The sequence below is a fragment of the Ipomoea triloba genome, chromosome 15 (assembly GCF_003576645.1).
Source record: "Ipomoea triloba cultivar NCNSP0323 chromosome 15, ASM357664v1".
Classification (NCBI taxonomy): Eukaryota; Viridiplantae; Streptophyta; class Magnoliopsida; order Solanales; family Convolvulaceae; genus Ipomoea; species Ipomoea triloba.
Genome location: NC_044930.1, coordinates 22,391,083 through 22,463,171, shown reverse-complemented (window position 1 = coordinate 22,463,171; position 72,089 = coordinate 22,391,083). Strand labels below are relative to the sequence as shown.

The 72,089-nt window shown below is 35.0% G+C and overlaps 6 protein-coding genes and 2 non-coding genes across 10 annotated transcripts; 2 read left to right on the top strand and 6 right to left on the bottom strand.

Moving 5' to 3' along the window:
- Positions 1-15,112: 15,112 nt before the first annotated feature.
- LOC116005886 (L-type lectin-domain containing receptor kinase VIII.1-like) lies at positions 15,113-15,622 on the bottom strand. The gene has a single exon (XM_031246120.1). The coding sequence runs from the start codon at positions 15,620-15,622 to the stop codon at positions 15,113-15,115; it is 510 nt and encodes a 169-aa protein (XP_031101980.1).
- Positions 15,623-20,502: 4,880 nt separating this feature from the next.
- LOC116007116 lies at positions 20,503-22,371 on the top strand. Of its 2 annotated transcripts, none has more exons than XM_031247710.1 (3): positions 20,503-21,461; positions 21,573-21,725; positions 21,825-22,371. In XM_031247710.1, the coding sequence occupies exons 1-3, from the start codon at positions 20,934-20,936 to the stop codon at positions 22,191-22,193; spliced, it is 1,050 nt and encodes a 349-aa protein (XP_031103570.1). In that variant the 5' UTR covers positions 20,503-20,933; the 3' UTR covers positions 22,194-22,371. The 2 variants fall into 2 exon arrangements, with proteins under 2 accessions (XP_031103570.1, XP_031103571.1); XM_031247711.1 differs by having other exon boundaries at positions 20,505-20,909.
- A 5,055-nt stretch (positions 22,372-27,426) lies between these two features.
- LOC116005884 (probable L-type lectin-domain containing receptor kinase S.5) lies at positions 27,427-30,636 on the bottom strand. The gene is made up of 3 exons (XM_031246119.1): positions 30,237-30,636; positions 28,788-29,519; positions 27,427-28,328 (listed from the first exon to the last, which is right to left on the bottom strand). Exons 1-3 carry the CDS (start codon positions 30,634-30,636, stop codon positions 27,427-27,429), a joined length of 2,034 nt encoding a protein of 677 aa, XP_031101979.1.
- Positions 30,637-31,786: 1,150 nt separating this feature from the next.
- LOC116006881 (DEAD-box ATP-dependent RNA helicase 56-like) lies at positions 31,787-36,954 on the bottom strand. The gene is made up of 12 exons (XM_031247386.1): positions 36,794-36,954; positions 36,506-36,633; positions 35,880-35,980; positions 34,582-34,754; positions 34,256-34,487; positions 34,025-34,143; positions 33,358-33,414; positions 33,089-33,273; positions 32,710-32,854; positions 32,509-32,592; positions 32,372-32,435; positions 31,787-32,107 (listed from the first exon to the last, which is right to left on the bottom strand). Exons 2-12 carry the CDS (start codon positions 36,619-36,621, stop codon positions 32,097-32,099), a joined length of 1,287 nt encoding a protein of 428 aa, XP_031103246.1. The 5' UTR covers positions 36,622-36,633; positions 36,794-36,954; the 3' UTR covers positions 31,787-32,096.
- A 5,910-nt stretch (positions 36,955-42,864) lies between these two features.
- On the bottom strand, positions 42,865-42,937 carry TRNAR-CCU. Its single transcript has one exon. It is a non-coding gene; the product is annotated as a tRNA-Arg (tRNA).
- A 2,460-nt stretch (positions 42,938-45,397) lies between these two features.
- Positions 45,398-45,470, bottom strand: TRNAR-CCU. Its single transcript has one exon. It is a non-coding gene; the product is annotated as a tRNA-Arg (tRNA).
- Positions 45,471-45,857: 387 nt separating this feature from the next.
- LOC116007636 (SPX domain-containing protein 1-like) lies at positions 45,858-48,897 on the bottom strand. Of its 2 annotated transcripts, XM_031248356.1 has the most exons (4): positions 48,394-48,897; positions 47,443-47,569; positions 46,139-46,536; positions 45,858-46,104 (listed from the first exon to the last, which is right to left on the bottom strand). In XM_031248356.1, the coding sequence occupies exons 1-3, from the start codon at positions 48,736-48,738 to the stop codon at positions 46,148-46,150; spliced, it is 861 nt and encodes a 286-aa protein (XP_031104216.1). In that variant the 5' UTR covers positions 48,739-48,897; the 3' UTR covers positions 45,858-46,104; positions 46,139-46,147. The 2 variants fall into 2 exon arrangements, with proteins under 2 accessions (XP_031104216.1, XP_031104215.1); XM_031248355.1 differs by having other exon boundaries at positions 45,858-46,536.
- An 8,712-nt stretch (positions 48,898-57,609) lies between these two features.
- LOC116007380 (F-box protein At5g03970-like) lies at positions 57,610-60,588 on the top strand. Its single transcript, XM_031248041.1, has 2 exons — positions 57,610-58,020; positions 59,261-60,588. Exon 2 carries the CDS (start codon positions 59,296-59,298, stop codon positions 60,379-60,381), a length of 1,086 nt encoding a protein of 361 aa, XP_031103901.1. The 5' UTR covers positions 57,610-58,020; positions 59,261-59,295; the 3' UTR covers positions 60,382-60,588.
- Positions 60,589-72,089: the final 11,501 nt, after the last annotated feature.

The window sequence follows — 72,089 nt, the reverse complement described above, 5'->3', positions numbered from 1 at the left end:
ATTTACAATGATGTTGGTGGTGAATGAGAGCATCTTCATAATAATAATAATAATACTAATAATGATAAAAATAAAATAATAGTAATAATAATAATAATAATAACAACAACAACAAAGGGAGAAATTTTTTACTATTTACTTGCTGTTTCATCCTCATGTACGATGAGCATATACTTTTTCTCATGCGTTCTAATAGCGTTTTTTGGTTCGTTTTTCTTAATGACATGAACTGTACAACTCCAGCCCTCAGTTTGTGTGTCAATATCAATTAACTTTACTGCATTTGTCATGACTAATATCCTTGTGTCATGGGAAATATGTTCATAAAGGATGTTATGAAATAATATAATGGGAACCACAACATAAATTCAAAAATCATAGATTAGGGGGTTAGGAGTAACTAAAATGTGTAGATTATAGAGCAATATAATGACAACCACAACATTACATACAAGGGTACAAGTATAGATGAACAGATTATACAATAAATATATTACATAACGATATTGAAGTTATACTAATTAATGAGTATACTATAATTGATTTTTTTTAAACTGTAATCATTATTAGTACAAATACAAATAATAGAATTAGCATGATATTATTTTGACAATCATACATATAGAATGTCAAGTAGATGATGTGTTGCAGAATATGTTAGGTTTAGTTTTGGATGAATACCAGTGAGAAGTGGAGGGGTTTATACAGGGCCGTCCCAACAAACGTAGAGGTCCTGTGCGATATTTGAATTTGGACCCCTTTTCACAAGAATATTTATTAATCTAGAATTAATGGCATTCTAATTTCTTAGATCATATATGTCAAATAAAAACGAATCATTCAGTTTATCATTGTAGCCAACATCATCTAAACAACCATCAACATTCATATATCATTTTCATCGTCACAGTGATAATACTTATCATTGTTGTGCACACTATCATTTAAATTTTTTCAAGCCTCACAATCATCTTGATCTTTTTTATGAAGATTAATTATTAGCATCTAACAAATTTTCATTGGCATCATCCTTTTGCTCATCTATTTGATATTTGTTTGTAATGAATTTTTTCAAGAGCTCCCTTTTGTGATTGAGTTAGTTGCTCAATTCTTCTTTTCTTTTAATGCTTCTCAAACCCAGATGAATATTTTTTTAGAAAACATAATTACAAAATTATATAACAAAAAATTATTTGGAATCTCTATCAATAAATAATTTATCAAGAAACAAACTCTTGAATATATTATTCAATATTTAAAATTATATTATTAAGCCAATAAGTCATACAAATAAATAATAATTGTGAAATAAATAAAATAATATGTACAATTAAATTAATAAGTTTTAATTAATAATTACTAGATGTCTGATTATGAAAGTACATTATTTATGCACGTAAAGTATATTATTTAAATAATAAAAGTATATTATTTTATATACTTTCAAATAATGTATATTCAGTATACAAATAATGTACTTTTAGTATATTAAAAATGTAACTTATACTCATGGTCCATACAATAATTTTCCCATAATAATCTCATATTATATATGTATATAATTTTTTTCAAAAACAAATTTGGGGCCAATTGTAAAAAATAAAAAATAAAAAAATAATAAAAAATTATATGTATATATACTATACAGCAAGCAGTATAGTATATATACATATAATGTATTATGGCCTATGGGGCCCCCAAAAATTGGGGACCCTGTGCAATGGGGCCGACCCTAGGTTTATATATTGTTGTTTTGGGTAAAATAATGATTTAGTTAGGAATCTATACAAAATTGTATTATAGAATTCTATTAAAACTTCAATATTCTAATTTTAAGTTAGAATCTATACAGAATTTTATTATAAAATATTGCCAATTTGTCTGAAAACTGCACTAAAGGAACAAATTGCCTAAAGAATTTAATGTTAAACTTCCGTTATATTTAACGGAAAGAATTTGGTAAAATTATAAAGGATTAGGATATATTAGGAATTTAATTGGAAGTTGCACAATAAGAAGAACACAAATTACAATATGTTATAGCAGACACTAACACTTTTTTAGTTTCAGTTAGAGTCTAACATTATTGGCTTTTATATTATAAATTATAAATGTAGATGTAGATTAGAGCTACAAGCCTACAAACACCATTAATTTGTTTAATATATGTGATTATAAGATCTTCAAAGGAATTAAAGAATTGATACAGTTTGATAAGCATCACTCTATATTTAATTAAAATAAAACCCTTGCAATTTTATTACTTTGAATTTGTTTTTAAAAAATTTTTATTACTTCGAATTTGTTTTTAAAAGTTTTTATTTTATTAAATATTAATTAACAACATAAAGTTTTCAAAAAATAAAATAAAATTAATCACATTAGGAAATCGACTTCTACGTTGTTGGCTCCTTGGGGCATCTTCCTCATCGCTTCCATAATCGGTACTACGACTCAATTGTTCAGGCCTTTTGGAATATCTATAAATAACACTATAATACTCGTAAACAAAGAATAACAACAACAACAACAACAACAACAACAACAACAACAATAATAATAATAATAATAATAATAATCTATACTATTAATAAAACCAAAATCTTCAGTTTTAACTTCACGCCCAAAACAGTCCTATACTATTAAGATTTGTGTAATATAGTTAAATATGTTAATACAATTAATATTCGTACTACAATTGTACATGAAAATATGGTAATAAAATATTTTCAAAGCAATTAAAGAATTGATACAGTTTGATAAGCATCACTCTATATTTAATTAAAATACAACCCTTGCAATTTTTATTACTTTGAATTTGTTTTTAAAAAATGTTTATTACTTTGAATTTATTTTTAAAAGTTTTTATTTTATTAAATATTAATTAACAACATAAAGTTTTCAAAAAATAAAATAAAATTAATCGCATTAGGAAATCGACTTCTACGTTGTTGACTCCTTGGGGCATCTTCCTCATCGCTTCCTATAATCGGTACTACGACTCGATTGTTCAGGCCTTTTGGAATATCTATAAATAACACTACCATACTCGTAAACAAAGAATAACAACAACAACTATAAGAACAACAACAATAATAATTATAATAATAATAATAATAATAATAATAATAATAATAATAATAATCTATACTATTAATAAAACCAAAATCCTCAATTTTAACTTCCCGCCCAAAACAGTCCTATACCATTAAGATTTGCGTTATGTAGTTAAATATGTTAATACGATTAATATTCGTACTACAATTGTACATTAAAATATGGTAATAAAATTCCTAATAAAATATATTCTTCTCTACTTTCCTCTTCGTAGTACAATTAGATTAAAATTACTGATCGTAATAATACAATACATATATTCCTGCAACGTAATCTAGACTATTAATAAAAACAAGATTCTCAATTTTAACTTCTCGCCTAAAGATTCGGTAATTCAAAATTTTGAATAAAAGAAAGGCTTTTATTTGACTATTAAAATTGCGTTATAAATACTTTCAAAAGCAAAGTACAATTTTATTATTGAATATTTTCGGAATAAGGTTCAAATTAGCCATTGCACGTAACCTGAAAGTGCAATTAGGTCACTGAACGAAAAAATGTGCAATTAAGCCATTGAACACCACAAATACATGCAGTTTCACCTGATAGCAGGTTACCTTCTATTTCATCAGATTGCCTTCTTATGTGGATGCTGAGTGAGCATTTTAAAATAATTTTTAATAATAAACATTAAAAATTAAAATTAAAAATTAATTTTTTTAAAAAAATGGTGGTCACCCCTCCCCCCTCCTTCATCTCCAGAAAGGACTCATAAATTCCATCTATAATACCTTGAAAATAAAACTGTAATAAACACTACATCCTGGCGTTTGTTTATTTGTTTTTTTTAAATTTTTTTTATTTTTTATTTATTTTATTTTTATTTTTAAAGTTTATTATTAAAAATTATTCTAAAATGCTAACTCACATCCATGTAAGCAAACAACCTGATTAAATGGAAGGTAACTTGCTATCAGGTGAAATTGCATGCATTTGAAGTGTTCAGTGGGCCTAATTGCACTTTTATTTCATTAAGTGACATATTTACACTTATGTTCAGTGGCCAATTTGAACTTTATTCCAATATTTTCTATTTTTTTTATGTTATTTCTCCTTATTGTTTAGTAATGGAGTCTATTTTTGCTCTGCCTCTGACCTATCCCCAAGACAAGGAAAAACTCTTCAAGGCTCTGGTTGATACGTTGTTATTTGCCAACACTCAACAGTCAACCAATAAACACTCAAGTGTTTATTCCATTACTCCCAAGTGAATTTTTCCCTGATATAGTTATACTTACTGAATATCAAAATATAAGTGTATCTCAAGATATCGCACAAATCAATTCTGTGTATCGCACGAGTGAAAATACTGGTGTATAATAAAAAAAAAAATTATCCGTACATCGCATGGGTAATTGGACAATTATTTTTGCTCGAATTTAAGCAAAGATAACATAAAAAACAAAAAAACAAAACGTAATCTATTTAACTAATATCTTCAATTGAACTATATAATATTCGATATTATAAATTTGTATAATTTTATATCGATTCAAATATTCTTAAAATATTATAATAAAATCTATTTCGTGCAAAGTGTGAATAAAAATACTAGTTATGAACAAATATTATATTCTAATTGCATCAATAATAATAATAATAATAATAATAATAATAATAATAATAATAATAATAATAATAATACGTAGTAATAATTTAAAAAAAAATAGTGCGAAATCCTTAAAATTAAAATGAAATCCCTAGACTCTAGTTCAACAATTAGCCCTGCGACTCAGTCGTCTCTCTGTCTCCACTCTATCGGTCTCTACAGCGGCGGCCGGCCTTAGTCTTCTCCGTCTGGCGTCTGCTACTCTGCTCCGATCCCCTTCACCAAACATCAGAGGTGAAGAATAGAACGATTTTAGGCTTTGATTTCTAGTGACGCCTCACTGTTCTTTCAATTTAATGGCGGATCCAAGTAGGGATTTGATTAGTGAGCTGCCGTTAGAGGTAAAGGACAGAATTTTGGAGTGTTTGCCCACCCGAGAGGCCGCCAGAACTGCTCTGCTCTCAAGACACTGGAATGATGTTTGGTTGCAGCATGGGCGGCTTGTATTCGATCTTGAATTCTTGGAAAGTGTCCAACAGTGCCAAGATGATGAAGGTAGAACCCTCGTGAAAATAGTTCATAATATCCTCTTTTTTCGTGCTGGGCCGATCAAGAAATTTACTCTACAGCTTTTATGTGATGATCCTAAGCCGCAACAGTCTACTTTTGATAGGTGGTGCCGTTTTCTGTCAAGAAATGGTGTGGAGGAACTTAACCTATCTATAGAGAGTTATAATGAGTGTTATAAACTGCCATTTTGTTTACTCTATTGCAAGACAATTAAGCAACTGATAGTCCAAGAACTCTCTATTGACTTGCCTGTAAATGGTTGTGGCATATTTTCCAATGTCACTTCATTAGCTTTCTTGTATGTTGACTTTAAGCGCAGTGATAATGGAATTGCCTCTAGTATTATTATTCCTAAACTTGAGAAGCTGGCTATCCAACTTTCTAGCGGGATCAATAAGTTTGAGATTAGCGCTCCAAAGCTTGAAATCTTGTCTGTTATTAATTCTATAGAAAATGTGGTTGAGTCCAGATGGTTGGCACCGCATTTGAAAGCCATTAAGACTCTTTGGTTGTGTGGCTCTTCGTTGGAGGTGAGGATCTGCCTCGTTTTACTTTTTGCAAATTGATGGATAGATACAATTCTTTACCTTGCTTGTTAAAGTTCTTGTACGTGATGGCTAATTTTGTTTCTTTATATTGCTATTTTTCTCAAGTGTATGGATGTTTCTATGTTTCCAACTGCAATGAATCTTCAAGTGATGAAGCTGTATGATTTTCTTGTCGGTTGTGGTAAGCAGCTCACCGTTGCTATGCAATTGCTTAAAGCATGCCCCAACCTATGTGAACTGCAAATTATGGCAGATGAGGTACACTATAAATTTGGCAGTCATGTATGATTTGTCTTGATTGGTGTTTTCAAATGTTCTAACAGTTGTGCTTGTGTTTCATTTCTTATTGAGTTATAGATTAGTCGGGAGGACAATGAAGAAGCTACTTTAAGGCTTTTGGAGGATCCAGACGGTTGCTTTGCTATACAGGAAATGAAGATGCTTAACACAATCAAGATTGAAGCATTTGGAGACTCTGCACTCGAAATGCTTTTTATAAAAATGTTGCTCTCAAAATCTCCTACATTAGAGAGAGTTGTTATTGTGGTGAGTGAGTATACAGGTTCATCCGAGGTGAGAAAAATCGAAAGGAATTTGAAATGCTTCCCTTGTGCATCTCCAAACGCACAAATTATCTGCGCGGACAATTATGCTGCGTATCATGATGTGGCTATGTATTACGACTGGTTGGATACCCATGGTTTTAGGCTTATAGAAACTCGGTAAATCTCCACCTCCACTGGTCCAATTTGGATGATACCTTGAAATGTAAGCCATGGTTGTGTTGGAAGTTGAAATGTTTTCTAAGTTGTTCAGTATAAGGTGTATTTGTAATCAGCAAGCATGAACTCCTTTACTTCAATTATGCTGCTTTTTTTTTTGGGTGTAAATTATATCTTCTAACAATGTTAAGGTGCTTGATAGTCAGAAAAGTAAGTTCATGCCATAGATAGTCCAATTACTAGCCACTAAATCATTTTCATATGAATGAGGCCTTCAAGCATAAGATCATCAATTAAAAATTTTAGTACACTGGTAGGATCAAAATCAAACATATTCAAAATTAAACAAAATGAAATGGCATTTAACAATATGCAACGGTTAATAGATTAACACATATTCAATAAATACGAAGACTCTTCAATGTAAGGTGGAAGCATGTAATAAAAATAAATGCACATTTCGTTAACTTCTTTTTGCATCACTAAGCGTTACAAGTTATCAATGTCATACAATGGACTACTATCCTCCATAACAGGACATGCCTCATCATCACCAAGAAACTCAAGTTTCCAAATAGGGCTAGGGCAAGATCCTCATTGATTCGAAGTTTTAATCACCATTCTCACTTTACCTATGACTAGAGTGTGCACACTATGAGGATTCAGGGCTCTATAGAAACTTCATGATGGGAAGGCTTCGAACAAAGTTTAAATATAAAGAACTTCATAAAGCCTACTGCATATTGGAAACCAATGCCACTTTCTTCTTTAATTTCTCTTTTCTTTTTGATAGTCTACACTCAAGATTTATCCATTTTTTTCTTTTTAAATTTTGTTTTAAATGGAAACAGACTTGATTGGAGAATCTGCAATTATGCACCTTCAATGAAGGTGAAAGGTGGGTTAAGTTCACTTGGTGTCTTTTTGTGGATGATTTGTAGAGGTGGTGGTGATGAGCTGAAGAGGTGGGATGACAACATTAAGAGAAGGGGTTTTACTATTTTTATTTTATTGTACTTTAATCTTTTATAAAAAAATTTAAAATATAGAAAAGCTAACAATGCAATAGATATTGACATATCATCATCACTAACATGTTTGCATTGTTAATGTAATGCCTTAGGTTAATTTGGTTAGTCTATTGAAGTTTGTTGATTTTGGCGAACAGAATACTGGAATGAAGGTCGAGATTAAGGTTGGCACCAATCGCATTATTTGCTTTGTTTCTTCTACTTGCGAAATTAGGCAGAGCATCCATGAACTAGTGGCGCCTATTTGAACACAAGCTTTGTTCAGAAACTTGCACCATCAATCATTCCAATCAGTCCATTATATTAGAGGATGGATTGAGAAAACCATGTTAATCATTATTAAATTATTAAGAAAAATCTCACTTTCTATGCTTATTATAACTTTTTTTCCTCCAAATTATTCATTATCTACTCAATTATTTTGAAAGTGATATTTTCTCCCTTCTATGTTAAATAGGGTTTTGGATTATCAATACTATTATTAAAAACAAAATATCCCCTTTTAACTTCCCGCCCAAGTAACACTTAATAATAATAAGGTTAGCAGTAAAAAAGGAAAATGGAAAAAGGATCAAAATGGAAAAGGATCACTGGAGGAGGTTAGCAGTAAAAAAGTACAAATGAAAAATGATTTGTTAGCCTTATTTTACTAATAATCTAATTAATCTAATGAATATGGATATTATGAAGATTTTGTAAAAAAAATAATAATAATCGGTTATTAATAATTTAGATTAAAATTATAGGGCCTTATTTTACTATTAATCAATTAAATATAAGGAAGATTTTGTGAAAAATGAAAAAGAATCGATTATTAATAATTTAGATTAAAATTACAATACATATACTTTTCTATCCTTGATACAATTCTACTTATTATACCCTTAGTAAAGGAATTAATTGCACTGATATTAGTATAATTGACTAATAAGTATTATGTTAATTAAGCTAATAATTGCACAGATATTAGTATAATTACAATTCAATATGAGTTTTAGTATAAAAGTATAATTGCACAGATATTAGTATAATTATAATTAAATTATTTCTCCTTTTTCTCATAATTATTTTAGTAATAATATAATTGCATATTGATTTTTAAGATAATTGCAGACAAACGAATCATATATTATTCAATTAATTGAGTGATATTTTTGCACTAATCTTATATATAATAAAAAAAAATTTATCAGTGCATCACATGGGTAATTGGGACAGCAATTATTTGCTCGAATTGAAGCAAGGATAACGTCAGAAAACATAATCCGTCCAACTCATTTCATCAATTGCACTATATAATAGTCTTTGTTATAATTTATATAATTGTATATCGGTCCAAATATTCTTAAAATACTATAACAAATCCACTCAGCGCAACGCACGCCCGGGTGAAAAAAAACACGATTAAATATTATTTTGAAATAGTAATTTAATCAAGGAAATCAATCCAAGCTAGAATCATTCCGTAAATATCAATTCTAACTATTCATTGTAATCAATCTAGAAATGTCAACCTAATGGGGTAGCTCAAGTGGCAAGTGAGCTCTCTTTCTGAGAAAGAATTCTAGGAGAACTCAGGTTCAATTTGCACAAGTGACAATTCCCCCTGGCCCACTGTTAAACAGTTAGAAAAAGACATCAATCAATTATATTATTCACTATAAATTCAATACTGTTGATAAATATATACTTTTGACCCATTATTGTCCTTATTATCTATATGTTATCTCAACCAATCTGTGTGTGTGTGTGTATCAACGAAATTCATCCAACCAATCTCGAAATATATATTTTTATAGTCATGGGGACCTCGAATTGGAGAACCCCAGATGTGGAAACCAACTGTGAGTTGTGAAAATTGAGAAAATCCGTGCGTGAGTTGTGAAATTAAGTAACTCACTTATGGGCTTCTTAATTTGTGAAACCCGAACTTCGGTTTCTCATACTTAGAAATCAAGCTTTGAATTTTTCAGTTTCAAAAACAAGACAAGGGTTTCTCAAATTGAGAAACGCAGACCTGGATTCAATTATTAGCTGAGAAACACGTGCATGTGTTCTCAAATTGAGAAAAAAAGGAGGCGGGGGGGAGGGGGGAGGGGGGAGGGTGGGGGCGGGGAGAAAATTTAAGGGGTAAATACTGAGCCGGCTGCCGACGTCTGGACAATTGACCTGACTTTGAAAATGGAGACCGAGGGACGGGGAGCTCCAACTAGCGACTTGGCAAATTAGGATAGCGACCAAGCAAACTAAGATTATTTAGACCATATAATTTTTTATTTTTTTTTTTTGCCAAAGGCCTTGTGGTCTAGTGGCACCTAGTGTCCCGGTTAACACTCCCACATGGATGATGGGAGGGTAGTGGAGGGTTGACTCTTTGTGCTTCAGTAGATTGAGAAAGTAGCTAATAATACATTGCAACAGAGTCAGTAGTACTAAAAAAAATATCTCTATTATTAATTTTTTTTATTGTAGAAAATAAAGATAAGATAACTAATTAAATTATATCTCTTTTTTAATTTTTTGATAATGAATTTTTTTTTTAATGAAGCCATTGTAAACATCTAAATTAAAGAAATGCATAATTTATTTAATTTAATAAGACTATAAAAGTAATAGAATGAGTACTTAATTTTCAATAATATACTCTAACATATTCTTAGTATATGCCAAAGACATTGTGGTCAAACGGCATGAAGTGATTCTCCCAAGTGGGAGGTCATGGGTTTGAGCCTCAGGCAACAATGTTGACTCGTTGAGCTTCAGTAGGTTGAGAGATACTACATGTAACAAGGTCTCTTAGTATACAGGGTCAATAGCTTAAGTTAAAAGTTAACGGTGGGGTTATTTAAGGGAAGAAAATAATATAATAGAGGGTAAGTAAGGAAAATCATAAAAGATTACTCAAATCAAAATAATATGAACCATTCGTTTAAGTAAATAATTACACCGACATTTTTTTTCTTCTCGTTAGAACCCTAACATTATTGGCTCTTATTAAGATTGTAGATATTAATAATAACTAGTATTTTCACCCGTGCGATGCACGGAATGGATTTGTTATAATATATTAAGAATATTTGGATCGATATATAATTATATAAATTATAACATCAAATATTATATAGTACAATTGAAGATATGTTTTGGATTGATTATGTTTTCTGATGGTATCCTTGTTTGAATTCCAGCTAATAATTGCTTAATTAATAGCTAATGTGTAGATGTACGCATGCGGTGCTGGAATTTTAGAGATTTTATATATCATTGTTTCGGTACAATTGACGTGATTAAAAATTGATTTTTTCAGCAATAACCCAACGTGAGTTAGAGTGAGAGACATTCGAGGGATAAGAACTTTGGTTCCTTCATGTGTCCCATTAACTATTCTTCCTTCAACAATGTGATCTGCCAATCTTGTGATGATGAGTCGCGTACCGTTATAAAGATCAAGAGAATGGTCTATCTACCGCAATAGCATAACAGGTGCACCGACCTTTAATTAATGTCAATGAATGATTAAGAAAATCATACAATCTCAAACTATTTAAGAATTTAGGAGTGTGTACTTCTAATAGATTTTCACCGTCTGGTTCTGCCTTACACAAAGAGTTACAACTTAAATAAGTTCGTCCTTTTGCCATATTCATGTCGCACATGTACTGATTAATTTGATCAACGACATCTAAAGTCGACGAGCGGATCACTGACCTTCCAGCTGCGACTCATCAAGCGTGCCATATCTTGAGCTTGAAATTTTAAAAAATCACTTTTAATGTAATCAAAACATTGAGTCATGTTTTCAAAAAAAAAAAAAAAAAAAAAACATTGAGTCATAACAATATTGACACTGAAATTTTAATTTTATAATTTACATGTATATATTCTGTGATTTTTTCCATAAAATTAGTTTTGATAGTCAAACTGTAAAACATATTGATTTTACCAATTACTAAATTTCAAAATGTTTCAAATTCCTAGGTATATATAAGTAAAATTCATATCTAAAGCCTAATTTTTTTTGTCAATAATTCATACATATAAAGCAAGTCTCTAACTATTGTGAGAAGTTAGCAACCTTGAGTATAACATACAACATAAAGCATTGTGTGATAGTGGGTAGTAACTTTGAGGTAAGGTCATTCAAGCATATAAGCATGTTTCGAGCTTGTTTCTATGCTCTTAAAATTCAAATCATCATACTGGCATAATGCAATAAACAAAAATATATCAGAATGTATGAATCATATATCTAAACTGTTAATCCAAACTTCACTCCAGATTACCAAATAGAGTGTATGGCTTTTTCGAATGATGCCCATCCAAACTGTTGAAATGCGATGTCCATAACCATTGATTAGCAAACTACTCATGCTTTATATTTCATCAAAGTATCCGTTTCTTATGATATTATGATTTATAACATATAAGAATCGACAAATAAACTATAGTATGAGTCTTCCTTGCATGCAACAAATATCACAAAAATTTTGTGTTCTAAAATAAGTGTATAAATACAATATGTAGATAATTTGCATTGCATTATATATTATTAATTTAATTACTTGTCGATAGTTATTGCAAGATCTTAAGGTACACTTATATTTTGATATTCAGTAAGTATAACTATATTAGAGAAAAATTTACATGGGAGTAATAGGATAATTAGTTGAGTGATTGTTGGTTGACCGTAGAGCGTTGATATTCTCTGGACAAATAACTGTTGAAAAAAAAGAGAGCATAAAATGGCATTTTAGTGGCTATATTGTGGTACAAATATATGTGGGGTCCACTTTCGATTTGGCTCAGGTCAAAGTGGATTCCGGTTCTTCGTAGTTAGACGAAAATATTGATATATTGTACGCTCAAAACGTATAATGGGTGAATGAGAAATTGGTTCTCAAAGTTGACCCATTTGAGTTAGAAAAAGGGATAGAAAAAAACTCTCAAGTAGATTTTGTCCCACATTGGTTTGGAAAGTAGGTTTGCACAACTACTTATACAAGAGTCTTTTTAAGGCTTATTGAATTGTATAGCATAGAGGCTCTCTCTCGCACGCTAGGGGGTGGGGGGTGCAAATCAAATCCTAAAATGAACACGAATGTCGTTTAGAAAATTGGCAGGCCTTGCGGGTTGAGTTACCACATTTAAGTGTTTTGGGCGGTAGTTAAAGTTGAGGATATTGTTACGCAATCCTTAATAGTATAGAAGTGTTTTGGGCGGTAGTTAAAGTTGAGGATATTGTTATAGAAGTGTTTTGGGCGGTAGTTAAAGTTGAGGATATTGTTACGCAATCCTTAATAGTATAGAAGTGTTTTGGGCGGTAGTTAAAGTTGAGGATATTGTTACGCAATCCTTAATAGTATAGAAGTGTTTTGGGCGGTAGTTAAAGTTGAGGATATTGTTACGCAATCCTTAATAGTATAGAAGTGTTTTGGGCGGTAGTTAAAGTTGAGGATATTGTTTTTATTAATAGTATAGATTGCATTGTAGGGAAATATATGAACTGTATTATTACGATTAGTAATTTTAATCAAGAATTGTATTACAAATAGGAACGTAGGGAAAAATATATTTTATTAAAAATTGTATTGCCATATTTAAATGTACAATTTTATTACGAATAGAAATTTTATTACCATATTTTACAATATTACGCAATCTTTAATAGTATAGGAGTGTTTTGGGCGGGAAGTTAAAGTTGAGGATATTGTTTTTATTAATAGTAGTATAGATTGCATTGCAGGGAAATATATGTACTGTATTATTTCGATTAGTAATTTTAATCAAGAATTGTATTACGAATAGGAACGTAGGGAAAATTATATTTTATTAAAAATTATATTACCATATTTAAATGTACAATTTTATTACGAATATGAATTGTATTACCGTTTTCAAAAAAAAAAAAGGAATTGTATTACCATATTTTACAATATTACGCAATCCTTAATAGTATAGGAGTGTTTTGGGCAGGAAGTTAATAGATTGCAGAAAAATATATGTACTGTATTATTTCGATTAGTAATTCTAATCAAGAATTGTATTACTAATAGGAACATAGGGAAAAATATATTTTATTAAAAATTGTATTACCATATTTAAATGTACAATTTTATTACGAATAGGAATTGTATTACCATATTTTACAATATTACGCAATCCTTAATAGTATAGGAGTGTTTTGGGCGGGAAGTTAAAGTTGATGATATTGTTCTTATTAATAGTATAGTATAGATTGCATTGCAGTGAAATATATGTATTGTATTATTACGATTAGTAATTTTAATAAAGAATTGTATTACGAACAGGAACGTAGGGAAAATATATTTTATTAAAAATTGTATTACCATAATGTACAATTTTATTTCGAATAGGAATTGTATTACCATATTTTACAATATTACGCAATCCTTAATAGTATAGGAGTGTTTTGGGCGGGAAGTTAATAGATTGCATTGCAGGAAAATATATGTACTGTATTATTTCGATTAGTAATTTTAATCAAGAATTGTATCACGAATAGGAACGTAGGGAAAAATATATTTTATTAAAAATTGTATTACCATATTTAAATGTACAATTTTATTACGAATATGAATTGTATTACCATATTTTACAATATTATGCAATCCTTAATAGTATAGGAGTGTTTTGGGCGGGAAGTTAAAGTTGAGGATATTGTTTTTATTAATAGTTTAGATTAATTGCATTGCAGGGAAATATATGTACTGTATTATTACGATTAGTTATTTTAATCAAGAATTGTATTACGAATAGGAACGTAGGAAAAATATATTTTATTAAAAATTTTATTACCATATTTAAATGTACAATTTATTACGAATAAGAAATTGTATTACCATATTTTACAATATTACGCAATCCATAATAATATAGGAGTGTTTTGGGCGGGAAGTTAAAGTTGAGGATATTGTTTTTATTAACAGTATAGATAAGCCCTCAGCCGTGTACTTTGGGCATAAATGAGGTGAGAGAAGAACACCTTCTTCTCTTTTTTTCTGGAACATGTCAGTCTTTTATTTATTTATTTATTTAAAGAAGGTAAGTTGATTACCTTCTTCTCAAAAATCTAATGAGAAAAGGTAATCTGCTTAGTAGTTTACACATTTTAGTACACCTTTTTATTCTTACACATTTTTGTTATCCATTATTGTCTTATCCTTGTCAAATCCGCACAACAATGTCAACAGCCTAATTAACTTTTTGAGTAAAGTTCAAGTAAGGAGAAAAATAAAATAAAATCATATCTTTGCATCATGTAATTAATTAATGTATGTATCAGGCATGGTACGAGATTGTAACAACATCAAGGGTCGGACCCTGCAAGGAATTGGAAGCCGCCGCCGCCGCATTGATCGGAGTATTTGCAGATCCGACACCGGTGGTCGTGGAAGATGATGACGATGAACACCAAGAAACACACACAGCACTGGGCCAACATTATGGTATTTACATCAATGGCTCTTCGGGGTTCAAGAAAATATGGACAACTTTCCTCATCTTCGGTCGGAAAAACCGATCCGGATGCAAACACGCCAGTCCCACGATCAGGCATCATCTCGCCTGCCCTTCCTCAAATTTCCCATCCTGCAGCCGGGAATCCACGGCTGACAGAATGACGCCTTCCTCGTACGACCGCCACACCATGTCCACCAGGCTGTTCTCCTCCATGATTCCTTTGGATCGTCTCCCACAGACTGTTTCCAGAACCACCATCACGTAACTATAGACATTTGACTCTTGGCTTACCCGCCCGATATAGCTGACCTCTAGGGCCAGGTACCCGGGAGTCTCGGCCACCATGGTGGTGACAGATGCCTTGTCCCGGCCCTGGCCTTGGCCGGAGTGGAGAAGCCTAGCCAGGCCGAAATCACCGAGGCGGGCCGTGTAGTCTGAGTCTAACATGACGTTGTTAGGCTTGACGTCGCGGTGCACCACCGGGCTGCTGCATTCTTCGTGAAGGTAGAGCAGCGCCGGTGCCAATCCCGACAGGATCTTGAACCTCGTTTCCCAATTTAGAAAGATGTTGTTGCCGATGTAGCGGTCCAGGCTGCCATTTGGCATGTACTGGTACACTAGTAGAAGTTGTTCTCTGTCGTGGCACCAACCTTGTAACTGCACCTAGTTTTTGTGCCTCATCGCCCTATTGTGCATATTTCAACCAAATACTCCCTTTCACCTAAACAAAACACATGCAAAAAGCTCCAATTCAAGTAGCAAAAAAATTTGTGTAAGACCTTCTCACAGATCCTTATCTATGAGATGGTCGGATCAAGATAAAAATGTAATACCTATTTTTGCAATTTAGTACTCGCTTAATTGATCGAGAGACGACTGCCATTGTACTCTCTATTTTCACAATCAAATACATCTAGGCAAGTTACTCATATGTATATAAATTAAATTGTACAATTGATTACAAAAATGGGGAGTACAATGGTCATACATCCTGGATCAATTAATAAAGTACTGCTAAGACCTTGTAATCTAGTGGCACCCGATTGCACACCCATATGGAAGGGGGTGGGTTTGAGTCTTAGTGGAGGCGATATTGCATTGTAACATATCCGATTTATAAGCATAAGAAAAAAGTTATACTAAAATTATAATTTTGCCCTTTCTATATTAGTATTAGGCCATCACCAATAGTCAATTTTAATTGAGTTTTTTCACGGTTTTTTAAGCAAAGCATCCAAGGTGGAGGGGAGAGAAATATGAAAGAGAAAAAAACAAACCCTCCCGCAAGGTATTGGTTCTTTTAGAAAAAGTGGGTCTCATAATTATTTAAACAGAATCCAATTGCACGCGTGAAGAGCACTTATGTGCCCAGCTGGGCGCGTCGCGTAAGTGCTCTTCACAACATTTTTTTTTTGTTTTTTTTATTTTATTTTAGTATTGTTTTTGTTTTTTTCTTTTATCCTATTTTCTCTCTACTAATTACACCTGTAAAAACTCCTCAAAAATCACACAAAAAATCCACTATTGAGGATGGCCTTATTTAGTTTTCATCTAAAATGGCAGCATCTATCAAATAAGCTACTCTTTTTTGATGTAGTCCAAGGTTTTCATTATCAAACACGGAAACTAATTTCCTTGCTGAATTATAAGCACCTCTATTATCTGAGATTTAAAGTTGCGACATTAACATTCGATTAAGGATAGGTGAGTTACTTCCACTTAACCACACCATTCAGGTTATCAAATAAGCTACATTGGTAACTAATTAGAGATACTCTTGCAACTCTATGTTAATTAAAAACAAAAACTACACCACCCAAAGCTAGCTAAAATTAAAGTTGAATTTTCCCTTTTCTTTATTGTATATATACTCAATTCAAGAAGAGTAGTGTTTACTATACGAACTAACCTTGATGAGATGTAGCGTTAATCCTCTTGACGGCCACGGTGGAAGGGGGGTGATCTCCAGACAAAACACTCCCAAACCCTCCACTTCTCACCAGATTCTCTTTGCTGAAATTCTTAGTAGCCTTAGCAAGCTGCCGGAACCTGAAAAACTTGGGCACATTCGCCGCATTTCGTGTCAGCATTTCAATGTCTTCTTGCCTCCCAATCCTCTTCTTCACAAATAGGGCATGCCTTAGCTCCTTTACAAGTATAACCTGATAGGTTACCATAAGCTAGAAAATCATTTATGGTGCAAAAGATCATTGCACATAAGGTAAAACTGCTTCGACTATAAGCATCATACACCGACACACCTTCATTCCACAACATCTTTAAATCTTCAATAAGTGGCGCTAGATATACATCTATGTCATTTCCTGGTTGTTTAGGCCATGATATTAACAACGATAGCATGATGTATTTCTGCTTCATACACAACCAAGGTGGAAGATTATAGACTACTAATAGGACATGCCAAGTACTGTGTCAGCTGCTCATGTTACCATGGGGGTTCATTCCATCAGTACACAATCCAAGTCTAAGATTCCTATTTTCAGTACCAAATTCAGGCCACCTCCTATCAATATTCCTCCATTGTGGTGAATCGGCTGGATGTCTTAGTTTTCCATCATCTTTTCTTGCAATAGCATGCCATTGCAAATTTTTTGCTTCTTTTGGATTAGCAAACATGCGTTTAAATCTTGGTATTATGGGTAAATACCATAATACTTTCGCTGGTGGACCTTTCTTACCCTCACACTACACATCATCAACATTTTTCCTTTTATAACGTGATGTCCCACACTTTGGACACACATGGAAGTCTTTGTATTCTTTCGAATACAGTATACAATCATTTAGGCATGCATGTATCCTCTCAATGTCCATACCCAACGGACACAACAACTTCTTTGCTTCGTAGGTTGAATGTGGAAGTTCATTATCACTAGGAAACATGTCTTTTAGTAGTTCTAATAATCCCGTGAAACTCTTATCGCTCCATCCATTCTTTGCATTTAAATTACATAATTTAAGCACAGCAGATAACTTAGTATATTTGGTACACCTAGAGAACAAAGGTTTTTCCGTATTATCAAACAAACATTTGAATTCAAGAGGCATTTCACTAAAATCTCCCTGCACATCATGCATCATTTCATCTATTCGGTTATTAATTTCATCATCCTCATCATTGCTAACATGAGTTTCATTAATCTCCTCGTTATCTGCCTGAGTTTGACTATTTACTTGAGTCTCACTCTCTACATGAGTTTCACTATCTACATGAGCTCCACTCTTACTAACTGCAAATTATACTATGGACCATGGACTATTGTGGACCATGGTCATGGCTGATACTGCAGTTGTGTTGAAAGGGAACTGTAGTTGCGCGGAACAGAGGCCGTTTCATCCGTTCAACACAACTGCAGTTCCAGACAGATGAAACGACCTCTGTTCCGCGCAACTGCAGTTCCTTTCAACAAAACTACAGTATCAGTTCAACACAATTGTAGTATCAGTTCAACACAACTGCAGTATCAGCCATAGTGCATGGTCCATGGTATAACGACTGCTTACTAACACTTGTACTAGGAGTTAAGCTTTCACCATGCCATATCCATTGATCGTACCCTTTCTTAAAGTCACGGCGTATCAAATGGTCCTTCACTATGTCATAATTACGATATCTTCTCAAATTTTTACAATCACAACATGGGCACGATATAAAATCCTTCGCCTTTTTTACTTTTATTTTCTTCAACATATTGTATGAATTCTTGAACCCCTTGTATATATTTGGCTGTAGTGCGTTTCTCATGCATCCAACTCCGATCCATATTTGTTAATTGATAATACTATAAAGATCAGATATGGATACTCGATTATGGATGCATTTAGAAACGAATGTGTGGATTGTATGGATGAGTTTAGACATTAGACGAATTAACTGCCATTGTAGTTTAATAAGATGTTTTTGTTAATTTTTAATTTTAAATAATTTGTATAAAATTTTATTATATTAGCTAATTATCCATTTTAGATATTAACTCTTATTTAATTGTAAATATCTTCTTTCAAACAAAAAATTGTAAATATCTATATTCATATTTTTTTCAATTCCAGCAATGGTCCTTTGACTATGTTGATTTTCCAAAATTAGTCCTCGACTTTTAATTTGGACAATTTAAGTACCTTGACTTTCAAATTCTTTCCAATGTTGGTCCTTTTATCAAATTTTGGTTAAGTTGAGGTCAAATGAAGAGGTAAAATTGTCCGTTTACATGTTTAGTGTATTATTACTCGTATTTCTCTTGTCCTATACGCTGTATATATGAATATAATCTCAGTCAAAGTCTCAATCGAAGCCATTAATCTCAGTCGAAGTCTCTTCAACTGAGATTATATTCATATATATAACATATAGGATAGGAGAAATACGAGTAATAATACACTATATAGGTGAACGGACCATTTTACTCCTTCATTTGACCTCAACTTAACCAAAATTTGATTAAAGGACCAACATTGGAAAGAATTTGAAAGTCAAGGGACTTAAATTGTCCAAATTAAAAGTCAGAGACTAATTTTGAAAAATCAACATAGTCGGGGGACCATTGCTGGAATTAACTCTTTTTTTTCATATGAAAGTAGCAATGTCATCATGTCTAAAGAAGTATTCTTCCATGATTCTCAGGTTTTTTTTAAAGTTATTCTTTACATATTATGAACATTATATATAAATGTAGGTTGATTGATTTCTTTATTGAGGACTCACCGTAAGTCTCATTTTTTTTTGTGTTTATAATTTTTAAATTGTATTTTTCTCACAGATTTTTACTATTTACTGTTTTTTTTTTAGCAATAATAAGATTAAAGGCACGGTCGATCAAAATGTGGCCAAACTTGAAATTTGAAAAGCTATTTACATACAATGGACTTATTTGATTATTTGCATCTAAAAGTATAACAAATAATACGTTGTGGAGGACTGTGCTTTTCAAAATTAAAGCAAAATATAATGAAAACGAAAATACAAAATGATATGGATATTAAAAATAAGTAGAACCAACGCCTTGTCAATCTTGGGCATGATATCGAACAAAGTCTACATCAACACAATACAGAAAATAGAAAAAAAAAAAAAGGATTGTAATTGAACCACACCTCAATTATAATTGGACTCCACATATATAAAAAGGAAAAATTAGATATAAAATCAACATAATTTTTACATAAATAAACTTTTTAAATGAATAAGTTTTACATAACATATTTATACTTAAAATTTAATAAGTAATAATTTTTAATATCATTTTTTTTGTGTGTGATTAATTTTTAATATCATAACATAACAATAATACTTATAATTTTTAGTCTGTGCACCGCATGTGCACCCCACCGGACAAATACTAATACTATATATATTGTAATAGAATCAATAACCACCGGACAAATACTAATACTATATATATATTGTAATAGAATCAATAAAAAAAAAAGTGAAAAATCCTTAAAATTAAAATGAAATCCCTAGACTCTAGTTCAACAATATGCCCTGCGACTCAGGCGTCTCTCTGTCTCCACTCTGTCGGTCTCTCCAGCGGCGGCCGGCCTTAGTCTGCTACTCTGCTCCGATTCCCTTCACCAAACATCAGAGGTAAAGAATAGAAGGATTTTAGCTTTTGATTTCGAGTGACACCTAACTGTTCTTTCAATTTAATGGCTCGACGTCGGCGACTCAAAACCCTACCGGATCCAAGTAAGGATTTAATTAGTGAGCTGCCGTTAGAGGTAAAGGACAGAATTTTGGAGTGTTTGCCCACCCGAGAGGCCGCCAGAACTGCTCTGCTCTCAAGGCACTGGAATGATGTTTGGTTGCAGCATGGGCGGCTTGTATTCGATTGGGAATTCTTGCGAAGTCTCCAACAGTGCGAAGATGATGAAGGTAGAAACCTCGTGAAAATAATGAATGATATCCTCTTTTTTCGTGCTGGGCCTATCAAGAAATATCAAGAAATTTACTCTAGAGATTTTATGTGAGGAACCTAAGCTGCAGCAGTCTAAATTTGATAGGTGGTGCCTTTTACTGTCAAGAAATGGTGTGGAGGAACTTAACCTATCTATAGAGAGTTATGAGTGTTATAAACTGCCATTTTGTTTACTCTATTGCAAGACAATTAAGCAATTGATAGTCCAAGAAATCTCTATTGATTTGCCTGTAAATGGTTGTGGCATATTTTCCAATGTCACTTCATTAGCTTTCTTGTATCTTGACTTTAAGCGCAGTGATAATGGAATTGCCTCTAGTATTAGTATTCCTAAACTTGAGAAGCTGGCTTTCCAACTTTGTAGCGGGATCAATAAGTTTAAGATTAGCGCTCCAAAGCTTGAAATCTTGTCCGTTATTACTTCTATAGAAAATGTGGTTGAGTCGAGATGGTTGGCACCGCATTTGAAAGCCATTAAAACTCTTTGGTTGTGTGGCTCTTCGTTGGAGGTGAGGATTTGCAGGATTTGCATAGTTTTACTTTTTGCAAATGGATGGATAGATACAATTCTTTACCTTGCTTGTGGCTAACTTTGTTTCTTTATATTGCTATTTTTCAAGCTTGTGGATGTTTCTATGTTTCCAACTGCAATGAATCTTCAAGTGATGAAGCTGTATAATTTACTTGTAAGTTGTGGTAAGCAGCTCACCGTTGCTATGCAATTGCTTAAAGCATGCCCCAACTTATGTGAACTGCAAATTATGGCAGATGAGGTACACTATAAATTTGGCAGTCATGTATGATTTGTCTTGTTTGGTGTTTCCAAAGGTTCTAACAGTTGTGCTTGCGTTTCATTTCTTATTGAGTTATAGATTAGTCGGAAGGACAATGAAGAAGCTACTTCAAGACTTTTGGAGGATCCAGACGGTTGCTTTGTTATTCAGGAGATGAAGATGCTTAACACAATCAAGATTGAAGCATTTAGTGACTCTGCACTCGAAATGCTTTTTATAAAAATGTTGCTCTCAAAATCTCCTGCATTAGAGAGAGTTGTTATTGTGAGGAGTGAGTATCCGCGCCCATCCAAGGTGAGGAAAATCGAAAGGAAGTTGAAATGCTTCCCTTGTGCATCTCCAAACGCACAAATTATCTGCGTGGACAATTATGCTGTGTATGATGATGTGGCTATGTATTACGACTGGTTGGATACCCATGGTTTTAGGCTTATAGAAACTCAGTGAATCCCTACCTCCACGGGTCCATCTTGGGTGCTACCTTGAAATGTAAACAATGGTTGTGTTGGAAGTTGAAATGTTGTGTATGTTGTTCAGGATAGGGTATTTGTAATCAGCAAGCATGAACTCCAAGAATGTTTCTCTATTTGCTTTTGTTAATAAATTACTTCAATTATGCTGCTCTTTTTTTGGGTGTAAATTATATATTCTAACAATGTTATGGCGCTTGATAGTCAGAAAAGTAAGTTCATGCTGTAGATAGTCCATTTACTAGCCACTAAATCATTTTCATATGAATGCGGGCAAGATCCTCATTGATTTTCGAAGTTTTAATCACCATTCTCACTTTACCTATGGCTAGAGTATGCACACCATCAGGATTAGGGCTCTATAAAAACTTCATGATGGGAAGGCTTCGAACAAAGTTTAAATATGAAGACCTTCATAAAGCCTATGCATATTGGAAACCAATGCCTCTTTCTTCTTTAATTTCCCTTTTCTTTTTGATAGTCTACACTCAAGATTTATCCATTTTTTCTTTTTAAATATTGTTTTAAATGGAAACAGGCTTGATTGGTTAATCTGCAATTATGCACCTTCAATGAAGGTGAAAGGTGGGTTAAGTTCACTTAGTGTCCTTTGTGGATGATTTGTAGAGGTGGTGGTGATGAGCTGAAGAGGTGGGATGGCAACATTAAGAGAAGGGGTTTTCCTATTTTTATTTTATTGTACTTTAATTTTTATAAAAATTTAAAGTATAGAAAAGCTAACAATATAATGCAATAAATATTGACATATCATCACTAACATGTTTGCATTGTTAATGTAATGCCTTAGGTTAATCTAGTTAGTCTATTGAAGTGTGTTGATTTGGGCGAACAGAATGCTGGGAATATATGAAGGTTGGCACCAATCGCATCATTTGCTTTGTTTCTTCTATTTGCAAAATTAGACAGAGCATCCATGGTCTAGTGGCGCCTGTTTGAACACAAGCTTTGTTTACAAACTTGCACTATCAATCATTCCAATTAGAGGATGGATTGAGAAAATCAGGTTTATCATTATTAAATTACTGAGAAAAATCTCACTTTTTATGCTTATAACTTTTTTTTCTTCCAAATTATTCATTATCTCCTCAATTATTTTGAAAGTGATATTTTCTCCCTTCTATGTTAAATAGGGTTTTGGATTATCAATACTATTATTAAAAACACAATATCCTTTTTAACTTCCCACCCAAGTAACACTTAATAATAATAAAGTTAGCAGTAAAAAAGGGAAATGGAAAACGGATCAAAATGGAAAAGGATCAGGAGGAGGTTAGCAGTAAAAAAGTACAAATGAAAAATGATTTGTTAGAGTTATTTTACTATTAATCTAATTAATCTAATGAATATGGATATAAGGAAGATTTTGTAAAAAAAATAAATAATCGATTATTAATAATTTAGATTAAAATTACAGGGTTTTATTTTACTATTAATCAATTAAATATAAGGAAGATTTTGCGAAAAAAAATGGAAAAGAATCGGTTATTAATAATTTAGATTAAAATTACAGTACAGATACTTTTCTATCCGGCTATCTCCAATACAATTCTACTTATAATACCCCTAATAAAGAAATTAATTGCACTGATATTAGTATAATTGACTAATAAGTATTATGTTAATTAAGCATTTAAGCTAATAATTGCACATATATTAGTATAATTACAATTCAACATGAGTCTTAGTATAAAAGTATAATCGAACAGATATTAGTATAATTACAATTAAATTATTTCTCCTTTTTTCTCATATTTATTTTAGTAATAATATAATTACATATTGATTTTTAAGATAATTGCAGACAAACGAGTCATATATTATTCAATTAATTGAGTGATACTTTTGCACTAATCTTATGTATAATAAAAGAAAATTTATCAGTGCATCACATGGGTAATTGGACCCGTAATTATTTGCTCGAATTCAAGCAATGATAACGTCAGAAAACATAATCGATCCAACCCATTTCATCAATTGCACTATATAATAGTCTTTGTTATAATTTATATAATTGTATATCAGTCCAAATATTCTTAGAATAGTATAAGAAATCCACTCAGCGCAACGCACGAGTGAAAAAAACGTGATTAAATATTATTTTGAAACAGTAATTTAATCAAGAAAATCAATCCAAGCTAGAATTATTCCGTAAATACCAATTATAACTATTCATTGTAAATTCAATACTATTGATATAAATATACAAGTACATATTATCGTTCAGGTTTTTAGTTAGCATCATTTTTGGTTTTTAGTTAGCATCATTTTTTCACAATTCACACAGGTTTTTAGTTAGCATCATTTTTTCACAATTCACACAAACAACATAATGAGGAAACTCACAAGATCAACAATTCTAAGGGACAGGAAAGACCACGGACCAAGGTGAGAGCCAAGATTAAATTTCGATTATATACTTTTGACCCATTATTGTCCTTATTATTTATATGTTATCTCTCTCTCTCTCTCTCTCTCTCTCTCTATATATATATATATATATATATATATATATATATATATATATATATTTATAGTCATAGACATGGGGACCTCGAATTGGAGAACCCCAGAAGTGGAAACCAACTATGAGTTGTGAAAATTGAGAAAACATGTGTGTGAGGTGTGAATTTGAGTAGACATGGGGACCTCGAATTGGAGAACCCCAGAAGTGGAAACCAACTATGAGTTGTGAAAATTGAGAAAACATGTGTGTGAGGTGTGAATTTGAGTAGACATGGGGACCTCGAATTGGAGAACCCCAGAAGTGGAAACCAACTATGAGTTGTGAAAATTGAGAAAACATGTGTGTGAGGTGTGAATTTGAGTAGACATGGGGACCTCGAATTGGAGAACCCCAGAAGTGGAAACCAACTATGAGTTGTGAAAATTGAGAAAACATGTGTGTGAGGTGTGAATTTGAGTAGACATGGGGACCTCGAATTGGAGAACCCCAGAAGTGGAAACCAACTATGAGTTGTGAAAATTGAGAAAACATGTGTGTGAGGTGTGAATTTGAGTAACTCACTTATGGGTTGCTTAATTTTTGAAACCCGGACTTCGGTTCATACTTAGAAATCAAGCTTTGAATTTTTCAGTTTCATAAACAAGACAAGGGTTTCTCAGATTGAGAAACGCAGACCTGGATTCAATTAGCTAAGAAACACGTGTATGAGTCTCAAATTGAGAAGAAAAAAAAAAAAGGGAGAAAAAATTTAAGCGATAAATACCGAGTCGGCTGCCGGCATATGGACAACTAACCTGAGTTTGAAAATGGAGACCGAGGGACGAGGAGCTCACAGCTAGCGACTAGGCAAATTAGGATAGCGACAAGGCGAATTAAGATTATATAAATATATATATATATATATATATATATATATATATATATATATATATATATATATATATATATATATGTATATGTATATATATAACAACCCCAAAACTACGTCGTTTTGGGACTGTCTAATTTTTTGTAGTGAGATTTTTTTTTTTTTAATTTCCTTGAGAATTTTAGAAAGTGTTGGTTTGGGTTATGTTCATTTTTAATACAATATGAAATTAAAAGTTGTAGAATAAAATGATTAAGTAATAAATATCCAATTAACATATAAAATTAAATGTTTATTACATAATGGATTCACCGTTATTTATTTATATTACGAATCATTACTTGACAATCGTTTTCACTCTAACATTTTGTTTATTTAGACAACGAGTCGTTGTGTAATCAGAATAATANATATATATATATATGTATATGTATATATATAACAACCCCAAAACTACGTCGTTTTGGGACTGTCTAATTTTTTGTAGTGAGATTTTTTTTTTTTTAATTTCCTTGAGAATTTTAGAAAGTGTTGGTTTGGGTTATGTTCATTTTTAATACAATATGAAATTAAAAGTTGTAGAATAAAATGATTAAGTAATAAATATCCAATTAACATATAAAATTAAATGTTTATTACATAATGGATTCACCGTTATTTATTTATATTACGAATCATTACTTGACAATCGTTTTCACTCTAACATTTTGTTTATTTAGACAACGAGTCGTTGTGTAATCAGAATAATACACAAGCATCGTTGCTCCAACCGAAGAAGTTGTTCGATAATGCTTGGTCGTTGTTAGAATCAACTGTTTGTTCACCAACATTTAGTCCAATTAATCCCAGAGTATCCCAGAGTGAATGGTAAGAAAATGTGTTATCTCATCAATAGCCAACCTAACTATTTTACTAAAATAAAATGTAATTTTTAATTTTCCTCTCTCGATTGTAAAATTGGTATATATCTACATAGAAAATATATCTTCCGTGCAAATGAATTAGGATAGCAATTGATTTCTATAACTGAGTTGCTCGAGAACAAGCAAATTTGCCCAATTTATACAAATCATAAACATACTAATATATATATATATATATATATATATATATATATATATATATAATTTTCAAAGTTTCAGCACCGAATGCATACATCTACACATTGGTTATTAATTGAACAATTAGTTGCTCGAATTTAAACAATGAAAACACCAAAAAACATATATAATCAATCCAATTCATTCTTTTAATTGCACCATATAGTATTCGGTGTTATAATTTATATAATTATATATCAATCCAAATATTCTTAAAATATTACAACAAATTCATTCCGTGCATCACACAGACGAAAATACTAGTAATAATAATAACAATAACAACTACTACTATTTACCGTACCCGTATTAAATAATAATAGCCAAAAACAATAACAACGTAACTACGACTATTGTAGTCATATATAATAATAATAATAATAATAATAATAATAATAATAATATATTAACCTAAATTCCATTAATATATTATTATTATAACAATTTATAATATTAATAATAATAAGCCCCTCAGCCGTGTACTTTGGGCATGTCAGCTTCTTTCTTTCTTTCTTTTTCTTTTTCTTTTTCTTTTTTTTTGTTAAAGAAGGTAGATTGAATGAGAAGAAGGTAATCTGATTAGTACTTTACACATTTTAGTCTACCTTTTTATTCTTAGACATTTTTGTCTTATCCTTGTCAAATCTAACAAGAATGTCAACTGCCCAATTAACTTTTTGAGTAAAGTTCAAGGAGAAAAATAAAATAAAATAAAATAAAATCTTTGCATCATGTAATTAATTAATGTATGTATGTGTCAAGCATGGTAAGAGATTGTAACAACATCAGGAGTCGGACCCTGCAAGGAATTGGAAGCCGCTGCCGCCGCACTCATCGGAGTATTTGCATATCCGACACCGGTGGTTGTGGAAGACGACGACGATGAACACCAAGAAACACACACGGCACTGGGCCGACATTCTGGTATTTGCATCAATGGCTCCTCGTGGTTCAAGAAAATCTGCACAACTTTCCTCATCTTTGGTCGGAAAAACCGATCCGGATGCAAGCACGCCAGTCCCACGATCAGGCATCGTCTCGCCTGCTCTTCCTCGAATTTCCCGTCCTGCAGCCGGGAATCCACGACTGACAGCACGGCGCCTTCCTCGTACGATCGCCACACCATGTCCACCAGGCTGTTCTCCTCCATGATTCCTTTGGATCGTCTTCCGCACACTGTTTCCAGAACCACCATCCCATAACTGTAGACATCTGACTCCGGAGTGGCCCGCCCAGTGTAGCTAACCTCCGGAGCTAGATACCCGGGGGTCCCGGCCACCATGGTGGTGACGGACGCCTCGTCCTGGCCCTCGCCCTGGCCTGGGTGGAGCAGCCTAGCCAAGCCGAAGTCACCGAGGTGGGCCGTGTAGTCTAAGTCCAACATGACGTTGTTAGGCTTGACGTCGCGGTGCACCACCGGGCTGCCGCATTCTTCGTGGAGGTAGAGCAGCGCCGATGCTAGTCCCGACAGGATCTTGAACCTAGTTTCCCAATTTAGAAAGATGTTGTTGCCTATGTAGCGGTCTAGGCTGCCATTCGGCATGTACTCGTACACTAGCAAAAGTTGTTCTCTGTCGTGGCACCAACCTTGTAACTGCACCAGGTTTTTATGCCTCAATTGCCCTATTGTGCATATTTCAGCCAGATACTCTCTTTCACCTAAACAAAACACATGCAAAAAGCTCCAATTCAATTTGAAGAAAAAAAAAAACTTGTGTAAGATCGTCTAACAGATCTGTCTGTGAGATAGGTTGTGTTAAGATAAAAATGTAATACTTTTATTAAAATATGTAATATTTAAGTTGGAAAATGTAAATGGAAAGTATAGTACTTATGATAGCCTTTGATTCGAGTAATGAGTAATAAGAAAAAAATTATACTAAAATTACAATTTTACCCTTTCTATATGAGTATTACTTAGTTTTTATCCAAAATGGCAACATCTATCAAATAAGCTACAATCTACATTGGTAACTAATTGGAGATAGTCTTGCAACTCTATGTTAATTAAAAACAAAAACTACACCACCCAAAGCTAGCTAAAATTAAAGTTGAATTTCCCTCTTCTTTATTGTATATATACTCAATTCAAGAAGAGAGTAGTGCTTACGAACTAACCTTGATGAGATGTAGCGTTAATCCTCTTGACGGCGACGGTGGTAGGGGGATGATCTCCAGACAAAACCCCTTTGTAAACACTCCCAAACCCTCCACTTCCCACCATATTCTCTTTGCTGAAATTCTTAGTAGCCTTAGCAAGCTGCCGGAACCTGAAAAACTTGGGCACATTCGCCGCGTTTCGTGTCAGCATTTCAATGTCTTCTTGCCTCCCAATCCTCTTCTTTCTCTTCCTCCTCCTCATCTCGGCCGTGAGAAAAAATCCCAAACCCAAACAAACAAACACAAACGTTAATGGCACGAAAACCGACAGGAAAACCACCTTCTTCCTTTTCTGTGGTCCGGAGTGGAGAGAGTCTTGGGGAAGTTCTAGCAGCGTGAAATTCCAGTTGAGGACTTGGTGGGTCTCCGAGAAGAAGGCAGTGGAGGCTGAGAATCCTACGTACGCGTTTTGCGGGACTGTGTCTTGTAGGATGATTTTCTCGTTGAGGAATTGTATTAGGGGCTCGCCGGAATAGGCCACGGAGATTTGTAGCATCTTGACCCACCCGTCGTAGTCGATTTTCACGGTGATGTCTTTGCCGGACTTGAGGTCGATTCCGATGTCGCTCAGGCTCCGGGATACCACAGGTTCCTCCACGCTGGTGGTCACAATTCCGATGTGGTTGCCGTTGGCCTCGTGTTCGTTCTTGTACGTGTCTAGCTCTATGGCAAGTTGGTGCACACCACCACCTATGTTACATCACAACATTTTCAATTCAAATCCACACGGCACAAAACACCACCTGATCCTGGTATAATCATATTTGTAATAGTTCCTATTACTAGTATGCAAAATTTATTAGGAGAAAATTAGGTAACCCCAATCAAATTGATTGGATTGTTGTCGAGTAACTAGAAGATTTTAAGTAGTTCAACTCCTAATAGGAGTCACTTATTGGAATTGGTTGGAGCCAGTTAAACAACTTAGACTAGTTTATCTCTTGCAGTATTTTGCCAACTAGGTAGAATCACAACGCAGGATTTAGTACAGGCTCTCGCCAAATTGGGTTATTAGGCGGGCTTTAGTTCCTACTACTAGTAGTAAAAATTTAGGAGAAAATTAGACAAAATTGGTCACTGATTAGCTATAAAATTTTATGATTTTTTGTCAACTAGAATTACAAGATGGGATTTAGTGCACACTCTTTCCAATTTGGATCATAAGGTGAGATTTAATGCACACCTGGTGGTTGCGCGTTTCACAAATGGAGTAGGGAAAGATTTTCTTGATCCGTTGATAAAAATAAAAATAAAAAGATTATTTTTCTCAGAGAAAGCAACGATTTTTGATCACTTTTAAGTGATAAAAAAAATGATGAGTTTTTGAATAATGATTCAAATTCTTTTCTGTAATCATGCTTAAATAGATTGAAATCAATGATAAGTTGCATGAGACGACTTAATTACCTTCAGTAGATGGATCGAGAATCCCGATGAAAGAACCATAGCTGTCCGGCGGGGATGCGCCGTCATCCTGAGCTATCAAGAAGGCAATCCCATCGCCGGAATCCGACGAGTTCGCCAAGATCCTCACCGTGAACGCCGTGGAAAACGAAGCCGGCCACACGCACTCCGGTTGCCGGTACAAAACCCGCCCAACTTTCTTGGAGTTGTTTTGCGGCAAGTCAGGGGTAATGTTAAGAGTCCCATTGTCGACGGTGACAGAACCCCAACAGATCAAATTGCCAGTCCCATTAGCACAACTCCCAGAATCGAAGGAAGGGAAAGAGAAGTTGTAAGATGATTCTACAGAGTAGAAATTAGAAGACTGATAGAACAGCAGAGTTATGATTAGTAGGCTCAACATGTTTTTTTTTGCTACCTTAACATGTTGAGAGAGATCCGAGGTTTAATTTATATGTTACGTGTATACATGATGGTCTATGTTGCTCTGATGACTTCTCGTGTGTGTTGTAGTGAGTGGAGACAAATTTGGGTACAGTTATGTTTGAATAGATTCTGGAACTGGTATTCTTTAGTTTGAATGTGTTCTGATCTAGATCTTTGAACCCAATTATGGAAATAAGTTTTTGACCTAGTTTTGTCTTGATGAGCATTTGCATACAGATATACGCCACTTAAAAAATACGCATCACCAAAAAACACACCACAGGTATGCAAATATACACCACACAGTATAACAGGGGAGTTATGGCCGAGTTATGGTGCGGGGAGTTATGGTGCATTATTTCGGGTATGTGTTATATTTTTTTTGTGTTTTGTGTATATTTTCATTTTGGTGCATTTTCTAACATTGAGTGGTGTATATACATAGTGTATTTCGCACCGATCACATGAGAAGGCGCAACCACATTTGAATATATATATATATATATATAATAGAGTTCAAATGCAACATGCTCATTAGATGCGGCTATTTTGCAGCCATTAGATGCAAATCAACGTTCAATATATATGTATTAAAATACACATCATTCTACATTAACAAATGAACATGAACAGATTTTTCAAAAGCCTTAACAAATAAACACAACATAGACACACGAACACAAACCATCACTATTTGTTCATATTCGGTTCGTCAACAGTCCTATACTGAAATATCATTTTAATTTTGCTATTTAATTTCAATTATATATACACATATAATAAATTCATTATAACAGTACAAAAATGAATTCTACTATAAATGTCAGTAATTAAAAGAAACAAATATTAAACCATGATCATCCACACAATTGTTTAGACCATGATCCACCATAGAACAATAGAATGTATTTAACCATAGACCATGATCCACCATAGAACAATAGAATGTATTTAACCATTGTCCAGCGCATCTAGCTGATTTCCACCCCTAAGCACAACATAACCCATAATAATTCAAACGGCACGTATGTTTAAACGGTTGTGCTTAAATTCCTAGTGACACAACAAAATTATAGGATCCCACAAATACCAACAAGATTGAATACATTCGTTGAGACATCTGTTCCTGATGATTTTTCAAATGATCCTGATTAACTTAATATAGATTTAATCAGCAAATAGATTGAAGATTTGAGGTTAATACAAACTTAGTACACTCGGCTAAACCGGCTATGTTTCATTAAAGGGTACAGTAATGACAGGATGATTAAAGCAGAGAGTTGCCAATGGCCACCAGTATCTCTGAAAATAATTGATTCAACTATTTAATAGTACAGACCAACAAAAGCCAAAAAACCCGGTAGCGTGCACCCCTTTCATTCTGCATCATTCAAGAAAACCTTGGGGCACTATTGGAGAGGATGCCAGCCAACTTCTCTAGGACGGCACTGCATAAATTAGTTACACAATGAATACAATGATAATGTCAAGCACACGGTGCTTCGTCATGTTTTATATCCTAAACTGGGTGCTAGAACATTACCATCAACTTTCACAATCTTTTATCAATGTTATATCCTAAACGAACATTATCATCGACTTTTAACAATCCTTTATCAATGTTAGATCTAACAGTACGGATTGTTCAAACAGTCCATATAATATAGGAAGATATTTGGAAAACCGAAACAAGCGAAAGGAAGAGATCATACTATATGTGGATGTGTCAATCTGCTCAGGAAGCTCTTTGATATCGACTTCAAATCTTTCTTGAACCTATAAGTCAAAATTTTATATTAGAATCATGAAAAACTTGGAGACAGTACATCACAATACTCAATTAAAGTACCTGGTTGAGTACACCTGAATCAGATGAAGATGAAACAAATGTAATGGCAAGACCTTTGGTGCCAAACCTTCCAGCTCTACCAACCTATAATTGTTTTCACAACAAAAAGAATATAAAAATAATAATTATAAGTTATCAAGATTTACATTTTAGGAGTTTTACATAAACAGAAGTAGATAATGTTAAGAAGACATGGCATACTCTATGAAGGTACGTATCAGCAGAATCAGGCATGTCATAGTTAATGACAATGTTAACCCGTTCAATATCAATGCCCCTGCCAACCAAATCAGTTGCCACAAGAATCCTCTTATGCCCCTCCTTGAAACCCTTGTAACGTGTCAATCTGAAAGGGGAAATTTTAATTTGAAAAACAAAAAAGGAACCTTAACTAAACATTAATAAAATTAGGATAATTGCCGCACAAGTGCATCTGCTCTCTCCACCAACAAGAAAATTAGGCCATTTGAAAACAGCCCTTAGACTTTCCACAGTGGTTTTATTTTACACTAGTAAGAAAACAAAGAGGCAGATTCTTCAGTTCATCCTTTTAAAATCCTAGTCCAGAAGTTGCACTGACCTCTCCTCCTGGGACATCCCAGAGTGGATGCAGATAGACGGAAAGTTACACTCAACAAGTAACTTGTTCAGCTCGGCCGCTCTACTCACACTCTTGACAAAGATAACTACTTGATTGAAATCCAAAGCATCAAGCAAGTCGTTCAGCTTCCGGTTTTTCTCCATTTCTGTCAATTTGATGTAGTGCTGCCAAAAATAATAGGAAAAAAAATAATATAAACACGGATACCAAACTAAAACGCAAAAACTATGTAAACACCAAACGTTTACCTGTACAAGTCCATGAAGAGTCAATTTGGCCTCATCGTCAACATAAATCTCCATTGGCTGAAAGGAATAAACGTCATAGTAAAGCATATTAGGAGCTTCATGTATCTAATGGAATCCAGTAGGAAATGAACGATGGATGAACATCCGTTTTGAGGTTCTCGTCCATCTGTGGAATTACTCCGTGCATATGGCTTTAAATCACACCAACACTTATTGTTTGTTGCTCAAAGCGATACCACACAGGACACAGCTTACAAAGACTCCGGGTAAGACACTTGACAACAACACATACACTACCTATTTACCTAATAACCCCAACCCACTAAAATCTTGGCTCGAGCATCCCCCTCTTTGATACTTCACGGCTCATTTCTCCAAGAAAAAAAAATAAAAATAAAAAAGAAAAGAAAAAGAAAAAGTAAACAGATGAAAACAAAGACCAATGACATAAACAGTGGGACCCCACAAGCTTAGTTGCAGAAGCAAATTGTTTCCCCAAATGCCCATAATGGATGGTGGTTTCTGTCCTCGTTAAATCCAATCTACAATTTCAAGTTGGATTGATGTTGAATTGATAAAGTTAGGGAAGTAACGCCTGCACAAAGCTGAAATTATGGAAAAAACGGCAGACGTCTAAATTCAAGAAGAATTGGCCACAGGACATTACATCTTGCATAAACTTCTTGCAAACTGGACGAATCTCCTTGCTGAGAGTTGCTGAGAACATCATCACCTGTTTGTCATGAGGAGTCATCTTGAAAATCTCCTGAACATCTCTTCTCATGTCTGTAATAAAACATGTTACCATAAAGAATCAGAAAAACATCACGAGTCAAAAGAAATGTTATCAAAAAATGATAAACCAGAAATAAGAGCAGAAAACACCACTGTGCCATACCAAGTGAATCAAGCATCTTATCACATTCATCAAGTATAAAATGCCTCACATTCATCAAGGAAAGATGCTTTTCCCTTGCTAAGGCAAGAATTCTTCCAGGAGTTCCGACAACAATGTGAGGGCATTCATTCTTTAGAAGATCCTTGTGAATTGTTATGTTAACACCACCATAAAAAACAGCAACCTTGATATCAGGCAAATATGTGCTGAACCTCTCAAATTCATGACAGATCTGCAGAACAATCAAAAGAAATAACCAAATTACTTGATATCACAAATAAGCAAACTTTTATCTCCAACTCAAAGCCATGTATAAAGAAACATGCCTGATAAGCTAATTCTCTGGTATGACATAGAACTAGGGCAGCAACTTGACCGGCAATGGGTTCAATCTGTTGCAAAGTTGATAGAACGAATACTGCAGTTTTCCCCATTCCAGATTTGGCTTGGCAAATTACATCCATACCCAAAATAGCTTGGGGAATGCATTCATGTTGCACTGAAGAGCCAAATAGAACGGAGCCAAGGAAGCCTCAGTTTCAGTTAAAAAAGTTTACCATTGTACGTCTCCAAAGTAGTAGTGATAATAATTATTTACCTGAAAACAAAAGGCATAAAATATTAAAGAACAGCTGTAAATAGTAAAGTGCACATAGTAATTCTGACATAAAAGATTCACAAACCTAATCATATACACTGTCAGAGAGCCTAATTAATAAAAAGTGTTGCAAGTATGATAATCGAGCCAACTTATTCAAACATCTTAGAATTATACTCCCTCTGTCCCATTTTATCTGTCTTACTTACTATTCATTGGTCAAACCGACTCTTTCTTCTTTGTTTATTTTCTTTAATATTTTTTACTTATTTTTAAATTTCATTTTTTGTGTTTAATAGTACTTTTAGTGTAGTTTCTAAATATATAAATTTTGTGTATTAATACAAAACCTAATATTATAAAAAAAATAGATTAGAAACAACTTCAGTCAATCCTCGTTAACCGAAACAGACACATAAAGTGGGACGGAGGAGTATATTTTAATAATGCATACTAATAAAAGAAAACAGTAATATACTCAACCATATTCTAAAACTATATAGTGTATTCCCTCAACCAATGTAAATATTAGGGAATGTTTGAATATTGAAGACAACCCAATTTCAGTTCAATAGCAACAATCAACAGAATAAAGTTGTAGTTTCCAAAAGGTGGCATGCAACAAGTTCATTCATTCACCAATATCAGTGCCTTCCAAAGGTTTTTTAGAGGTAACACTGTTTATAAACAATATTCTTCCCTTCTTATATTGTTTGGTGATGTTCGATAGCATTAAATGCTTATATTGTGTCTATACAGCAATTGCAAGGGCAAGTACAAACAAAACTCCACTCACTTAAAAAAACATGCTTTAGTAATGTACTAGAAAACTAAGGATAAACCACAAAAAATGACAAGGCAGCACATCAAAATAAAATGGGCATAAACTGAGTTTAACCATCACAAGAGTATTTAGCTGTAAAGGTGAACTAAAAGTTTGAAACATAGGCCAGATGAGGTTATTATAACAATCAAAACACAATTTTAAGTAGAATATTGAAGTTCTCAAAAATTAAATGGACTTGCCTTCAGATGGATGCTCAAACCCTGAATCCACAATGGCTCGCAGTAGCTCTGGCTTTAGTAGAAAATCTCTGAAACCGGAGCTGTGAATTCCAATATATCCTCTGCAATTCAAAAAAGAAAGGTCATCACTTTAAACTATCATGTATAGTGAACATTCTAAATGCTAAACCAGTATATATAATTCCAAGGGATTTCCGTCTTTGTCTTTTGCTCTGTCTGGACTATAAACATAAATGGTAAAGATAGGTACACAACACTTTAGCTCTTTCAAAAATTATTTATTTAACCCAAAAAAAAAAAAAAAACACTGTATAAACAGGGTACCATATAGTGATATAGACATACAGTACTACCTTACAGTGATACATGTAGTGAAACAAATTCAATAAAATTCCAGATATAAAATGTTTATATAAAATAAGAAAACAAATTTATACAAATACAATGAAATTTCGGTAGTATACATTAAGATCGACAGTTAAAACAGATGGATTATAAATTCTATCGGCTTAAAGAAATATTTTTTAAATTAACTTTCAGATTTAGAACTACCAAACTTCATTCCCCAACACAACAAATAACAGATCAAACGGTAAACAGAAAGTTGAGATCAAGGTGAAGCACACTTCTTGGCGGACTCGCCGTTGACTTTAGCGGCTACGGAATCTGGGGCTTTTTCGTCTTCTTCCTCGTAGTCGAGAAGCTCCTCCTCGTAAGCGTCGTTCTCCTTGTTTTCTCCCATTTGCTGCTTATTCTACATACCAAAGCACAGATCGAAGCAACACAAGATTCAGAACACCAAAATCTGAGCGTGAAGAGTCTTCAAGTATATATATAATAAATAAATTAAGCAAATAGAACTTCTATGAACAATAAAAGAAAAACAACAACAAATCTTTGATTTTTATTCTTACCTACTAGTTAAATCTGACGATGAACACGAGCTATGCTTTCTGAAAGGAACTGGGGTTAGGGTTTGGATTCTGCAGAGAAAAATGTTAGGAAAATTCGGAAAACATAAAAATGGTTGACAGTGACGGAAATAGGGTTTCGCGAGCCCAGAGGAGGAGCCGATCAGGTACAATTTGACAATTTTGTCCCTAAGAGATGCCAAATTACATATGAGCCGCCGACTATAGTCTCTTTTTAGTTTTTTTTTTTCTTTTTCTTTTTGGAGGAGCCGATCAGGTACAATTTGACAATTTTGTCCCTAATTCTTTTTTCGATAAGAATTAGTTTGGGTGTCTTTGGAAAGCAAGAAAATGATTTCTGAAAAATGTTTTCAGAAAAATGAGTTCATTTTCGGTGTTTGGATGTACTCTGAAAAACTGTCTGTGTGTGTTTGGTTCATTTTCCGAAAATGGTAGAAATGTATAATTATATATATTTTTTATTTTATTTAAAATATAAAAATATATAAACTAATAATACTTATTAGAAATTAGAAATAAATATTTAAAAAAAAACGTCGCACGAAGTCATTTTCTGGAAAAATGAGCTCATTTTCCGTGATCAACGAAAAATATTTTTCATTGACCACATTTTCCGAATGTTGCCAAACACCAAAAGCTCGAAAAATGATTTCCGAAAATCATTTTCCGGATTACCAAACACTTCTAGTTTGAATTGTCGATTCAAAACAATTTTTTTTTAATTATATTTTCTATTTTAAAATAGTTCAAATTCAACCACTATTCTTTTTTTATTTTGCCATTCTGGAATTTTTTTTTATAAAAATGTTATATCAAATATTTAAATGTTAAAGTTAAAACTAAAAAAAAAATGGACTTGCACTTAATTATATTAAGATACATAAGTAATTTAATCTTGGTAAAATTAAATGCAAGCCGAAAATTATTTTTATTTTTTAGTTTAACTTTAAAGTTTAAATATATAATATAACTATTTTTTAAAAAAGTTCAGAATGAAAAAATTCTTTTAAAAAATTAATTTTTGAATTTGGACTATTTTAAGAATATAAAATAGAATTTATCCAAATCCCTTTATTTTTTCAATGGGGGACTAGTGCTTCTTTCAAGTCTTTTCACATTATTTTTCCAACTTAAATGGGTCTACTTTGAGAATCAAGTTTTTATTCACACACTATCTGTTTTGAGCGTACAATATATCAATCTCTTTGTCTTACTAGGAAGACCCCGAATTCACTTTCACCACACCCAAATCAAAACTGGACCCCACATATATTTTTACCACAAGATAGCCACTTACAATTCCATTTTATGCTATTTTTCCAACAAAATTTAAATCATCAATTGTTTGAAATGAACTGTTTCCAAGATCTATTATGCTATATGCTTTGAAAAAACAGTTAAACAGTATAATTTATTATATACCACATTCAAAATGAATAAACTATGTTTCCATAATTCATCATGCGATATATTTGGAAAAATCAATTGATGTCTCACGAAGATGTTTTTTTCATCCAATTGGTGTTTAAAATTTTTGCAAGATATTGAAAGCTTAGTAGCCAATGACTGGAGCCTAAAGGGAGTGAACTTCACTGTATTACAGTGTATTTACATCATGTATATATATAGAGGAAAAGCCTAACAACCGGTTGAATTCTACAAAGAGAAAGAGCTATTCTATAGATAACTACTTAGAGAAATTAGGAAACAAGAATACAAAGTCAACATCAATTACTACTCCTCAATACGCCCCCGCAAGACAGAGGATCCATCGGAGACGCCGATCTTGGACCGGAATGACAAGAACAAAGCACGACCGAGAGGTTTGGTTAACAAGTCGGCAATCTGCTCCAACGACTGGACATGACGAACAACTAATGAGCATGCTTCCATTCGCTCCCGGACAAAGAAATAATCTAGCGCAACATGCTTCATCTGGGAATGAAACACCGGATTCCGATAGACGTAGAACATTAGTCGGGGCATTCATGAGTTGAGACAGTTTACTCACAGCAAACGCAACATCTAGACGAATAAAACCCAAGTATTGTAGCTACCCAACAGCCCGTCGATACATAGTGGTGTCAATCGGAGACCCATCACCAAGAAACAACCCCGGCAAAGAAGCCATCGGTGTAGCAACCTCCTTCGCCCCTGTCATAGCAAATTCTTCTAAAATGTCAATAATATACTAACACTGAGACAAAAAGAAACCGTAAGCAGAAGGCAACACCTGCACACCCAAGAAATGGTGAAAAGTACCCATATCTTTTAATGCAAACCGATTAGAAAGCTTACGAATAAACACATTAAAAGAAGCAGAACAACTTCTTGTAAGAACTATGTCGTCAACATAAACGAGGAAATGCATAATAAAACCCTCCTTACAATATATGAAAAGTGAAAAATCAGCCACAGAACGGACAAAATCGGGAGAGCAAAAAGGACGAAAGCTCCAAATACCACGCACGCGGTGCCTGTTTTAGGTCATATCGCCTTCTTGAGCTTACAAACATGATTTTGAAAACGGTCATCAACAAATCCCGAAGGTTGAACCATGTATACCTCTTCCTGTAAAACACTATTCAGGAATGCGTTATTTATATCCAACTACCTTAGAGTCCAGCCACGGGCCAAAGCTATTGTCAAGGTAACACAGACAATCACTGCTTAACAACAGGACCCAAGGTTTCAAAATAGTCACGACCCTGTTTCTGAAGAAAATCTTTAGCCACCAACCTGGCTTTGAATCGATCAATAGTGCCATCGAATTTTCGGTTAACACGGAAAACTCATTTGCAACCAGCTGGAGTGTTATCCCCTCACAGCACTAACTCTAAAGTATCAAAATGCATCAAGGCTCTATATTGATCAGTCATAACCTGCCACAACTGGTCATCCTTAAGAGCTTGCGACACAACCCGAGGCTCAACCGTAAGAGGCATGGAATGAGTAGTGGTAACATTTAAAAATTTATCACTATAATAGCGGGGGATTGGTTTACGGGTTCTCTAAGGGCAAATTGAAACAGAGGGTTGTGAGGTAGAGGCGATCGATAGGGTAGTGGAATCAAGGGAGGAAACTACGGGTGTGGGAGGGACTGAGCAGGAGAGATCACGGGCAATGTAGCCAAGATAGTCGGAGCGGGATTGAAATCAAGTATATGAGGAGAAACTAGAGACAATTTAGGAGGAGACACAGACGAAATAGAGGTTGTGGCCTGTGGGAGGAGAGACAGTGGGACATGGCATTTGATGTATTTGAGGCACACAAGGATAAATAATGGGTACAGGAGGTAAAGTGGTCGGTGAAGAACTCTTAGTAGGAAAGTTCAACGAGTTTAGATGCCGTGACAAATAAACTCGCCCCGATTCTCGATCCAGACATTTATAAGCTGACTCGCTCAATGAATATCCCGAAAAAAGTGGGCTTTTGATTTTGGCTGTAACTTAGTGGTGACATATGGTCGTAACCATAGAAAGCAAAGACACCCAAACAGGCGAAGTTTAGTGAAATTTAGAGATTTTCCATACAATAGTTCATAGGGAGAACGAAAATTAAGTATTTTTTACGGCATGCGATTTATCGAATACACTGCAGTTTGGAAAGCGTGTACCCAATATGACAATGGTAATGCAGCATGGTGTAATAGAGATAACTTGGTTTCAACAATGTGCCTATGTCTTCCCTCAACTAAGCCATTATGTTCTGGGGTATGTGGCGGGGAGGTAAAATGTGAAATACCACATGCATTGAAGGTAGGAATTAATTCCTTATATTCACCACCATTATCAGAAAAAATAGAAACAATAGTGAGCCCAAAAAACGATTCAACCAAACGTTTAAGCTGAGTAAAAATAGGCATAACTTCAGACTTTTGTTTTAATGGATACATCGATATATACTTCGTGAAGTGATCAACAAAAGAGACATAGTATTTATAACCCTCAAGTGAAATATGTTTAGAAGCCTAAACATCAATGTAAATAAACTTTAGTGGGCGAGAACTAGACATTGAATTAGAAAAGAGCATCAACTTGTGAATTTTGTTGATATTGCATGAAGTACAATAATAATTGGAGACAGACTTAGAGTTAAAGGCACATTATTTCTACGAAGAATAGACATTAAAATATTATTAGAGGGATGGCCCAACTTGTGATGCCATCCGGAAACTGAAGTTGTAGAGGTAACATGAACTTGCGGAATTTTGGACGCCGGAATGTAATACACATCATGATGTGTTCCCCCTCTGCATTAGAGATGCCTCCGTTCAGCGATCCTTAACAATAAAATAGGAATCCAAACATTCAACTGAAACTGGGTTAGCTTTGCACAATTTTGAAACTGAAATTAAGTTTTTCTAAAGTTGAGGAACACATAAAACATCAGAAAGAGAAAGAGTGTCAGTTTTAATGGGAATATAGATTTTACCAACATGAGAAATGTTAAGTGTGTTACCATCACCAAGGAGAATTTCATCTAGGCCTGGATATTTGATAAAGGATTGTAGTGAGTTTGTGTTGGATACAGTATGATGGGATGTTCTGGTATCCATAACCCACGGTGGCTGAGTGATGGTAGATGTAGTCGTGGCGTTTTCATTTGGACTGTAATTTGCCCCAAGAAATTGTGATTCTATCACTGGGATGTTATTGTGTTTAAGAAATTTCACAAGTTTCTGGTAAAATCAAGTGACATGACCAGGAATCTCGCAAAACCTACAAAACCAAGAACCGCGATAATTATTTCCAGTAGATCCAGTGTTCTGGTGGTATGATCCTTTTCCTCGTCGCAAATTCGAGAAGGAATTTGGATCACGGGTTACCGTATTCGCCAAAATGACTCGAGCCCTTTCTTTTGAGTAAAGTTGGTTGTTACGAGTAGCTGTTGCGATGCGAGCTCATTCTCCTTTAATATACGCTCATAATCCGTAAGAACATCGGAGAGCTCTTCAAAGGTGACGGGATTCTCCCGAACACGAAGGGCAGCAACTATGGAGTTGTATTCCTCACCCAACTTAGTGATTATGTGAACCACAAGATCTTCGTCATCGACCGGGCTTTGTGCGATAGCCAAGTCGTTTGCTATTGAATGCTTTACATTTGTATGTCATTTGCATATATTAACATGTCCTACCATGTTGTGTACTTATCACTTGTTATAAATTGTTTATGTTCTGTCTACACCTATGTTATTTTATGTATACATGTTTTGTTCAGATTATTACAACCTCAGTACACTGTGTATTAGTTTTGTCTAGTTTTACATCGTGACTTGTGCCTATAATACATTGTATCTCCTCTAATTAACTTATGTTTTTAATGGTTATGTTGTATACACTATGTACTGTATTTTATGTGGATTGCATCCTTACTTTGTAACTTACTATATTTCCTATTAATAGATAATCACATAAGCTTGTTGTTTAGTTTCTGTTAATCTGTGTACATTGTGCTGCATATTTGTATGATTATGATTTCAGTATTTATTGTGTTCTGTATATGTGAATATTGTGTTGCTAAGTGTAATGTCTGCATTATTATCTCATTATGGATTGGATGAGGAGTAATTGATCTGAAGAAGACTTGACTTTTAGAAGTGTGGTATGGGCAGAAGGAATTGGTACGGAAAAACCTTTTGTATAAAGTTCGAAATGGTGAATTGATGATCTTGTAGTCATTTGGCTAACTATTTAAAGAAAATGCTTGCATTTGCTTCCCCTACTATATAAACAATCCCATTTCTCTCCAAACTTAACGCGGTAGTTTCCCATTATAAGGCTTTCTATGATCTATAGATTAAGCCATTACCAAGACATCAAACATGAGATTACATGTCACGCTTAACACAGGAGAATCTAATGTGAGAGAAAGTTAACGAAAGACCAAGAAGGATTCATGAGCAGGAGGAGGAGTATGAGCATAAGCCATTCATCAAGAGATGAGCGAACACAAACAGAATCGAAATGAAAAAAAATTAGTTCATGCCACGACGATCTATATGGAAGGGAAGTTTTGTTGATGCATTCTCGCCTATATTGTGTGGTTTAACACGCCAGGTAGGGGTCGAACCTACGACTTTCTGCTTAGGAAACAGATGCTCTATCCACTGAGCTACAAGCGCAAATTATTTATTTGTTGCAACAACTTACATACCCTCTTACTTTTCATCTTCAAGTCGCAACATCCCCCTATCAGTCATCCATGGGTATTAACGAATAGAGTGTTCGATAAACTACTTGTGTTTGCGTTCAGTAAAGTTTATTTATTAAGGTAAATGAACAAATTTTAGAACTCGATTCATAAACAAATAGAGTCTAAACAGTTACAGCACGTTTGATTCACGGAATAAATTTGGAGGGAATAGGAATGCTATAAGGAATATAACATTAATTGTATTCTATTGTTTGGTTCGCTGAAAGAATATACTTTAGGAATTGTATTAAAGTGTTTGGTTGGTTAAAGGAATAGAAATGGAATAGGTTTTAAAGACATAAATACCCTTATACAAAAATAATAATAATAATAATAATAATAATAATAATGATTATGATATATATATATATATATATATATATATATATATATATATATATATATATAGGGTAGAGTTCAAGTGTGGCCGCATCTTAACGTGTGAACAATGCGGCATCACCACTATGTATAAAGATATACACCACTCAGTGTTTGAAAATGCACCACACAAATATGCACCGTTAGGTACACATCACCAAAAAACACACCACTAGGTATGCAAATATACACCACACAGTGTTAGCAAATGCACCATTAGGGGCAGAGGAGTTATGGTGCATTATTTTGGGTGTGTGGTGCGTTTTGTGTATTTTCATTGTGGTGCGTTTTATAACATTGAGTGGTGCATTTTCTAACATTGAGTGGTGTGAACCGCACTGACCGCACGGGAAGGCGCGACCACATTTGAACAGATTTATATATATATATATATATATATATATATATTTATTTATTTATTTATTTATATTTATATTCAGCCCTGTCGGGTTGTCGGGCTTATCGGATTCAGGTTATCGATTAATTATTATTTTATTCTCGGATTCGGGTTAGCCTTAACTCTAAACTTCGGGTTGTCAGGCTTATCGGGCGGGCTAAACTATTTGAACTAAAATAAAAAATGAATACTTACATTCGATAAAACGGGTCAAGTCGTCATCCGGATTCGATAGAACGGGTCAACCGGGTGAGCATTGGCACTTTAAAATTTAAATCAAGAGATAAATGAATACTTGAATTTGAATATTCGATATAACATTAGAAGTTAGAACAGGTCAACCGGATGAGCATTGAGCACATTAAAATTTAATAAATGTAATTGCAAAATTAAAAGTTTAGAGAAAAACGGCATTGGTTCTCAACGAGAAAGCATGTGTATAGCTTACAATTCGTGGACAAGCTCTATTTGACCCTTTTCCCAAAAAAAATTATGTTACATAAAGGTTCATAAATTCTACACAAGTTTATAATTTGTTTATAGACATCCTCTATCATGTTCATTCATTCTCAACTAAATGTATAATTTGTCTCATATTAAATGTTATTCATCATAAAATGGATGGGTTCATAATTTGTTTAAGTTGAAGATTTATAAACACAATGTTACACTTCCATCATGTTAAATGTCATTCATCTTTAACTTAGTTCATAATTTGTATATTATAGGTTCATGATTTTGAAATAAATAATTTGTGTGGTTTAACGCGCCAGGTAAGGGTAAAACCTACGACTTTCTGCTTAGGAAACATACGCTCTATCGACTGAGTTACAGGCGGCAGTTATTTACTTGCTGCAACAACTTAGATACTTTTCGTCCCTATCAGTCATCCATGGCCTATGGGTATTAACGAATAGAGTGTTCGATAAACTACTCATGTTTGTGTTCGGTAAGTGTTCGTTTATTAAAGTAAATGAGCCTAAATGAACAAATTTTAGAACTCGATTCATAAACAAACAGAGTCTAAACAGTTATAGTTTGTTTGTTAAGAGCTCGTAAACAAGCTCTATTTGATCCTTTTCCCCAATTATGTTCATAAACTCTACACTAAAAGTTTATTTGTTTACTAGGTTCATAGACACAAGTACACAACACCCTTTATCATGTCAAATATCATTCGTTCTCAACTAGGTTTATAATTTGTCTTGTGCAAGTTCATAAACTTAAATTCGGAGGTTCATAAAATGATACTCCGTAAAATATAACACTATACCTGCATCATATTAAATATTTAAATATCATTCATCATAAACTGGGTTCATAATTTGTGGTAGGTTCATAAATTCAAAGGTGAAGATTTATAAACATCATGTTTTTTTTTTTGAAAGCACTTCCATCATGTTAACTGACTAAATGGCATTCATCATTAACTTAGTTCATAATTTGTGTGTTGTAGGTTCATAAATTTTTTTAAAAAATAATTCATCAGATTTTACGCGCCATTGAAAGCACTTCCATCATGTTAACTGACTAAATGTCATTCATCATTAACTTAGTTCATAATTTGTGTATTGTAGGTTCTTAAATTGTAAAAATTTAATTCATTTGATTCTACGCGCCAGGTAGGGGTCGAACCTACGACTTTCTGCTTAGGAAACAGACGCTCTATCCACTGAGCTACAGGCGCCAGTTGTTATCATACTGCAGCAAATTATATATCTCCCATTTTCATCTTCAAATATCCCTATCTAAACGTTTCATCATAGAAGCATACCACCCAACTCTTTGGACTCTATCAGTCATCAACGGGATGTTAGCGAACAGAATATTCAATAAACTATTTGTGTTTGTGTTTGGTAAGCGTACATAAATGAAATAATGAACGAACAAACAAAATCTGAACAGTTGTATGCTCATTTATCGTGAACAACTCTTTTATATTCGTTTAATAATGTTAATGAACAAATTCACTTAGTTTTAGTTTTCGTTATAATTTTATGAACATGTTCGCTAACAGCCGAGGATATAGCCTCCTCCGGGTCTCCCCTCTCTATTTGATTAAAAAAAAATCATAGAAACAGTAATCAGAAGATGTGCCTCAATCCTGAGCAATCTAGATAGGGAAGATAGCACAAGCAACCATATATTCTTCTTTATACTTGTATCAAAACCACATGAAGCTTTAAAAAAACACACGCATTACAGATTACAATCGCTACGAAAAAAGGGAAAAAAAAAAAAAAAGAAAAGAAAAGCAGCCTACACTTGTGGGTACTGCAATGTTGTTTGCAAACATCCTATCCAGAAAAGCATGTATGGGGGCAGAAGTAATAACCCAAGTTGCCAATCGGGGGGACGAGGTGACTATTTCGCTGCTTGTTCGACGACCTGAGATTTCTTCCAAACCTCGTCCATGTCAGTCCTATGCAGAGGTGGCAGAGAAAACACGCTCACAGTTGAGCTTCCGCTTCTGATCTCCTCCAAGGTCTGCAGCGCTGAGTGCGTAAGGTTCAGGTACATATTCCCCACGTGTTCTATTTCAGCAAGTTCCTCGGGGACTTTGAGAGGCCTCTCCTCGTTATTCTCCGTTATGGCTTTCTTGAGGTTATCTCGCAGCAGTGTCTCACACTCCCGCATTAGCTGTTTGAGTACATCAGTATTGAAGAACGGCTCTTCGAGCACCTTTTGTATGAAAGGTAAGCGAAGGAGAGCGCCACTACACTTATCGTATTTCTTCAAAATCTTAACTAACCCTGCATATAGTAGATTTGGCGACAATCAACACAAACCCCCAAAACATGTTTGTCATTTTATTATAGCGGATGCAATGACAACGAAAAACGCAGCTTCGTGAATTTGATTATAAATCTCCAGCAAGGCTTAATCTTCAACCCGTAATGAATACTTAAAAATGTTAAGAGACAGCAAGAATTTCAATGAACAAACTCAATGCATATAAAAAGCATTGGGGGTAAAACCCCAACCAAGATGGCTAATGATATAGACTTGTAACCACAAGGTCACGAGTTCGAATCTCAGTCTTCTTGGTTTGAGCCGGTCAAAAGCATTGGGGGTAAAACCCCAACCAAGATGGCTAATGATATAGACTTGTAACCACAAGGTCACGAGTTCGAATCTCAGTCTTCTTGGTTTGAACCGATCAACTATGAGAAACCTAGGCTGGTTTTAGCTCTTTGTAGTCCTTTGCCGGTTTTCCTTGTCACCCCCCCAAAAAAGCAGAAAATATGGTCTTTTTTGAAATTCAAGACAATATGGTTCTTCGTAGATGAGTTGAAAAGAATGAAAACCGACATGTTCAATGCTAACCACGAATTGAAAACAGTTTTATATACTTTTTTATGCATAATATCAAGGCTGCAGGTTTCCCTCGTCACCCCAAAAAAAGCCTTGCAATCGTCAAAATATTTAAGATGTTAAGCAGCAAATATGGTCTTTTGTGAGATTCAAGGCAGCATGGTTCTCCGTAGATGAGTTGAAAACCGACATGTTCAATGATAGCCAAGAACTGAAAACAGTTTTATATACTTTCTTATGCATAATAATTAATATCAAAGGGCACCGCCCGTTTACCAAGTATTTACTAATGCAAAACCAAGATACATAATAATAAAAGGCAGGGTGTATTGAGCTGCAAGTACCTGTATAGTTAAGGGCACTGTAATTCTCCAACAAAACCATCTCTCCATGAAGATCTACTATCTCTCTACCTACTTTCATCAGCTTTTCACACGAATCATTTGCATCTGCCACTCTTTCTTTCAGCACCTACACACAACCCAATTGCAAAAAACATTACTCCTCCGGCTCCTTGCAACAAGTTAAAAGGTAATACCAGCCAACATTCCAACACGAAGATCAATCATGACATCGAACAGACAATGATTTGCTGCCAAAGTCCTAAACACAAATCCTACTAAATGTGGTTCTTGTCTCACATGTTTCCCACAGACCACTTAACAGATCCCGGTTCGGAATGCTTCGATCATAGACTCATAAGTTAATGCTGTTAGTTTCCTAGCTACTAATCCCTACTATTACCTCAGATAACATATGCATCACAAAAAGAAACATGTCAAGTAATTTTCTAATCAATATCAACACAATCTAAACCTACAACCCAAAGGGTAGCCCAAGTGGCAAATGATGAGATTCTTTGTGGGGATGATCCTTGTGATAATCCGGGTTCAATTCCCGGAAGTAACAATTCCCATTGGGCCAGCTCCCATGCCTCCCGGAGCAAACAGGGATTAGTCAAGTGGACCCGAATAGTAAGAAGGACGGAGATAGACCCGAAAGACCTCGTGGTTTACAACCAAAAAAAAAAAAATCTAAACCTAGCTTTCATTTGGTTTTTGAAGTGATTTCAGTTGTAAAAATCAATGAAATAATAGTCCCTATATTCATATTCAAATACCCAAATAAATATATCACAGCTACAACAAAGAAGCAATCAATTACAGCAATTTATTTAATTTTCCTCAACAAAATCAAGGACAAAAAGATGCAAAATTTATAGAAAGCAAAGAAAAAGATTAATCCAAAAATCCAAGAAAGAAGCAATGAAATTGGAGATTACAAAGGACGGATACCTTCAATCTGATAACATACTCTTCCTCCTTATCCATGAAGAAACCATTAAACTTTTCGATCTCCTTCCCCAATAGGGTCTCGAAATCCGTCACATCCGGCGCCTCCTCCTCCGCCAAAACGGTCTCGAAATCCACCGGCGCCACCGCCGAAGAATCCCCAGCCTGACCCTCCGTTTCCTGATCCACCCTCTGCCGTTTATTGGGCCGGCTAGTCTCACCCTCTTTGGGATAAACCACCTTGAGCTGCTTCTTCAGATCTTTGTACGACAAGAACATGCCTTCCCATTCAGGAAGCACCTCCTCTATATGGGTGCTCAGACTACGCAACCTCTTCGAAAACTTCATCGGACTTTTTTCCCCTGAAAAAAATAATGTCTGCTTGTATATATCGATGGAGTGGTCGACGATGGAAGGGATGAAAGTGGAGAATTAAGATAAGTATTAAAATACAAATAATATATATATAGAGAGAGAGAGAGGGAGACTGTGGGGGAAGGATGGAGAATATTCGGATTTCGGAGTGGCAGTCAGGCAGAGATCATAATATAGGAATACGGAAGCTGGGAATATGCTCTTTGGGTTGACCGCTACGAGGATAGCGATGTATACACAATTACATAGTATTTTGTCAACACTCAATAACTTGGTTTGTTTTCAGCTTGATTATTTGTTTTGTATTTTTGTATCTTTCTTTTTATAAAAAAGGTTTCCAATTTCACCGTACTATATCATAAAGTTTATAAACTTGCCTTTTCATCAAGCTCATGAAAAGGTGTATTGAGTTCATCTAACTTCAAAATTCAACATTATTGAAAAAGTAACTAGGGTCGTTTGGTTCACGAAATTTTAGATTATCCTAGGTAATTGGCGCAAATTATATTATAGACCATGATCATAGTTGATACTGCAGTTGTGTTGAAAGGAAACTGCAGTTACGCGGAACAGATGTCGTTCATCCGTTCAACACTACAGCAGTATCCGTTCAACACAACTGCAGTATTAGTTCAACACAACTGTAGTTCCATACGGATGAAACGACCTCTGTTCCGCACAATTGCAGCTCCCTTTCAACATAACTGTAGTATCCGTTTAACACAACTACAGTATCAGCCATGACCCATGATCTATGGTATAACTATTGGGTAATAGGATTATCTTTAATATGAGATTTTGAGAATGTAATATTACTTGTGTTTGATTTGGATTGTGAAATATAATATTACCTTGTTTGGTTAAGGGTTATATTTTAGGTTATATAGAACAATAATGTCCTCAATAATACAACTATATATATATATATGAACATGTGTATATTTGATGGCGATCTTGGGATGGTTTATGTCTGTCGAAGGTTAATGGTGGAATGGGCTTTCGCCGTTTACACGCAATGAATAGAGCATTACTTAGAAAGCAATCTTGGAGATCGATTACCTTGCCTACATCCCTTGTTGCTCGTGTTTATAAGGCACGATATTACCCGAAATGTACTTTCTTTGAGGCAAAAGAGGGTTGCAATCCCTCTTATATTTGGAAGGGTATGATGGAGGTGCAGGGAACTCTCAAGCAAGGCTGTCGGAGAAGGATTGGAAATGGCGCTAACACCCTGATTGGCTCGGACCCTTGGCTGCCGGATGAGGAATATCCTTTTGTGCAAACGGAGTTGCATGAGACGTTACTGAGTGCGCCTGTCTCGTCTCTACTGAATGACCAAGGTACGGGGTGGATATGGATTGTGTGAGGGATATTTTCAATCATCGTGATGCTAACCTGGTTTTTAATATCCCTATCAGCATTCGAAAGCCGCAGGACCAGTGGGTATGGAGTTGGAGTGAAAAGGGCGACTAAACAGTTAAAAGTTGCTATAAATATTTATCATTGGTGGTGGCGGATAGTCAGCCTTGGCGCAGAATTTGGAGTTTACATGTTCCCCCGAAGGTGAAGATTTTCTGTTGGCAGTTAGCATCTTCGTATCTTCCAACAAGGGATGCATTATTAGTGAAACACGTTTCATGCTCATTATTGTGTCACATGTGCAGGGAAGATTTTGAATCTGCTATACATATGTTTGCTAATTGCTGTGAAGCACAACGTGTGTGGTCTCTTGTTGGACTATCGATCCCTACGGGTACTGTAGATCAAAACATTAGTGAGTGGTTCTTTAATGTCCTTACTACTTTGAATGATGATATGCTCACTAAGTTTGTTATGCTGTGTTGGTCGCTGTGGGGCAGTAGGAACGAAAGTGCATGGAAGGGGATTACATTCGATGTACATGTAGCTATAAGGAGAGGACTGGCGCTGTTGGAGAATTGGAGTTTAGCGAATAATACCCACCGTGAGGCTGCTGCAGTTACACACCGAACATAGTGGGCTAAGCCAGCGGTAGGCCGTATCAAGATGAACACTGACGTTGCTATTGGGGCGGAGACAAACGCGATGGGTCTTGGGTGGGTTCTACGTGATGATGAAGGGAGATTTCTGGCTGCGAAGAGCGTGTGTAAGCCGGGGACTTATATGGTTAAGGAGGCCGAGGCTCTTTGTTTACGGGAAGCTCTCAGCTGGCTCAAGAATACGGGCATGGGAAGTGTGGATGTTGAAATGGATTCTTAGATTGTTTTCCATGCGTTAAAAGCCCCATCATTTTTTTCTGCTTTTGGTGTACTTCTTGATGATATTAGAGCTTTAGCACATGAGATTGATGATGTGCAGTTCTTTTTTGTAAAGCGATCTGCGAATTGTGCCGCCCACGCTGTTGCTAGGGAGGCCTTTTTGAGTCAGGTTACGGGGAATGGCTAGACATTCCTCCATCTTTTATTGTTGACATTCTTACCCGTGATTTAATGCAGTAAGCTTTTACTCTCAAAAAAAAAACATATATTTATTTACTACCTTCGTCCCAAAATGGTTGTCTGGTTCGTTTAACGAGGCTTGACTGAAGTAATTTTTAATCCAATTTTTCATATTATTAAGTTTAGCATTAATATATAAAATTTATATATTTAGAAACTACATTAAAAGTACTATTAAACACAAAAAATTAAATTTAAAAATAATAAAAAATTACTAAAGAAAATAAGCAAAGAATGAAGAGTTGGTTTGACCAATGAATAGTAAATATGACAGGTAAAATGGGACAGAGGGAGTATTAATTATTATTATTATTATTATTATTATTATTATAATACAAGGACTAGTTAACAACGACAAAGTTAAGATAATTCAAGATAATCTAATATTACCTAAGAAAATGAGGATAGTCACATTATCTTGAAACATTGACGCCACATCAGTTTTAAGGTAATATAACATTATCAGGTAATCTCTAACATTAACCAAACAATGTAATATAACTAGCTAGGGGTAAGCATCGGTCGGTTTTCGGTCAATAATCGAAATAACTGAAAAATATTTTGAAACCCTATACCCGATCAATTTATATGCATAACCGACGTAACCGAAAACTGGCGATTTTCGGTCGGTTTCGATTCATATTATATAACCTACAAGATCACATTCAACAAAGTGAAAATCAAATTTCAAGTGTTAAACATTATAAACATAAAATTTAAAACTCAAACATTTTAAAATTTCAAACAATGAATCTATATAATACTCCAATTAATTTCTGCAAATATTAAATCATCATATGATGCTATTTCTGCAAGGATTCCACTTTGATTAAGATCACCACTCACAAGACTGCACTGCATTGATTCAATTAATAATTCTGTTAACTGTTGTAATACCTGGAATTTGAACCTTGAGGCCATGGATCCCACTATGACTTTGAGATATTTGAAAAGTTGCACATCTCTAGTTCTAAACCCACCATACACAGGATATTTAAGCATCCAACCCAGGGACGGAACCACCCTGGGGGCAGCTGCCCCCACTCACCCCACCCCCACCCCCTATATAGCCTTTGTATGTATATATGTATATATAGTACATGTTTTATATATAAATATATAAAAACAGATGAAAATTAACAGTTGATAAGCTTGCAGAGATGGTAGGCGTGCGGTTTTGTATGTCAAATGACAAGGGTTCGAATCCTAAGTGCTGCATCGTTCGTAGCTTGTGTTCAGCACTTGCGTCCTTAGCCTTTTAACTGTATATTTAGCTATATATGATATATATATATATATATATTAATAATAAAATGTATAATTTATAATGTGTTTTTTATTTGAATTATTTTATCAAATTAATTATTTACATTTATCAGCTTATCAAAAAGTTAATTTTACCAAACACTTTTAAGCATAACAACTAGCTTAACAACTCTTTAGATTTCAGCTTCGAACTTATAGCTTTTCAGTTTTAAGCTACTTTTCAGCTTTCAACTACATTTTCAGCTAGGTTTGCCAAACATAGCCATAGTGTTATGAATATTTTTATAAAATTTTGATGCGTTTTATTTTTTGCATATATTCAACAATATTTATAATGTATTTTGTAATTTAACAATTTTTATTCATATTTGATATTTGTATTTGAATATTGTGTTTAAACATTTTTAATTTAGTCTACATTTGCTTCTTTGCCCCTCCTCAAAAGAAATCCTGGATACGTCACTGATCGAACCTGAGTACAAATGGTGCTCCTCCAGTGTCAGGCATATGGACCATTTGAATCCTGTGCCTACTTTGCAGTTTTTAGCCTATCATTATTTATTTGACTTAGTTTGGGCAGTAGAGCTCGTTTTATATATAAATAAATCATCAATTTTTCGGTCTGTTATTGATATTTTTTTTGAAGAAAATCGATAAACGATTTTTTTGAACTATATAACCGAAATCAAACTGATAACCGAAAATTTTGGGCGGTTCGGTTTTTCTATCGGTCCGGTTAATTTGCTCACCCCTAAATATAACATTACCATACTCATATTAGTATATTACTTAGGTAATCTAAAAAAAACTACAATTGGATCCATAAACTAACTCATTTCTGTCCAATTTGCAGGTTTCTAATAGGTCACCCTAAAAATAATAAATTAAAATTAAGGGTCCGTTTGGAAAGCAAGAAAATGACTTCTGGAAAATGTTTTCTGGAAAATGAGTCATTTTCCGGAAAACAGTTTCATTTCCAGTGTTTGGATGTATTATGAAAAACTGTCTTTGTGTGTTTGGTTCATTTTTCTGGAAAATGGATAGAATTGTATAATTAAAATTGTAATTGTTTTATTTAAAATATAAAAAATTATAATAGTTATTAAAATAATGGTATTTAATAAAAAGAATAGAATTTATTAAAAAAATAAAAATAAAATAAAAAAAAATGTAGCAAAGGTTTCCGGCGGTTTCCCCACCTCCTTGGTCCATGGTCATGGGTGATATGACTTGGTTTTGGTTGAAAACAAGCGAAACAGCTATTCTGGCGATTCCGTAAAATGACTTACGAAAAAAAATTCCGTAAGTCATTTTCCGGAAAATTGAACGGATTTTCCTTGGTCAACGGAAAACATTTTCCATTGACTACATTTTCCAGACGTTGCCAAACACAGAAAACTCGAAAAACATTTTCCGGAAGTCATTTTACAGGTTACCAAACACCCTAAAATTAAAATTAAAATTAAAATTAAAAAAACAGAACATGTTCGTCTCCATGGCCGGAGACGAAGAAACTATTCATCTTCGACCACGTTCTGTTTTTTTTTTAAATTATTATTTTTAAGTTTTTTTTAAAAATAATTTTAATTTGAGGTGACCAGTTAGAAACTTTCAAATTGGACAAATTGCATGAAATGGGTTAGTTTAGGGACCCAATTGTAGTTTTTTAAGGTTCAGTGACCTAATTGCATTATCATGTGCAGGTCGATAGCTTATTTGACCCTTATTCTTTGAAAAATGTAACAAAAATGACATTGTAAATGGCTATTTTGAAGGAGGATATATTCATCGCTGAGAAACGAGATAGATTCATCGCTAAGAAGCGGGATATATTCATCCCTAAGAAGCGGGATAAATTCATCGTTGAGAAGCGGGATATATTCATCGCTGATAAACGATATTTCTGAAAAGCGTGATACATTCATCGTTGAGAAGCGTCACCGCTGAGAATCGGGATAAATTCATAGCTAAGAAGCAATATCGCTGAAAAGCGAAATATATTCATCGTTGAGAGGCGGCATCGCTGACAAGTGGGATAAATTCATGCTAAGAAGCAACATCACTGAAAAGCAGGATAAATTCATCGCTAAGAAGCGGCATCGCTAAAAAACTGGATATATTCGTCGCTCATGAGCGGCATCGCTGATAAGCGAGATACATTCATCGTTGAAGCAGTATATATTTATCGCTTAGAAGTGGCATTTCTGAAAAGTAGGATATATTCATCGTTGAGAAGCGGCATCACTAAAAAGCGGAATAAATTCATCACTAAGAAGCACCATGCTAAAAAGCGGGATATATTCATCACTGAGATTATGATATTTTCGATCTTATGCCTTTTCGGCCTTTCGGCTCGGTGATCGGGTTATGATCTTTTTGATCTTATGTTCTGCCGAGATCTTTTCCTGGGCTTAGGGTGCTGGTGGTGGAAATACCGGCCTAATTGGGCTTAGCACATATGTTTATTCCAATTATTCATGCTACAAAACTAGGAACAATATAATTTACAAAGCAAATTAAGCTAAGATTACAAGTTCTAAAATATTTTGCTTCACTTGGTCACATCTTCGAACAGCTGGGCTCGAACACTGATGGAGTTTGGCGCGGTTTTTAACTTTGAAAATCCTTAATTGGTCGTATTACTTCGTCAATATCCGGAGATTGTAGTTTTTTTTCGACTTTTCGATCGTAATTTTAGGCATTGTTGCATCATGACCTTCAGGCTAACATTTTTTTTTTCTGACTGCCGTCGTAGCGTTTTTTCGACCGCCATCGTAGCATTTTTTTGACCGCTATTGTAATCCTCGCGTTTTTTTTCGACCGTTGTCATAACAAGGATTTTTCCTCATGTTTTTTTTTTCCCGACCGTTGTCATAACGAGAATTTTCCTGACGTTTTTTTCGATAGCCGTCATAATTAAGCCGATATTTGATCCCGAGCTTAGAGTGTCGGTGGTGAAAAAACCAACCTAACCAGGCTTAGTACATGCAATTTTGCTACTGCTATTCTAAATACAAAGCTAAATTACATCTCAAAATTACAATAATAATTTAAAGATTTAAAACCCGTGATAACTTGGTCGGGTTGATGATTGTCGGTGCGAGCTTTATGATCTTGGTGAATCAATGGCATTATCCCAACATTTGCATATTATTATGATCCATTTTTCCTGCAAAATAAAACTTATGCAGGCCGTATGTATATAATATTCACACACTAAGAATATAATATATTATATATATTATATACTATAATAATAACTATATCATATAAATATTAAAATGGGATAAGTGAGGCCGGTTGCTACCTGTATATTTTTTTTTCTTTTATTATTTGATGCCGAGATTTCTTCTTGGATTTAATAATGTCTATAGTAGTAAGACCGACTAGACCGAACTTTATGTACATATACATTGATACTACTACTTTTTTTTTTTTTTTTAAAATACAATTACATGGCTTTTAACCTATACAAATTACAATTTTAAAATTACATTACACTTTTGTAAATTTTACAGTAGTTTTCCTTTTGTGATTTTTAATGTTCACGCTTAGGGAAGCTGAAGCCGTCGCCATCCGGGAAGCGCTAAGTTGGCTAAAAGCACATAACATGGATAATGTTCAAGTGGAATATAATCAGACTCCTTCCAAGTTATTCAGAGCCTGAAGTCCAAGACTGGAGTGTTCTCTTTTCACCTTATTATTGTTGAGCAAACACCTATTACATGATCTCTGTAATGTGTTCTTATCCTTTACCAAAAGATCAGCGAATCAGACGACCCATGTACTTGCTAGGCAGTCTAGTTCTTCGACTGATTACTCGGAGTGGTTTCATCACCTTCTATCTATCATTTGTAATGTGTTGTTTTCAGATTTATGTTAATGAAAGTTTCTGTCTTGTTTTCAAAAAAAAAAAATGTTTGGCATGCGAGAAGCTCCAAAAGCCATCGGCAACTCGTCAAGCGTGGCATATTACTAGTACTTATTTATTTATTTAATTTCGCATGCAGCTGCCACATTACTCTTTTTTTTTTAAGGAGTATTATTTATTTATCCAGATCATGCCGCCTATTGGTTTTTTGCTTTTGACTTAGGCCCTGTTTGGTAAATAATCAGCCTATCAGCCAATTTTGGCTTATTTAACAATTATTAGTTGTTTGGTTAATAAGCTTTTTGTAATTCCAAAATGCTAAAATTCAAAAGGCTACTCAAAGCAGCCTTTTTAATTAGCTTTTTAATAAAAGAATTTATACTAAACAGCTATCAGCTAACATCCAATTTATCAAACAACTTTCTACAATTAGCTAATATTATCAACAAATCATACCTTCCAACCCAAACAGCCAACAACCATTTACCATACAGGGCCTTAGGCTTCTCACTTTTCAATGCACCGCCACCCCCTCCAACCAAATAACTCCATTCAAAGGAGACAAGCACTCAGTGGCGGATCCAGCATGGGGGCAGTGGGGGCCACTGCCCCCACTCCCCCCACCCCCACCCCCACCCCCATATAGCCCTTGTATATATACATGTATATATAGTACATATTTAGATATAAATATATGAAAACAGATATAAATAAATAATTGTTTAATTGGTAGAGTTGGATGGTGCGTATTTTTGGTTGGATATGGCGTGGGTTCAAAACCAATAGCAAGCATTCATCCTCTTTTATTTATCTTGTAGCTTTTTCCATGTTTTCTATTTGAATTATTTTATCAACTTAATTATGTTTCATAAATATTTGTATTTTTCGTGTAGATACAACAATATTTATGACTATATTGCTTTTAAGTGTTTCATTTTTTTAGTACTGCCGTTATATTACAATGCAATATATGTTTCATTTTTTTAGTACTGCCGTTATATTACAATGCAATATATGTTCATTACTACTTTCTCAACCTATTGAAGTACAAAGAATCAATATCGTTGAGATTCAAAGAGCAACTTGGTGTTATCTCTTTTATGTTTTCGCCCCATTAAGACATTTTTCTGGATCCGCCACCGCAAGCACTCAAGGGTTAACAACCATTTCGAAGAAAAAGAAGAAACCAACTGGCAAGATCAAAGCTTGGAGCCGAACAGCATAGTGAACACTCCCCTTCCGAAACAAATTATTTGGCGGTTGTTGAGTGTTGCATTTTGCTAAATGTATTGAGTATTGGGTTTGTCTCTGGAGATTCATTCTGCCAGAAACAAAGAAATGAGAGAGGAGTCGAAAAGAAGGCCCCCTTCGCTTGAGGGATTAACATTTTGACTTTGACCCGCACACGACCCGACTACCGAACAGTAAGGGGAGTTCAAACTCTGAGAATATTGCCTACTAATATTTTTTAGAGGGAAATTGTACCCGCCAGTCCGCAACACCTATTGCTTTAGTATATAGATATGAAGGGAAAGAAAATGGAGATCAACTCTCAAGTCTTCTTCTTCAGCGCTTCTCAATAGAGTTCGGTGCAGGCTAAGCAGCGTCTCCACTCCACTCAGATATTGCTATCGTTCATAGGTACGTACTTCCTCACGTTCTTTCCAAGGACTGCGAAAACTACTTCAATCTTGATTGATCATCCGTGAAATTTCTTTTATTCATGTTTGTTTGTGTTTGAGTGTATTATATGCGTTTTTTTGCGGTGATATATTTGCTTTGGAACTGAACTAATGTTGCGATGATGTTTCCCTGGAGTTTAATTTGCTCTGTTTGTGGCATCAATGCCGAATTGTTTGATGAAATTAGATAAAGTAATAGCGAACTGCAGGGGTTCCGTTTTGCCGGTTCTGTCATGATTTGAATTTTGATTTTAATTAATCTCTCTCATTTCTTGTTTTGTTATTTTAATTGATCTCTCTTCATTTCTTGGTTTGTGTTTCGTGAGAGAACTTACCGTATACAGATTTGTGGCTGTTGAAACCGTATTTGGCCCTACAGTTTGGTTCCTGACCATTCTTTATTATGTTTTTTCATTTTGTGCAAGTTACTTCCCTATACTGTGACTCAAGAATGGTGTTTCTGGACATTTCAATGGGCATATAAATATATATTTTGGTTTAGTATTTAGGGAATTGTTGATTTCAGAGAATTATTGTTGTTACTTCTCTATGTTTTTGCCTATTATAATGGGTCCTATTCCGGGCACTTTCTAGTCTAGGTTATCATGTACTGTTCCTACTTCCTAGTGATCTATTCAGGTCAAGTTCTTAATCTGAATTGGGCCTTTTTCACATGAAGCAAATTGGATTAAACTAATCTTTAAGCTTAGATCTTATCTATACAGTAGCATTGATCTATTCAGGTCAAGTTCTTAATCTGAATTGGGCCTTTTTCACATGAAGCAAATGAATAGGGATAGCTAAAGAATGCTACTGTATAGATAAGATCTAAGCTTAGAGATTAGTTTAATCCAATTTTCTTCTGTATTTCTTCTCATAGGTCTACAATTTTTGATGGTTATGTGAATTCTAGCTTTACCAATGGTTTCACATGGTGTGATTTCCTTTGCACATTTCCTATTTAGTGCATTTCAATTTGTCATAATAAATCTATGCTACAAGACTTCTCTGAAATGCCTCTGTTATCATTGAAACATTCTTTCTAATGAAAGTACAAACACTGAAAATCTTGGTCAATTTAATGATGTTGTTTAATTTCTTTGTAGTTGGGAATAGTGATTGGTCAATGAGAGGATAATACTATACTTCATGGGATTTGTTTGTAATATAATATGGTTGCTTTGACATGTTTATTGCAGCCCATCAATCTGTAGAGGTACTATTGGTTGCAACAATGTATCGACGAAAAAGGCGACAAAACCTTCCGTCCTCATCAAACAGTGAGGAAGATCTTACTGATATCATTAGAGAACACGCCCTTCCATTCCTTCCTGCTAAATCACTGCTCAGATTCATGACTGTTTGTCATCACTGGAAGCGCCATATATTAACACCATCCTTCCACCTTAATCAATCACTTCGTTTCACTGACATAACGGGCCTTTTTTGTCAGACTACTCCCGAAAATCCTCCTGTCTTCATACCAATTCATCCAACATCTGCTGGTGTACCAGATCCATCTTTGAGCTTTCTGCCAGAGCCTGTTGTCATTAAGGCCTCATCAAATGGACTGTTGTGTTGCCAAGGACGAAACGAAGACAAGCTTTACTATTTGTGCAACCCAGCTATAAAGCATTGGAGAAAACTTCCAAAACCTACTGCTTCTCTTGGATCTGAGCCAGCACTTGTGGTGATATTTGAACCGTCAGAGTTCCCCAATATATCTGAGTACAAAATCATTTGTCCCTTCGAATTTGCTGGTTTTGATGGTGCAATTGGATTCGAAATATACTCCTCCAAGAAGAACTCTTGGAATGTTTCTGGGGATTTTTGTTTTGGAGCTAAAAATGCTACTCTGGGATCTGGTGTTCATGTCAATGGCGTTGTTTACTGGCCTGTGAAGAGGGGTGGAATTCTTTCTTTTGATCTAACAAAGGATAGGTCAGAATTACTGGACAACGGCAATTCTGAAGGCAAAGACTGCATACTGGGAACATATTATGGAACGCTTTGTAAGGTTTATATCGAATTCGATGACGAAGAATTGTTGGTCAAAGTCATGGTTAATATCCAATTGCCTCAAAGAGTAAAAATGTGGGAAACAGTGAGCTGCGCTGGTTATCCTTTCGACACCGATATGCCGCTGGATGATATTACCTCCAGAGTTGTTGCTATAGGCAGAGAAGAAGCAGTGGTCAAGTGTGGGAACCAATTATACTCCTATGATTTTGAACGCATGGAAACTAAAATACTATCCAAGCCAGGTGAATCGCATTATAATATATGTGTGCCCTATGTGAATAACCTTGTTTACCTCTGAATTTGCTCTCTGTTCACCTCATGTACTTGAGCTTCATAAACTCAATCTCAAGCTCTACTTTGAACAATGATACATCAATCTAGTTAAGGGAATAATGTGTGATGTTCTTCTATCATTTGGGATGATTTTTTGTTTCCGTTTCTTTTATATTTGAACTATGTAAAGAGTTTTCATTGTGTCATCTTTAGTTCAACGGTCTTTTGATGATATGAAGTGTCTTTTTGTATTAAGTTATTATGGAAACCATACCATGCATTGGGATGTTTGGGGACTAGTTTCCACTTTCATGTTCGTTAATATCATAATATGCATATGTAGATGCTTATCAAAATTAGAGCATGCTAATCAAGTTACAAAGAAGATATATTAGGTTTTTAGTTTATTTCAATAATATTTTGTAGCTAAGTTGTCTGATTACATTATATTAAGCACTTAATAAAAGGTTTCCTTTTTTTTTTTCCTCAAAAAAAAAGGTTTCCTTTTTCATCTGGGATAGGATAAGAAATTAAGAATTGTTCCTGATCTCTGGTTGTTTTCTGTCTAGTTTATTTTAGGAAATTTTTTGTAGGTAAGTTGTCTAATTACATTTTCGGTCTCATTTTATTTATCATTTTTATTATTCATAGGTTAAATAAATAATATAATCTATTTAGTTTTTTCTAAAAAAATTATTTTTATATTTTATTTTTAATATTTAATAGTACTTTTAATATAATTACTAAATATATAAATTGTAATATAATTACCAAATATATACTTTCTTTATACTTATATAACAACTAAAGTCACTTTTCGATGATAAGATGCTAAACTCATTTTTCCAAACCTTTAACAAACAACCATTTTCTTACTATACCCAAACTTATTAATCCTTCGTTTTCAACATGACAATAAAAGGAGTGAATGGAAGCTCTCTCAAAGCATGCTAACATCAAACCATTTATTATTTCAACTGGTTAATGTAGGCTATAGTTTCATTTATAAAGTATGAGATAAGTCTCAACATTTATGGTGCATAACAAATAATTGTTACCATCAAAGAACAAACCAGTAAATACTCTTTTATTATGAGGGTTCACATAGTCATAAAGTAGAATAGAGCAAATTGTTCTCAAATTTGAACAAATGGATGATCATGCATTATCTAATTTATCGATTGTATTGTTTACCATTAATAATAATAATCTATTGACATAATTATAGACAAGAGTAAATATCATTTTTGGTCCCTTTACTATCATAGGTGAAGCACATTTAGTCCTTGACTATTGCTTTTTTTTTTTTTTTTTTTTGGTTTTTTTTTTGTTTTTTTTTCTAATTAGGTGCATGACTTTCAAATAAATATCACATTTGGTCCTCCGATCAAACTTTCCGACCACATATTGCCTGAATTCCAATCGAAAAAATATTGAGTTATAATTAGAAGGGTATTCTTGTCCTTTCAAATTTATTTTATTTGCTTATTTTATTTTTCTTTTTCTTTTCTCGTGGTCTCCCTTTCTCCTTCTTCTCATTGTCTTCATCTCCACCTCTTCTTCTCCAGTTCTTCTCTTTCTTAAGTATACACTAACAAGACAATCCAAGCTTCAATCGATTCTTCCTCTCACGTTTTTCTGGCCTCTCCATTTATTCTATTTCTCGAGTGAAGCCTAACAACGCAATCCAAAGTTTCAATCGATTCTACGGGATACTCAATGCGAAGATAGAATTGAGTTCACAAAAATCGTAATCTAATAAGTGAATTTGAACTAAGTTGTGTGTATATATTGTTTCTGTATTTTTCTACATTCTGAATTGCGATTGAGAAGTTCAAAGGAAGCATCCTTCGAAATCATCTCAGTTCGAAGGATTGAGAGCTCAGCTCTCTCAGTTTGGAGCATTTTATATAATTTTAGTATATATTGTCAGTGTGTTGCTGCTGCTATATATTGTCAACAGAAAGGGATAATAATGAGATAGGCAGGAAGAAAGGGGAAAGAAAAAGAAAAATAAAATAGGCAAATACAATAAATTTGAAAGGACAAAAATACTTTTCTAATTATAACTCAATATTTTTTCGGTTGAAATTCAGGCAATATGTGGCCGGAAAGTTTGATCGGAGGACTAAATATGATACTTATTTGAAAGTCATGCACCTAATTAGAAAAAAAAAAAGAATAATCAAGGACTAAATGTGCTTCACCTATGATAGTTAAGGGACCAAAAATGATATTTACTCTTATAGACAATAACTTGAAACACATAGTTCATCAACTAGGCATAAATAAAATGGCTCTAATATTATTTGTTAGATATTAAACCTATGATGTTCAAAACATGTAAAACTAATCTTTCAATATTGAGCGATGCACATCAACAACTCTGATATATTATATTGGGAGATTTAAGGTTGAGGTTGTTGTTGGGTGAGATACTTGGGTCTGAATGTTTGGGCCTAGCCAATCGGCCCAGAACGATGTCTTAGTTCGATTTGATTAGGAGCTCGGCGGAGGCCCAAAAGTGTAAATAACAATCCAATTTGTATAAGCAGCTCAATTAAAGTTGGAGGAATAAAATTATGTAAGAATGAATTGGGTAAAATAGCATAAAGTATTATTACTCGCCCAACTTGTCGGGAATCCAGTACTTTAGTCATATCTCGGCGTGGGAATATCCGAATCAGGCGATTCAGGTGGCATTGGAAAGAAGACTCAAAGGTCTACAACTCTTATGTTAACCTCAGAGTGTATATCTGAAGATAAAATGACCAAAAATAGCATAGAAGGCAGGGGTATCCCATTTCTCACCCTATTTGGCGACTGTTCGTATTTTAATCATATTTCACTGTATGAATATCCAAATCGAGAGATTCTTGAACTGCTGGAAATATAATTCAAAGGGCTATAATGTTCATGAAGACCACAAAGCCATCCGCGGACTTCATGATGGCCAAAAATGAAAGAAAAGACAAGGACATCTCATTTTCACCAATAGTGTGTGATCATATATTATATATCAAGTTGATGGAAAATTATTGAAAAGGTGGTGCAAGTGGAAGACAATTAGACAAGATGATGGCTGATTAAGGAAGAGATATTATATTTTAATATTGAAATTATTGAGGAGAAAATTACATTTCACACCCCAAATTTTATGTTATTTACGAGATTGAACCCTAAACTCCACCTATAAATACACTACCAATGTATCATTCTCATTTACCCAAAATCATTCATATATCTCCTTTAGTAGTTGCTATTTTCCTCCTTAGCAAGAGAGAAATTCTCCATTGTTTTCTCTTTGCTACATCGAAGGAAGAGTTGTAATAATTTCCTTATAGTGAAACACATTTCGCCTTGCCCGTGATTTTTACCCTCTTGGGGTTTCCCACATAAATCTTTGTATCTTGCAATTGCTTTCTGTTATTCTCTATTATTCTCTCCTATTATCGATTGTTATTTTGTTCATATCGTGTAGGAAAGAATCAATCTTGGTAGAGTGACCTTACATGTCTAGGGCAATCTTTGGATGAGACTTGGTATTTAAGTAGTCCGTTTGTGACTCACATCTCTCTTCTAATTGTTATTTTCCTGGTGTATTGTTCATAAAACCATTATTGTTCTATCTTTACGATACTGTTCAAATATTCTGTACGATATTAGTTGATTTTACGGTTGTGTTGGCCTGCCGACTGACTACCACGTAGTCATAAAAGTATAAAACCAACAGTTGTATTGGATTTGTTCTTTCAAGGTTTCCAAACTCGGATTGGGTCACACTGGTTACTATAGAAGCATGAGTGTTGAAACTGGATATTACAAATAATGCATCAAACCAGATCTCATAAGTAAAGATAACCGTATTTCAGAACCACCATCACATGTGCATAAGTGTTTGTGAGACCACCAATCATGATGTCTTTCTCTTCGTGGATCGCCAAAGTGTGCGTTTACAGAAGATTGATATAGAACATTCCTGATGATAATGTATTGTAAATTCGGACGTATCTGTTGGTCCCAAGGGGATGGGGTACAAGTCTAGAGGGGGGGGGGGTGAATAGACTTGTATAAGATTTTGCAAATCTTTTCGACCTCTCGTGTGTATTGAACTTAGGATGTTTAGGTTCGATACCTCACGAGGTGAAGACAAAGTTTTATGCGCAGCGGAAATGTTATCCCCTTTTAGTTAGCACGAGTTTGAGTTAGTTCAAGAGGTGTGTTTATATGTAGTGCAATCGAGAGGTTAGCGAGAGATAAAAGCAGTAAGTAAATGCAAGAGAGATTTTTAAGTGGTTCGGCCAACCCGCCTACGTCCACTCTTCTTCCAGAAACTCCCTGGAAGGATTGCACTAAAAACTTCCCTTTTTAGTACAATGTCGAGCGCTTGAGCTTTGATCACGAAGCCCGCCTCAAGCCTTAGGTTTTTCGCCCCGCTTCTTGTTACTCCACCTATCGAGCACTTGAGCTTTGATCACCAAGCCCGCCTCAAGCCTCAGGATCTTCACAAGACAGCTCCCAGGTTACTCCGCCTCTCCAAGGTCTTTCTCCCCGCTTCCAGCTACTCCACCTCTCGAGCACTTGACCTTTGATCACCAAGCCCGCGTCAAGCCTCAGGTTTCTTTCACTCGGACAGCTGCCATGTTACTCCACCTCTCTTGCTTAATCCAAAGCAAGGTGTTTTTGGTTGTCACAGTTGAATGTAACAGACTCCAATCTGACCACAAGCTATCGTTGAATCAACTTCGGTGTAGAGCAGCTTCGGTCACCTTCTAGATATATAACAGTTTAAGCTTTGTAACTCTCTCAAACACTAAGATGTGTTTTCTCGCTGTTTTGAATATCAGGATGATATTCCAAGTTAAGCACTTGCACTTGAACGTTTTAGTCAGACACCTCTTTCGAATTTTCTAACTCTGTTCACCCTTTTTTTTTTTTTTTTTTTTGCTTTGTGTCTTCACGTCCTTTTTATATGAGAGTTGAGGAATAATTCCGTTGGAGGGAAAATTATTCCGTTTGAAATTTGTCTCCCATGCTGATCATGGGTCTTGCATTTTTTCAGCATATTTCATGGAGTGGTGATCTTGTAACTTGAACCTCCTTGTCTTGTAGTGAATATTCCATAGTTCACTTTCTTGAGTCCATGCTCCACTTTCGTCTTTTGGTAAAAGTTACTCTTTTTATATTCCCATTATTCCTTGTTTGTAGGGAATCAGACCACTTCAGCATTGGTGCACCTTTTGACCGTTTGTGGTGGAAATCTGACGTGTCATCCATTTCCGCCCATTTTGAAATCTTCACATTCGGCACCTCTTCATTATTCTATCTCCATGATATTCTTCTTTTCCAAACTTTAAGTATGCTTCCTGACCGACATTCAGCTTTGTTGGAGAATTGTTAGTGTATCGAGACCAAGGTTGATATCTTGATTGCTTGTTGTCTCGAACTCAAAAATCGAGAGGTCTATCTCTCGAACTCTGTTTATGTCTCGAACTGGATAACTGTATCGAGAGGTCCTACCTCTCGAACTCTGCTTATGTCTCGAGACTTAGTTGATGTCTCGCAGACCCTTATTCCTCCAGTGTTGTCCCATGCTTTCTTCTGATCTGTCTATATGATTACAACACGAGACTTCTAAGATGTTCAAACAAATTTACCTCAAGCTTAAATATTTTCCGAGTTGAGCTCAAAGTTACTCGGTTGTATTTTCGCTCTTGGTTTACTTGTCGAACTTACAGCGTTTTGTCTATGTATCGAGACTTGGGGATTTCTACTTATCAGTTGGTATCATCAAAACCTATTACATGATGTTCCTAACAGTATCCTCACGTAAACAGTTGTGACAGAGTAATTAGGCAAGCAACACTGACTCGAATGCAGACAAACGGTCACCCGTTACACAAGGACGTCACATTGAAGAGGAGTTACTCCTTGTCACCAGCACTTAGTATAGGATTAAATGTACATTACATATTCCCAAAGAGTCATTTGCACTCGTGGATATAAAAGAAGAGTCTTGTTGTAGAGAAGGGGACACACAAACTATTACATACAACACTAGTGTACTGAACTATTTGTATTTCACTAATACACAATTGTATTCCGATAACAATACTTACCATAATTGAGGCTCTTGTTGAGAGCTGAGGCCAAATCTCAAGCAAGCTCTACATATAACAAAATATCAGCTTATCATGGAGATGGCTGGATCAAGATCTAGTTGCTCCCACAACTCTCATCACATGAATTGTGGCAAAACCGCTGGTGGTCACAGTGATGGTCTCCGCCAGCGGCACAACAACAATCACAGTGGAGGGCAGCAGGCGCCTAAAGCACGGGTACCGTCTATAAACCCCCAAGCGACAGCCCGGGCCATTCAACAAGCATCGACAGCTCTAGCCCAGTTGGGGGCGAAGATTCAAGGTCAAATACCCCAGGCATCCACGCAGAAGGATGAAATAGAGGAAAATAAGACCCAACGTCTGTGTCGTAGCACAACTCGTCGCCCGACTATTTCTATGCCCGCCATGGGACGGTGGGGTGAGAGTATTGCTATCCAGCTAAGGTTGTGGACACAGCCGAAGGCCAAGGGGTCACCCGCCAAGGGTCCACACCAAGATGAGCAGTCACAACAGATAGAAGGGGTGGGTGAGTCTAGAGGGCCGGCTCCGCGTTAGTCCACGACGCTCAAGCAAAGTAGAAAACCCTAAACGTGACAGAGGAAGTGGTGGAGAAACTTCAAAAACAGATAGAAGAGCTAGAGAAGAAGGTAGAGGCAAGAGAACATTCACCAGAACTCGAGGTGAGGATGACCGCTCCATTTTCTCCTAGTATAATGGATGCGCCCCTCACAAGAGATTTTAGGTTGCCTGCTATCTGAGCCTACACCAGGACTTCTGACCCGCGTGTCCACATGACAAGGTACAAGACAGCCATGGTAATGACTGGTGGGGCAGGTGATGCCATAATGTGCAGGACGCTCTTGTGTACTTTGGATGGAACTGCCCAAGATTGGTTCAACACGATTCCGAATGGTTCGATCATGAACTTTGCAGGCTGTCCAAGAATATACATCACAAGAAACCGTTTTCACATCTCTACGGAGTAAAGCAGGACAGATGCGAAAACTTAAGAAATTTCTTGAGCAAATAGAAGAAGGAGGTCAACAATGTGTACGATTTTGACTCTAAAGCGACGATCCTCATATTTATCCAGGCATTGAGGTTAGGAGATTTTCATAGACAACTGAACACTCTTCATCCACGCTCCTATGAGGAGCTAATGAAGACAGCAAACCACTATGCCGAGGTAGAGGAGGCTGATAGAAAGAAGAAGGATGAGGAGGAAGGCAGGAGGAGTGGACGATCTAATAAAGTTGGTCCGACCAACCAAGAACCACGCCCAAATCCAGTCATCCACAACGAAGGAAAGAGATCATGAGCAACATCGTCTCGCCCCACTGCGACATTTAACACCGCTTACTCATCCAGTTAGCGTGATTTTATGTCACGCTGAGGAAATGAGAATGGTGCATTTTCCCTTAGAGTGCATGACAGTTTCTCCGAACGAGAACCAAACCAAATACTGTCGATTCCACTGATAGGATGGTCATGACACTAACGAGTGTCACATTTTAAAAGGGCAAGTAGAGGAACTAGTGCAAATCGGATATTTTACTCAATTTGTTAAGTATCCAGGGCAGCAGCAGTATCAATAGCAGACCTAACCTGGAAATGTGTGGCAAAAAGAAGAGGACCTTGAGCCTTCCGCCTCGCACAGCAAGAAGAGAAGGTACAACCAGGGCATGAAAGAAAAAGACAGTGAGTTAGGGGAGGACCTCGCAAAACGTAAAAAAATGTTATTCACTGATGGTCCGTCCTGATTAGATTCGTTAAAAAAAAACAGAAGAAAATATTTTTATTCCCATGAAAAATTAGCCGTGAGGCATACAATTGATATCATATGGCATTACATCTTTTTATTTTTCACGAGGAGTACATTCAACTGATTCAGACTTTACCAAAGGAGAAATTGGAATAAGATCTTTAGATGCTAGAGAAAGCTCTTCTTCGTCAAAAGGGACCACAACTAGAGAGGGACCTATATCTTCTTGTTTTGGTTCATGGAGCACGATGGGCCCCTCCTCTTTGTCGGAAAATTCTTCTTGTTTTGGTTCATAAAGAACAATGATCCCCTACTCCCCGTCAGACAGAATTGCTAGAGGATCTTCAGGAGTATCCCCAACTTCATGGCCACCTTGCATCATTTTTCTATTCCTTAACATTTCGAGTCGAGCTTGCTCCATCAAGCGCTTTGAGCATCGTCTCTTCATCTCCTTGCTTGTCTTCTTTGGATCTATGAGTCCTACAAAAATATATATATATATATATATATATAAAAATAAACGGCCGCAATTCTCTTTATAAAAAAACATGGTCGAGGCCTTGCCTCGGCCACATTAAGCCGATGCCATGCCTCGGCCACAGTCCTTGCCAAAAAAAAAACTTGAAAAAGGAGCGTACCAGACAAAGTGTGGAGGAGGGATTGAAAGAGACGGTAAAAAAAAAGTGAGGGAAGAGTTTTATACAAAAACAAAGACATATAAAAGGAAGGTAGAATATTTGAGGAATATTTAAAGATTAAGAAATATTTTGGAAATCCAGATATTTCCTTACAATATTAGGATTTGATCATATTCAAAATTTATGTCAAATACAAAATTATTACTCCCAAGCTACCTCAACCACTTTCGATGCCTATGGAGTGGGGGGGACTGGTGAAAAAGTAATTAGGCAAGCAGCACTGACCCGAAGGCAGACAAACGGACACCCATTACACAAGGACGACACATTGAAGATGAGTTACTCATTGTCACCAACACTTAGTATAGGATTAAATGTACATTACATATTCACAAAGAGTCGTTTGCACTCGTGGATATAAAAGAAGAGTCTTGTTGTAGAAAAGGGGACACACAAACTATTACACACAACACTACTGTACTGAACTATTTGTACTTCATTAATACACAATTGTATTCCGGTAACAATACTTACCGTCAAGTTGTATCATTACCATTGTATGAAAGTAATATACATATAGTAAAACAAGAAAACAAGAATAGGAGAGAAATCATCAAAATTTTATTATTCATCCTTCAATTTAATATATACCCGATGCATAAAGTTTCTGTATAGCTACCATAATATCATACCTATAGCAATTTCAAAATATATCTATATCTATATCTGATGTAGTGTAGTGGTGATAGTGAAAATGAGTGTGTATTGTCGTTCCATTGGAGATTGGGGTTTATGACACGTAGAGAGCGGTTACCTAAACTCTAGCCACCAAGGTATTGGAATCAATAAGGATCCAAGTAAATCATGTTTGGTTTGGAGTTAAAACTAGAACATTTTTAGTATTTTGGATTAAAGGGAAAACAAGATTAAAAACTAGGAGATAATTCAATTGGGAAAGGTGGGTTAAATTAGGTGTATTACTCTATTGATGCATTTGACACTAAGATTGGGGGAAGAATCCAAGTTTTCACAAGGATTAGAACAAGGGTTGCCCCATTTTCATAGTGTATCAACCCAAATTTTTAAGAACAAAGGCTTTGTAAGCCACAATCTACCCCTATTTCCATAGAAGGGAAATTGGGTTTGAGATTGGGAAGACTCAAGTCTTCCATCCAATTCCCATTGTGATGAAAGACTTTCCAAAGACAAACAACAATCACTGCGCAATAATTATTGAAAGATAGAATTGAAACTCAAGAACCCTAAATGGGTGTTCATCCTGTTTATGCAATAATTACATAGCTAGCATCAATACAAGCAATAAACACCTAATCTAACTCAAATAAAGGACTACTCACTCATTTATAAGGTAAACATAGCAATATCAAGCAAAGAAATCATAAATACACAATAAATGTAAAGAAGAGATGAAGAAAAGGAAATGAGAGCTTTACTATTAAATGTTGAAGAGAGTTGGTGGAATCCACTCCAAATTCCCAAAATAAAGTTTGCAATGTGTTCTCTAGTGTAGATCTAAGCTATTATAGGCTAATATTTGTTAGGGAAATGAAGAAGAACTAGTCTAAGCTATCTAAGGTTCTAACTTTTGCACAAACGGCCGTTTGGCTGGGCAGAACCTGCGTCGGTGCAAACAGCCACTCACACGGCCATTTGCTAGGTCGTATGAGGTCATTTTTCCAACTTTTCTCCTGCTTTGCGTTCTGCTACTCCGATCCTCCTTGAGTGAAATCTAGGCTTTCAAAATTATTCTATTATGCTCCAAAAAGCTTCCTATTGACTCACTGTGATCCACTTTATCTAGAAACATCAAACCACACAAAACAAATCATAGATTCCACTCAATTTAAAGCACTTTGTTATCAAAAATTGGTTAAAGTATGGGGCAAAAAGGGGTCAAGAATCAAAGGTATCAATAAATATAAATATATATATATATGACTTCACATGAGACAACACCTTTAGATGAGAATAGGACCTAATCTTGGCCATAGGATGCATGCAATTAACGGTGGTGATTGAGTATAATATGTTGGCACACGGTCACTTAAAAAATTAGGCATTTAATGAAAACAAAGGCTCTAAAGGGTAAATCCGTAGAAGTGAGGCATGGGTGGTTTGAGAACTTAGTTAGCGCACGACTTTCCCTCTCCCACTCCGTCAAAATCATGCGTCAGAGGTCCAAACGAAATCAAACTTCGCTACGTATTATGCACGGAGTCCAGTGGTAAAGCATGGCTGGATCGAATCGGCGAGAAAAGCGACGAAAGGGATCGAGGTTGCATGCAGAAAATAGAGGTACTGAATTTTTTTTCCCTTTTGGGTTTTTGTTTTTTTTTTCCCGTATTGGCAATGGAGAAAACTAAGGGTAGACTAGGGTTTCATTTCGGACACATGCACACACTCTGGTCTGCTTTTGGGGCCGAATGCAATACACACGCGTCTAGTGCTGTGCAAAATCGGACCTCAAAGCTATGACTGAGTTCAAGGGGGAATTAGGCTTTACAAAGCAGTGTGGTTTTGAGCTACGGATTTTAGAGGGCCGAATATAGACACCAGGGGTTCGTGACCGTAGGGTAGAGAGCGACTATAGGGTGGTCGGTTTGCGGGAAAATTGTGCATTAAACTAGAGGAAGAATAGACAGTGGAAATGGTCTCAAGCCTGTAGCTTTCATATGTGCAGATGCACAAGGCTTTACGCTGATTGACACATGGGGTAGTTCAAGAGATTACATCTGTGTTTTTGAATTATAAAATGAAGTTACGTGCACACTGTTCATATAAAAGATGTTAAAAAATGGGTCTTCATTGCTGCCATGTAAACGGGGTACCCATTTGTTACGCTGTATTGATTGTGTATGTAATGTATAGAGTTTGTATATATGAATATAGGAGAAAAATGATGGGAGGAAAGGGTGATGAAGAGGGAAGGAAAGGGAAGAACTTAGTAGTGAATAAGTCATTGAGAGATTGAGGGATTCAGAGATGCCATTACAAGGGAGGGTTAGGTCCTTTATTATATAGTAATAGGACCTGACCTTCAGGAATATAATATTCCCCAAAGGACACTTGACCCTTAATAATTTCTAAAGGACATTCGACCTTTCAGGGATACTAATATATCAATTATACACGGTGGACTCTTACAGTAGTCCTTGGGGTATTTACCCATCACAAGTCCCCCACTTCTTGA

Coding starts and splice junctions, on each gene's coding strand:
- LOC116005886 (XM_031246120.1), bottom strand. CDS start 15,622: ATGCCAAATGGCAGCCTGGACCGCTACATCGGCAACAACATCTTTCTA.
- LOC116007116 (XM_031247710.1), top strand. CDS start 20,934: ATGATATCCTCTTTTTTCGTGCTGGGCCTATCAAGAAATATCAAGAAA. Junction 21,462..21,572: donor TGTGTGGCTCTTCGTTGGAG/GTGAGGATTTGC, acceptor CTATTTTTCAAG/CTTGTGGATGTTTCTATGTT. Junction 21,726..21,824: donor TGCAAATTATGGCAGATGAG/GTACACTATAAA, acceptor ATTGAGTTATAG/ATTAGTCGGAAGGACAATGA.
- LOC116006881 (XM_031247386.1), bottom strand. CDS start 36,621: ATGGGAGAAAACAAGGAGAACGACGCTTACGAGGAGGAGCTTCTCGAC. Junction 34,144..34,255: donor TAAGATGCTTGATTCACTTG/GTATGGCACAGT, acceptor GTTTTATTACAG/ACATGAGAAGAGATGTTCAG. Junction 32,855..33,088: donor GGGATGTCCCAGGAGGAGAG/GTCAGTGCAACT, acceptor TTCCCCTTTCAG/ATTGACACGTTACAAGGGTT.
- LOC116007636 (XM_031248355.1), bottom strand. CDS start 48,738: ATGAAGTTTTCGAAGAGGTTGCGTAGTCTGAGCACCCATATAGAGGAG. Junction 47,570..48,393: donor AGTATGTTATCAGATTGAAG/GTATCCGTCCTT, acceptor GGTTGTGTGTAG/GTGCTGAAAGAAAGAGTGGC. Junction 46,537..47,442: donor CAGTGCCCTTAACTATACAG/GTACTTGCAGCT, acceptor TACTATATGCAG/GGTTAGTTAAGATTTTGAAG.
- LOC116005884 (XM_031246119.1), bottom strand. CDS start 30,636: ATGTTGAGCCTACTAATCATAACTCTGCTGTTCTATCAGTCTTCTAAT. Junction 29,520..30,236: donor TCTCGATCCATCTACTGAAG/GTAATTAAGTCG, acceptor GATGTAACATAG/GTGGTGGTGTGCACCAACTT. Junction 28,329..28,787: donor TAACGCTACATCTCATCAAG/GTTAGTTCGTAA, acceptor TGTTTTGTTTAG/GTGAAAGAGAGTATCTGGCT.
- LOC116007380 (XM_031248041.1), top strand. CDS start 59,296: ATGTATCGACGAAAAAGGCGACAAAACCTTCCGTCCTCATCAAACAGT.